Source organism: Haliotis asinina, chromosome 7 (genome assembly GCF_037392515.1).
Source record: "Haliotis asinina isolate JCU_RB_2024 chromosome 7, JCU_Hal_asi_v2, whole genome shotgun sequence".
In the NCBI taxonomy this organism is placed as follows: domain Eukaryota; kingdom Metazoa; phylum Mollusca; class Gastropoda; order Lepetellida; family Haliotidae; genus Haliotis; species Haliotis asinina.
This window is the reverse complement of record NC_090286.1, coordinates 41,069,730-41,141,818: the sequence shown is the minus strand read 5'-3', so window position 1 is coordinate 41,141,818 and position 72,089 is coordinate 41,069,730. Positions and strand designations below refer to the sequence as shown.

At 41.6% G+C, this 72,089-nt stretch overlaps 2 protein-coding genes across 2 annotated transcripts; one reads left to right on the top strand and one right to left on the bottom strand.

Annotated features, from left to right (window-relative positions):
* Positions 1-26,816: 26,816 nt before the first annotated feature.
* LOC137290749 (uncharacterized) lies at positions 26,817-38,890 on the bottom strand. The gene is made up of 8 exons (XM_067821866.1): positions 38,375-38,890; positions 34,177-35,281; positions 32,607-32,890; positions 31,892-32,089; positions 31,170-31,258; positions 30,365-30,890; positions 28,745-28,831; positions 26,817-27,953 (listed from the first exon to the last, which is right to left on the bottom strand). The coding sequence occupies exons 1-8, from the start codon at positions 38,526-38,528 to the stop codon at positions 27,823-27,825; spliced, it is 2,574 nt and encodes an 857-aa protein (XP_067677967.1). The 5' UTR covers positions 38,529-38,890; the 3' UTR covers positions 26,817-27,822.
* Positions 38,891-39,577: 687 nt separating this feature from the next.
* Positions 39,578-47,470, top strand: LOC137291453 (uncharacterized). Its single transcript, XM_067822801.1, has 6 exons — positions 39,578-39,792; positions 42,286-43,971; positions 44,174-44,262; positions 44,482-44,641; positions 45,154-45,359; positions 45,853-47,470. The coding sequence occupies exons 1-6, from the start codon at positions 39,624-39,626 to the stop codon at positions 46,528-46,530; spliced, it is 2,988 nt and encodes a 995-aa protein (XP_067678902.1). The 5' UTR covers positions 39,578-39,623; the 3' UTR covers positions 46,531-47,470.
* The last annotated feature ends 24,619 nt before the right edge of the window (positions 47,471-72,089 follow it).

Below are 72,089 nucleotides of genomic sequence, written 5' to 3'. Positions count from 1 at the left end.
AATGAAATCCATGTGCAGTTTTAGTCCCTTTTCATACAATACTGGATATTCCTTGTAGGACACAAGCTTGATGGCGTGATCTGTGATGGCGATTCCAGAGAACTGAGCGCATCAACAGTAGTCAACTGTATGAACATCGACCAAGGTATGTGTGACTCCTGAGAAATACTTCTTTTACCACTCGTGATATAAAACATGTCCTTTAGAGGTGGAACCCAATGTCTCTGGAGTTGTCCTTATCAACAGCTGCTTTCAAAGTATAACATTTCCTTGTTGAGCTGTTTTGTACTGCTGAATCTGTTATTAAGTAAAGTGAAAGCCACACTGCTCGTAAAGTCAGTACCCATCAATTCTCCCCTGTCTTTACAGGTGAGATCACCTATTTTCGAGTGGGGTGCACACCACAGGAAATTGTGGACAAACACTTGGAGGACGCCAAAGCAGAAATTGAAGGCAAAACAAGCTATCCCCCATGCACGCTGTACGAGTCCAATAAATCCTCCGATCTAAGAGCCGCCGCTGCTATTCTGAGTAATGGTGGTGTGGTTGGAACTCCCACAGACACCGTGTATGCCATAGGAGCCTCCTGCAAACACCCCGAGTCCATTCGAAGGCTCTACACAGTCAAGGAACGTCCTGCAACAAAACCCATATGTCTGTGTCTGTCCAACTTGGATCAGTTGAAAGCAGCAAAGCCCGACTTCAGCCCTCTCCTTTGGAACTTTATGGAAAGATGCTATCCAGGTGGTATCAGCTGTGTTGTACCCAAAGGAGAATGGATGTACAATCTTGGGGTCGGTGATGCCTACGATATCGTTGGAACAAAGGACAACATCTGCATCCGTGTTCCCGACAGCTCCGTCTTGGCCTATCTGGTGTCTGTGTCTGGCCCAATTGCCATCACATCGGGCAATCCCAGTGGAGGAGATGACAGCATTCACCACGATATGCTTATCAACTCACTGGGTAGGTATACGATCACAAATTGGCTTACTCTACGGTACGACATTCTTCACTTTAGACGATCGGTTGAATAAAATGGCCAGCTGAAATGGTTAGAATTTACATTCATGTGAAGTGCATTCAAAGTCACGATGCCTCACGAGGCACTTGTATCGCTACAAAATAGCAAAAGAACAAAGAGATGGCATTTGCGGGAGTGCATATGCCTCCAATGATGTCCATGACTAAAATGAAATCCATGTGCAGTTTTAGTCCCTTTTCATACAATACTGGATATTCCTTGTAGGACACAAGCTTGATGGCGTGATCTGTGATGGCGATTCCAGAGAACTGAGCGCATCAACAGTAGTCAACTGTATGAACATCGACCAAGGTATGTGTGACTCCTGAGAAATACTTCTTTTACCACTCGTGATATAAAACATGTCCTTTAGAGGTGGAACCCAATGTCTCTGGAGTTGTCATTATCAACAGCTGCTTTCAAAGTATAACATTTCCTTGTTGAGCTGTTTTGTACTGCTGAATCTGTTATTAAGTAAAGTGAAAGCCACACTGCTCGTAAAGTCAGTTCCCATCCATTCTCCCCTGTCTTTACAGGTGAGATCACCTATTTTCGAGTGGGGTGCACACCACAGGAAATTGTGGACAAACACTTGGAGGACGCCAAAGCAGAAATTGAAGGCAAAACAAGCTATCCCCCATGCACGCTGTACGAGTCCAATAAATCCTCCAATCTAAGAGCCGCCGCTGCTATTCTGAGTAATGGTGGTGTGGTTGGAACTCCCACAGACACCGTGTATGCCATAGGAGCCTCCTGCAAACACCCCGAGTCCATTCGAAGGCTCTACACAGTCAAGGAACGTCCTGCAACAAAACCCATATGTCTGTGTCTGTCCAACTTGGATCAGTTGAAAGCAGCAAAGCCCGACTTCAGCCCTCTCCTTTGGAACTTTATGGAAAGATGCTATCCAGGTGGTATCAGCTGTGTTGTACCCAAAGGAGAATGGATGTACAATCTTGGGGTCGGTGATGCCTACGATATCGTTGGAACAAAGGACAACATCTGCATCCGTGTTCCCGACAGCTCCGTCTTGGCCTATCTGGTGTCTGTGTCTGGCCCAATTGCCATCACATCGGGCAATCCCAGTGGAGGAGATGACAGCATTCACCACGATATGCTTATCAACTCACTGGGTAGGTATACGATCACAAATTGGCTTACTCTACGGTACGACATTCTTCACTTTAGATGATCGGTTGAATAAAATGGCCAGCTGAAATGGTTAGAATTTACATTCATGTGAAGTGCATTCAAAGTCACGATGCCTCACGAGGCACTTGTATCGCTACAAAATAGCAAAAGAACAAAGAGATGGCATTTGCGGGAGTGCATATGCCTCCAATGATGTCCATGACTAAAATGAAATCCATGTGCAGTTTTAGTCCCTTTTCATACAATACTGGATATTCCTTGTAGGACACAAGCTTGATGGCGTGATCTGTGATGGCGATTCCAGAGAACTGAACGCATCAACAGTAGTCAACTGTATGAACATCGACCAAGGTATGTGTGACTCCTGAGAAATACTTCTTTTACCACTCGTGATATAAAACATGTCCTTTAGAGGTGGAACCCAATGTCTCTGGAGTTGTCCTTATCAACAGCTGCTTTCAAAGTATAACATTTCCTTGTTGAGCTGTTTTGTACTGCTGAATCTGTTATCAAGTAAAGTGAAAGCCACACTGCTCGTAAAGTCAGTTCCCATCCATTCTCCCCTGTCTTTACAGGTGAGATCACCTATTTTCGAGTGGGGTGCACACCACAGGAAATTGTGGACAAACACTTGGAGGACGCCAAAGCAGAAATTGAAGGCAAAACAAGCTATCCCCCATGCACGCTGTACGAGTCCAATAAATCCTCCGATCTAAGAGCCGCCGCTGCTATTCTGAGTAATGGTGGTGTGGTTGGAACTCCCACAGACACCGTGTATGCCATAGGAGCCTCCTGCAAACACCCCGAGTCCATTCGAAGGCTCTACACAGTCAAGGAACGTCCTGCAACAAAACCCATATGTCTGTGTCTGTCCAACTTGGATCAGTTGAAAGCAGCAAAGCCCGACTTCAGCCCTCTCCTTTGGAACTTTATGGAAAGATGCTATCCAGGTGGTATCAGCTGTGTTGTACCCAAAGGAGAATGGATGTACAATCTTGGGGTCGGTGATGCCTACGATATCGTTGGAACAAAGGACAACATCTGCATCCGTGTTCCCGACAGCTCCGTCTTGGCCTATCTGGTGTCTGTGTCTGGCCCAATTGCCATCACATCGGGCAATCCCAGTGGAGGAGATGACAGCATTCACCACGATATGCTTATCAACTCACTGGGTAGGTATACGATCACAAATTGGCTTACTCTACGGTACGACATTCTTCACTTTAGACGATCGGTTGAATAAAATGGCCAGCTGAAATGGTTAGAATTTACATTCATGTGAAGTGCATTCAAAGTCACGATGCCTCACGAGGCACTTGTATCGCTACAAAATAGCAAAAGAACAAAGAGATGGCATTTGCGGGAGTGCATATGCCTCCAATGATGTCCATGACTAAAATGAAATCCATGTGCAGTTTTAGTCCCTTTTCATACAATACTGGATATTCCTTGTAGGACACAAGCTTGATGGCGTGATCTGTGATGGCGATTCCAGAGAACTGAGCGCATCAACAGTAGTCAACTGTATGAACATCGACCAAGGTATGTGTGACTCCTGAGAAATACTTCTTTTACCACTCGTGATATAAAACATGTCCTTTAGAGGTGGAACCCAATGTCTCTGGAGTTGTCATTATCAACAGCTGCTTTCAAAGTATAACATTTCCTTGTTGAGCTGTTTTGTACTGCTGAATCTGTTATCAAGTAAAGTGAAAGCCACACTGCTTGTAAAGTCAGTTCCCATCCATTCTCCCCTGTCTTTACAGGTGAGATCACCTATTTTCGAGTGGGGTGCACACCACAGGAAATTGTGGACAAACACTTGGAGGACGCCAAAGCAGAAATTGAAGGCAAAACAAGCTATCCCCCATGCACGCTGTACGAGTCCAATAAATCCTCCGATCTAAGAGCCGCCGCTGCTATTCTGAGTAATGGTGGTGTGGTTGGAACTCCCACAGACACCGTGTATGCCATAGGAGCCTCCTGCAAACACCCCGAGTCCATTCGAAGGCTCTACACAGTCAAGGAACGTCCTGCAACAAAACCCATATGTCTGTGTCTGTCCAACTTGGATCAATTGAAAGCAGCAAAGCCCGACTTCAGCCCTCTCCTTTGGAACTTTATGGAAAGATGCTATCCAGGTGGTATCAGCTGTGTTGTACCCAAAGGAGAATGGATGTACAATCTTGGGGTCGGTGATGCCTACGATATCGTTGGAACAAAGGACAACATCTGCATCCGTGTTCCCGACAGCTCCGTCTTGGCCTATCTGGTGTCTGTGTCTGGCCCAATTGCCATCACATCGGGCAATCCCAGTGGAGGAGATGACAGCATTCACCACGATATGCTTATCAACTCATTGGGTAGGTATACGATCACAAATTGGCTTACTCTACGGTACGACATTCTTCACTTTAGACGATCGGTTGAATAAAATGGCCAGCTGAAATGGTTAGAATTTACATTCATGTGAAGTGCATTCAAAGTCACGATGCCTCACGAGGCACTTGTATCGCTACAAAATAGCAAAAGAACAAAGAGATGGCATTTGCGGGAGTGCATATGCCTCCATTGATGTCCATGACTAAAATGAAATCCATGTGCAGTTTTAGTCCCTTTTCATACAATACTGGATATTCCTTGTAGGACACAAGCTTGATGGCGTGATCTGTGATGGCGATTCCAGAGAACTGAGCGCATCAACAGTAGTCAACTGTATGAACATCGACCAAGGTATGTGTGACTCCTGAGAAATACTTCTTTTACCACTCGTGATATAAAACATGTCCTTTAGAGGTGGAACCCAATGTCTCTGGAGTTGTCATTATCAACAGCTGCTTTCAAAGTATAACATTTCCTTGTTGAGCTGTTTTGTACTGCTGAATCTGTTATCAAGTAAAGTGAAAGCCACACTGCTCGTAAAGTCAGTTCCCATCCATTCTCCCCTGTCTTTACAGGTGAGATCACCTATTTTCGAGTGGGGTGCACACCACAGGAAATTGTGGACAAACACTTGGAGGACGCCAAAGCAGAAATTGAAGGCAAAACAAGCTATCCCCCATGCACGCTGTACGAGTCCAATAAATCCTCCGATCTAAGAGCCGCCGCTGCTATTCTGAGTAATGGTGGTGTGGTTGGAACTCCCACAGACACCGTGTATGCCATAGGAGCCTCCTGCAAACACCCCGAGTCCATTCGAAGGCTCTACACAGTCAAGGAACGTCCTGCAACAAAACCCATATGTCTGTGTCTGTCCAACTTGGATCAATTGAAAGCAGCAAAGCCCGACTTCAGCCCTCTCCTTTGGAACTTTATGGAAAGATGCTATCCAGGTGGTATCAGCTGTGTTGTACCCAAAGGAGAATGGATGTACAATCTTGGGGTCGGTGATGCCTACGATATCGTTGGAACAAAGGACAACATCTGCATCCGTGTTCCCGACAGCTCCGTCTTGGCCTATCTGGTGTCTGTGTCTGGCCCAATTGCCATCACATCGGGCAATCCCAGTGGAGGAGATGACAGCATTCACCACGATATGCTTATCAACTCATTGGGTAGGTATACGATCACAAATTGGCTTACTCTACGGTACGACATTCTTCACTTTAGACGATCGGTTGAATAAAATGGCCAGCTGAAATGGTTAGAATTTACATTCATGTGAAGTGCATTCAAAGTCACGATGCCTCACGAGGCACTTGTATCGCTACAAAATAGCAAAAGAACAAAGAGATGGCATTTGCGGGAGTGCATATGCCTCCATTGATGTCCATGACTAAAATGAAATCCATGTGCAGTTTTAGTCCCTTTTCATACAATACTGGATATTCCTTGTAGGACACAAGCTTGATGGCGTGATCTGTGATGGCGATTCCAGAGAACTGAGCGCATCAACAGTAGTCAACTGTATGAACATCGACCAAGGTATGTGTGACTCCTGAGAAATACTTCTTTTACCACTCGTGATATAAAACATGTCCTTTAGAGGTGGAACCCAATGTCTCTGGAGTTGTCATTATCAACAGCTGCTTTCAAAGTATAACATTTCCTTGTTGAGCTGTTTTGTACTGCTGAATCTGTTATCAAGTAAAGTGAAAGCCACACTGCTCGTAAAGTCAGTTCCCATCCATTCTCCCCTGTCTTTACAGGTGAGATCACCTATTTTCGAGTGGGGTGCACACCACAGGAAATTGTGGACAAACACTTGGAGGACGCCAAAGCAGAAATTGAAGGCAAAACAAGCTATCCCCCATGCACGCTGTACGAGTCCAATAAATCCTCCGATCTAAGAGCCGCCGCTGCTATTCTGAGTAATGGTGGTGTGGTTGGAACTCCCACAGACACCGTGTATGCCATAGGAGCCTCCTGCAAACACCCCGAGTCCATTCGAAGGCTCTACACAGTCAAGGAACGTCCTGCAACAAAACCCATATGTCTGTGTCTGTCCAACTTGGATCAATTGAAAGCAGCAAAGCCCGACTTCAGCCCTCTCCTTTGGAACTTTATGGAAAGATGCTATCCAGGTGGTATCAGCTGTGTTGTACCCAAAGGAGAATGGATGTACAATCTTGGGGTCGGTGATGCCTACGATATCGTTGGAACAAAGGACAACATCTGCATCCGTGTTCCCGACAGCTCCGTCTTGGCCTATCTGGTGTCTGTGTCTGGCCCAATTGCCATCACATCGGGCAATCCCAGTGGAGGAGATGACAGCATTCACCACGATATGCTTATCAACTCACTGGGTAGGTATACGATCACAAATTGGCTTACTCTACGGTACGACATTCTTCACTTTAGACGATCGGTTGAATAAAATGGCCAGCTGAAATGGTTAGAATTTACATTCATGTGAAGTGCATTCAAAGTCACGATGCCTCACGAGGCACTTGTATCGCTACAAAATAGCAAAAGAACAAAGAGATGGCATTTGCGGGAGTGCATATGCCTCCAATGATGTCCATGACTAAAATGAAATCCATGTGCAGTTTTAGTCCCTTTTCATACAATACTGGATATTCCTTGTAGGACACAAGCTTGATGGCGTGATCTGTGATGGCGATTCCAGAGAACTGAGCGCATCAACAGTAGTCAACTGTATGAACATCGACCAAGGTATGTGTGACTCCGGAGAAATACTTCTTTTACCACTCGTGATATAAAACATGTCCTTTAGAGGTGGAACCCAATGTCTCTGGAGTTGTCATTATCAACAGCTGCTTTCAAAGTATAACATTTCCTTGTTGAGCTGTTTTGTACTGCTGAATCTGTTATCAAGTAAAGTGAAAGCCACACTGCTTGTAAAGTCAGTTCCCATCCATTCTCCCCTGTCTTTACAGGTGAGATCACCTATTTTCGAGTGGGGTGCACACCACAGGAAATTGTGGACAAACACTTGGAGGACGCCAAAGCAGAAATTGAAGGCAAAACAAGCTATCCCCCATGCACGCTGTACGAGTCCAATAAATCCTCCGATCTAAGAGCCGCCGCTGCTATTCTGAGTAATGGTGGTGTGGTTGGAACTCCCACAGACACCGTGTATGCCATAGGAGCCTCCTGCAAACACCCCGAGTCCATTCGAAGGCTCTACACAGTCAAGGAACGTCCTGCAACAAAACCCATATGTCTGTGTCTGTCCAACTTGGATCAATTGAAAGCAGCAAAGCCCGACTTCAGCCCTCTCCTTTGGAACTTTATGGAAAGATGCTATCCAGGTGGTATCAGCTGTGTTGTACCCAAAGGAGAATGGATGTACAATCTTGGGGTCGGTGATGCCTACGATATCGTTGGAACAAAGGACAACATCTGCATCCGTGTTCCCGACAGCTCCGTCTTGGCCTATCTGGTGTCTGTGTCTGGCCCAATTGCCATCACATCGGGCAATCCCAGTGGAGGAGATGACAGCATTCACCACGATATGCTTATCAACTCATTGGGTAGGTATACGATCACAAATTGGCTTACTCTACGGTACGACATTCTTCACTTTAGATGATTGGTTGAATAAAATGGCCAGCTGAAATGGTTAGAATTTACATTCATGTGAAGTGCATTCAAAGTCACGATGCCTCACGAGGCACTTGTATCGCTACAAAATAGCAAAAGAACAAAGAGATGGCATTTGCGGGAGTGCATATGCCTCCAATGATGTCCATGACTAAAATGAAATCCATGTGCAGTTTTAGTCCCTTTTCATACAATACTGGATATTCCTTGTAGGACACAAGCTTGATGGCGTGATCTGTGATGGCGATTCCAGAGAACTGAGCGCATCAACAGTAGTCAACTGTATGAACATCGACCAAGGTATGTGTGACTCCGGAGAAATACTTCTTTTACCACTCGTGATATAAAACATGTCCTTTAGAGGTGGAACCCAATGTCTCTGGAGTTGTCATTATCAACAGCTGCTTTCAAAGTATAACATTTCCTTGTTGAGCTGTTTTGTACTGCTGAATCTGTTATCAAGTAAAGTGAAAGCCACACTGCTCGTAAAGTCAGTTCCCATCCATTCTCCCCTGTCTTTACAGGTGAGATCACCTATTTTCGAGTGGGGTGCACACCACAGGAAATTGTGGACAAACACTTGGAGGACGCCAAAGCAGAAATTGAAGGCAAAACAAGCTATCCCCCATGCACGCTGTACGAGTCCAATAAATCCTCCGATCTAAGAGCCGCCGCTGCTATTCTGAGTAATGGTGGTGTGGTTGGAACTCCCACAGACACCGTGTATGCCATAGGAGCCTCCTGCAAACACCCCGAGTCCATTCGAAGGCTCTACACAGTCAAGGAACGTCCTGCAACAAAACCCATATGTCTGTGTCTGTCCAACTTGGATCAATTGAAAGCAGCAAAGCCCGACTTCAGCCCTCTCCTTTGGAACTTTATGGAAAGATGCTATCCAGGTGGTATCAGCTGTGTTGTACCCAAAGGAGAATGGATGTACAATCTTGGGGTCGGTGATGCCTACGATATCGTTGGAACAAAGGACAACATCTGCATCCGTGTTCCCGACAGCTCCGTCTTGGCCTATCTGGTGTCTGTGTCTGGCCCAATTGCCATCACATCGGGCAATCCCAGTGGAGGAGATGACAGCATTCACCACGATATGCTTATCAACTCATTGGGTAGGTATACGATCACAAATTGGCTTACTCTACGGTACGACATTCTTCACTTTAGATGATTGGTTGAATAAAATGGCCAGCTGAAATGGTTAGAATTTACATTCATGTGAAGTGCATTCAAAGTCACGATGCCTCACGAGGCACTTGTATCGCTACAAAATAGCAAAAGAACAAAGAGATGGCATTTGCGGGAGTGCATATGCCTCCAATGATGTCCATGACTAAAATGAAATCCATGTGCAGTTTTAGTCCCTTTTCATACAATACTGGATATTCCTTGTAGGACACAAGCTTGATGGCGTGATCTGTGATGGCGATTCCAGAGAACTGAGCGCATCAACAGTAGTCAACTGTATGAACATCGACCAAGGTATGTGTGACTCCGGAGAAATACTTCTTTTACCACTCGTGATATAAAACATGTCCTTTAGAGGTGGAACCCAATGTCTCTGGAGTTGTCATTATCAACAGCTGCTTTCAAAGTATAACATTTCCTTGTTGAGCTGTTTTGTACTGCTGAATCTGTTATCAAGTAAAGTGAAAGCCACACTGCTTGTAAAGTCAGTTCCCATCCATTCTCCCCTGTCTTTACAGGTGAGATCACCTATTTTCGAGTGGGGTGCACACCACAGGAAATTGTGGACAAACACTTGGAGGACGCCAAAGCAGACATTGAAGGCAAAACAAGCTATCCCCCATGCACGCTGTACGAGTCCAATAAATCCTCCGATCTAAGAGCCGCCGCTGCTATTCTGAGTAATGGTGGTGTGGTTGGAACTCCCACAGACACCGTGTATGCCATAGGAGCCTCCTGCAAACACCCCGAGTCCATTCGAAGGCTCTACACAGTCAAGGAACGTCCTGCAACAAAACCCATATGTCTGTGTCTGTCCAACTTGGATCAATTGAAAGCAGCAAAGCCCGACTTCAGCCCTCTCCTTTGGAACTTTATGGAAAGATGCTATCCAGGTGGTATCAGCTGTGTTGTACCCAAAGGAGAATGGATGTACAATCTTGGGGTCGGTGATGCCTACGATATCGTTGGAACAAAGGACAACATCTGCATCCGTGTTCCCGACAGCTCCGTCTTGGCCTATCTGGTGTCTGTGTCTGGCCCAATTGCCATCACATCGGGCAATCCCAGTGGAGGAGATGACAGCATTCACCACGATATGCTTATCAACTCATTGGGTAGGTATACGATCACAAATTGGCTTACTCTACGGTACGACATTCTTCACTTTAGACGATCGGTTGAATAAAATGGCCAGCTGAAATGGTTAGAATTTACATTCATGTGAAGTGCATTCAAAGTCACGATGCCTCACGAGGCACTTGTATCGCTACAAAATAGCAAAAGAACAAAGAGATGGCATTTGCGGGAGTGCATATGCCTCCAATGATGTCCATGACTAAAATGAAATCCATGTGCAGTTTTAGTCCCTTTTCATACAATACTGGATATTCCTTGTAGGACACAAGCTTGATGGCGTGATCTGTGATGGCGATTCCAGAGAACTGAGTGCATCAACAGTAGTCAACTGTATGAACATCGACCAAGGTATGTGTGACTCCGGAGAAATACTTCTTTTACCACTCGTGATATAAAACATGTCCTTTAGAGGTGGAACCCAATGTCTCTGGAGTTGTCATTATCAACAGCTGCTTTCAAAGTATAACATTTCCTTGTTGAGCTGTTTTGTACTGCTGAATCTGTTATCAAGTAAAGTGAAAGCCACACTGCTTGTAAAGTCAGTTCCCATCCATTCTCCCCTGTCTTTACAGGTGAGATCACCTATTTTCGAGTGGGGTGCACACCACAGGAAATTGTGGACAAACACTTGGAGGACGCCAAAGCAGAAATTGAAGGCAAAACAAGCTATCCCCCATGCACGCTGTACGAGTCCAATAAATCCTCCGATCTAAGAGCCGCCGCTGCTATTCTGAGTAATGGTGGTGTGGTTGGAACTCCCACAGACACCGTGTATGCCATAGGAGCCTCCTGCAAACACCCCGAGTCCATTCGAAGGCTCTACACAGTCAAGGAACGTCCTGCAACAAAACCCATATGTCTGTGTCTGTCCAACTTGGATCAATTGAAAGCAGCAAAGCCCGACTTCAGCCCTCTCCTTTGGAACTTTATGGAAAGATGCTATCCAGGTGGTATCAGCTGTGTTGTACCCAAAGGAGAATGGATGTACAATCTTGGGGTCGGTGATGCCTACGATATCGTTGGAACAAAGGACAACATCTGCATCCGTGTTCCCGACAGCTCCGTCTTGGCCTATCTGGTGTCTGTGTCTGGCCCAATTGCCATCACATCGGGCAATCCCAGTGGAGGAGATGACAGCATTCACCACGATATGCTTATCAACTCATTGGGTAGGTATACGATCACAAATTGGCTTACTCTACGGTACGACATTCTTCACTTTAGACGATCGGTTGAATAAAATGGCCAGCTGAAATGGTTAGAATTTACATTCATGTGAAGTGCATTCAAAGTCACGATGCCTCACGAGGCACTTGTATCGCTACAAAATAGCAAAAGAACAAAGAGATGGCATTTGCGGGAGTGCATATGCCTCCAATGATGTCCATGACTAAAATGAAATCCATGTGCAGTTTTAGTCCCTTTTCATACAATACTGGATATTCCTTGTAGGACACAAGCTTGATGGCGTGATCTGTGATGGCGATTCCAGAGAACTGAGCGCATCAACAGTAGTCAACTGTATGAACATCGACCAAGGTATGTGTGACTCCGGAGAAATACTTCTTTTACCACTCGTGATATAAAACATGTCCTTTAGAGGTGGAACCCAATGTCTCTGGAGTTGTCATTATCAACAGCTGCTTTCAAAGTATAACATTTCCTTGTTGAGCTGTTTTGTACTGCTGAATCTGTTATCAAGTAAAGTGAAAGCCACACTGCTTGTAAAGTCAGTTCCCATCCATTCTCCCCTGTCTTTACAGGTGAGATCACCTATTTTCGAGTGGGGTGCACACCACAGGAAATTGTGGACAAACACTTGGAGGACGCCAAAGCAGAAATTGAAGGCAAAACAAGCTATCCCCCATGCACGCTGTACGAGTCCAATAAATCCTCCGATCTAAGAGCCGCCGCTGCTATTCTGAGTAATGGTGGTGTGGTTGGAACTCCCACAGACACCGTGTATGCCATAGGAGCCTCCTGCAAACACCCCGAGTCCATTCGAAGGCTCTACACAGTCAAGGAACGTCCTGCAACAAAACCCATATGTCTGTGTCTGTCCAACTTGGATCAGTTGAAAGCAGCAAAGCCCGACTTCAGCCCTCTCCTTTGGAACTTTATGGAAAGATGCTATCCAGGTGGTATCAGCTGTGTTGTACCCAAAGGAGAATGGATGTACAATCTTGGGGTCGGTGATGCCTACGATATCGTTGGAACAAAGGACAACATCTGCATCCGTGTTCCCGACAGCTCCGTCTTGGCCTATCTGGTGTCTGTGTCTGGCCCAATTGCCATCACATCGGGCAATCCCAGTGGAGGAGATGACAGCATTCACCACGATATGCTTATCAACTCATTGGGTAGGTATACGATCACAAATTGGCTTACTCTACGGTACGACATTCTTCACTTTAGATGATCGGTTGAATAAAATGGCCAGCTGAAATGGTTAGAATTTACATTCATGTGAAGTGCATTCAAAGTCACGATGCCTCACGAGGCACTTGTATCGCTACAAAATAGCAAAAGAACAAAGAGATGGCATTTGCGGGAGTGCATATGCCTCCAATGATGTCCATGACTAAAATGAAATCCATGTGCAGTTTTAGTCCCTTTTCATACAATACTGGATATTCCTTGTAGGACACAAGCTTGATGGCGTGATCTGTGATGGCGATTCCAGAGAACTGAGCGCATCAACAGTAGTCAACTGTATGAACATCGACCAAGGTATGTGTGACTCCGGAGAAATACTTCTTTTACCACTCGTGATATAAAACATGTCCTTTAGAGGTGGAACCCAATGTCTCTGGAGTTGTCATTATCAACAGCTGCTTTCAAAGTATAACATTTCCTTGTTGAGCTGTTTTGTACTGCTGAATCTGTTATCAAGTAAAGTGAAAGCCACACTGCTTGTAAAGTCAGTTCCCATCCATTCTCCCCTGTCTTTACAGGTGAGATCACCTATTTTCGAGTGGGGTGCACACCACAGGAAATTGTGGACAAACACTTGGAGGACGCCAAAGCAGAAATTGAAGGCAAAACAAGCTATCCCCCATGCACGCTGTACGAGTCCAATAAATCCTCCGATCTAAGAGCCGCCGCTGCTATTCTGAGTAATGGTGGTGTGGTTGGAACTCCCACAGACACCGTGTATGCCATAGGAGCCTCCTGCAAACACCCCGAGTCCATTCGAAGGCTCTACACAGTCAAGGAACGTCCTGCAACAAAACCCATATGTCTGTGTCTGTCCAACTTGGATCAATTGAAAGCAGCAAAGCCCGACTTCAGCCCTCTCCTTTGGAACTTTATGGAAAGATGCTATCCAGGTGGTATCAGCTGTGTTGTACCCAAAGGAGAATGGATGTACAATCTTGGGGTCGGTGATGCCTACGATATCGTTGGAACAAAAGACAGCGTCTGCATCCGTGTTCCCGACAGCTCCGTAATGGCCTATCTGGTGTCTGTGTCTGGCCCAATTGCCATCACATCGGGCAATCCCAGTGGAGGAGCTGACAGCACTCACCACGATATGCTTATCAACTCACTCGGTTGGTATATTTTTTAAATTGAAGATCGTCTGGTATGATTTTGGTTTAAATGTATTTTCGTTTGGTCTCTTGATTTTGTTTTACCTGATGTTCGCCTTGCTGATTTAACAGTGTTTTCTGCAGGTCCAAAACTTGATGCTGTTCTTTGTGATGGGGTGTCAGATGAAACATCAGCCTCCACTGTTGTTAACTGTATGAACATCGACGAAGGTAAAATTCCTTCTTTATTTTTCGAAGAATATTGCGTCATTAATTCCATTTTTACTTCGAAACCCATCTCCTCCTTGACTGTATTTTTTTGTCCTATTCACAGGTGACATCAGTTTCTTCCGGGTTGGGTGCACTCCACGTAGTGTCGTATACCGGCATCTGAGAGATGCAAAGGCTGATATTTTCGGAAAGAAACATGTCCTGGAGAAGATGGTCCCTTTGTTCATGATGCAAGGGGGAGCATAGCGTCAATCAGATCAATTGTGTGTCTCTATGCGGGTACGTGCGTGCGTGGGTGCGAATGTGTATCTATGTGAGCGAGTTTATATGTGTGTGTCTATATTTCCTATATGTGTTTTCCCATAGGGGTCACTGGATGTCCTTAGCAACATTACATCATGGAGACGCTGCCGTTTACAGCGGATGCACGTGAAAGGGCTGAAAGAAACTGCATCGTTCGTTGAAACTGAAAACTGATTAAGACAACCATGCTTCATACCAGAATGAATTGTCTCTGTGTCAATATAAGCAGAGGTACACCTAAGCTGCGTAAATTACGCAAATATTTCTATGAAAACTCAATTTTATCAAGTGTGTTGCATACAAATACGCTTGGTTTTTTGTAAATACCCAATAGATTTGCTTTTACATGGGTACACACCAAAACGTCAAATCTTGGCTCGGAGGCTTCTGAGGATAGATCAGATTAATTAGGTATACTGCCAGCTTATGGACTAGGCAATTTGTAGTCTTTCTTATCGTTTCGCATATTAGTGATCAATATAAATAACAAACACTTATACCAACATTTAAACTTCATTACACCACACGGAATGTGAGGTGGATTGAATTTATTAGGCTTCTCAAATTGAAATTAGGATACCCAACTGAGATGAAAAGAAACGAGTACATAACTTAATGTCCTAAAGCGTTATCTGTAGCTCTGATTATTTGATTTGATTTAATGCCCCAGTGAAAATGAAACATCATGGTTTGCACTGATATAGATTTCGTTATCAGATGTACTTGACCTCAATATGTCAAAAAGGATATCACGTGATCTCTTAACAAGTTCGGGTATGGATTTTGTACTCACCTCATTGATTTTTATTGTTGATGTGTTTCTGTTATTTTGCTCTTATTCATAGCTTGTTCATGGTTAACATGTGTTGAGCTGTTAACTTGTTAATGTTTTGAAAATTAAGTTGATGATAAGAATGAAAAATATGAACAAATTGTTTTGTGACTTATGTCACTTAAATTACATACAGTTCACAGAAAACGCAATGTATTTTGCTTCTGTAAAAGAGTTTACTGTACTATTCAACTTTGGCTCAAATATAATTATGCGAATGCTGTAAATGTACATCCCACATGATTGACGTCTCTGTTAAGTACATGTTATGTATATTTGTTTAGTGATGTTGTGTTATTCGTTATAGACCCTTTTGCATGGTCGAATTCATTTATTTTCTCCTACTGTTCCTCAATGTATTAATTTAGCATCCGGTATGCATTATTGTGGTGCGTGTTCAGTGTCTTGTATATTTGTCTGTACATCCATTTCACTTCATTTTATAATACAGATGCAACATGTAGTATCCTGTTTCATGTATATATCATCGATCATCATATTAGAGGTCCCTATAGCAGTGAATACCTGCCATAATGTCTTGTACATAAAAAATACAGTATTATTGTTCACCATTTCTTTCGAGCACATGACGTATTGGAGTTGAATAAAGGTATTGTACACTATCACTTTCGTGTAATTTTTACTTTTACTGCATGACGTTCAAAGAAAGCAACGGAACCTCTCACATCTCTGCTAGAAGCATGTTGAATGATTCCAACCGTATTATGGGTTTAAGAATCAGCCACAGAGCGATGGTTATGTTAGCGCATCCTGTTTCATCGGTGCAACACTTCATAAGCTTATTCAAATTTTTGTACTTTGTACCTGTTGCGTCAAATTTGGAAATTCCTTATCTCATACCATTTTATGGAGAGCGTTTTACCTCTTTGATTCCTTATGTATCTCTACATAAAAAAATAAGGGGTCTCACAGTTTTCCTTTTCGCTAGTTCAGGCCTGTGGGTTACTGAATGCGATCAGACCATAGGCTGTATAAACAATTGCAACAAACCCTGCCCATAATGTTGAGGACTTCTGTCCCCATCCCATATGCAGTGCTGACATAATTGCTCGTGTAATATAAAACATTTTCCGCCCTAACGTTGGCGCCCGTCACAAACACATGTCAAGGCAAGACCAAGTAGAAATAACACCGACTTTGTTGACGTGCATTCAGTAAGGAATTACATCAGACCCATTCTTTTTGTCATTGGTGCGCCCACTTAGGAAACTGTCCGAGAATATATAGTGTAAAATGCATTGCAAGATACGCAGGAAGTCAGCTCCATATTTATATACTCTGTTTATTGTGTAAAGGTTCATTCTTCTGCTAATTGCAGAACGAATGGAGAAGGGTCAGCACTGACGTCACACGTCCTTTCGTAATCCAATAAACACAACATTCTTGGTTTGTTTCATTTTTCAGCCTGCAAGCTGAAGAAGTACCGTACTTGGTTCAGATCCCAGATTGTCCCTAATTGGTTTGTCGACACGACACCCATGCTAGTTGTTTCCACGAAAGTGATATTCATCCAAGACCTGCATTAAGTTCACGTTGAAAGAAACGCTAGTCCTAATAAACTCACTCTTTTATTTACATTTCCAAAACATAAAACAGATTCTCGTTACATATAAAGTGTGTGATTAAGACATATCTGACTTTCCCTATCACAATTGAGTGTTATACGTATACTTTTAAAAAAGAAACCCATAAGTTAGTTTTTGTGCGTTAGTTTAATAGCAATTGTTTCATGTAGAATCTTCCCTTCTGTTCCTGCAATGCGATGACTTGGTGTGGAAGTGTCTGCGGCGTGTTTTGACGTTGATGTTGATGTTGGTATCATGCCGTGACGCGTGCTGTATGTGAAGTAGCGTTGTCATGCAGAATTGGTCTGCAGGAAACGATCCCAAAGGCGAGATATGGTGCTGTGATGAACGTTGAAATTTGGGTAATTGCAGACAGCTACTCCCCAGCTTCACGACTGCTTATGGCGATGTGTCCATTGGCGGCATGCACTCAGGGACATCATTATTTCCAGGCCAAAAACGACTGACAAACTTAAACACAGTGATTGACTTTTTATAGTGATCGATACGGCATGCTTTTGTCCAGGAACAAGTATTTTTCTTTGCATGTTTTATTGTGGTGACGGTTTGGCTAAATTTCTTCGAAACAAGGGGGTAAGTTTAAAGTTTTTGGCGCTTACACTGTATACCATAATAGTACTAATATACTTGTAGAGTCCTTTCCTGACTTTTGGACTTGGCAAATGAAATACCTTTATTCATTTCAAAAGTAGAAAGATCATTAATGATGGGTCGGTCAGGTTACAGAGAGGAGGGCCTATTGAGCCCCTTGTGGAAGATCAGGTCTACACCTATCTGGGAGACAAGTTCGAGACAAGATCCAGAATGCCCAGATTCTAGACAAATTTCGGGCTGAGTACAAATCTCGCTTAAAGAAACTCTGGAGCTCATAGCTAAATGCTCGCAACAAAGACAAAGTGACCAATACCTTTGCCGTGCCAGCCCTTTCCAATTCCTTTGGAGTAGTTGATTGGACAAAACAAGACACCCAGGGTCTTGACCGTCTGACCAGGAGGATCATGTCTGATAACAGAGCCCACTACCCTCGTCACTCTCTTCATCGTCTATATATGCCAATCAATTTAGGTTTGATTAATGTGGAGGCTCTTCATGATAGAATTCTGTTTGTGTACTTTTGCACTTATATATTTATTTATCGGATGATCCTCAGGTGATGCATGTCAAAAATCATGTTGAGTGCAAGGAACTCCACACATTTTTGTTGGTTTGCCAAGGTTGTTGGACAGAATCTGAAATTTGAGGTTGGTTTTGATGATTACAATGTACTTTTGGACAGTACAGTGATGGGAATAAGCGGGTGATGTCGGTCACTAGTGGAGAAGCTTTCTGAGAAGCCACCGTATCTTGTGTACATGCAGGGTGTAGTATTCCAGCCACCTGGGTGAAATCGACTGGTCTCAAATGTGGAACTAAAGGCTACGTTTTTGCGACCCAAGACCTGTCACTTCCCACTCGCTATCGCCTAAATGTGATTTTAAAACAAAAACGTAACATGAAATGCCGACCGTGTAATGAATTAACAGAAGTTTTGCAACATCTTGTCAGTGGATACCCTTCCGTGACACAAACATCACATCTAAAACGACATGATGCCATGGCTCGTTGTTTTATTACCGTCTCCGCCCAAGGTCCATCTATGGTACGACCCTGAACATGTCCAGGCATCATGAAAAATGATGCTTTCAAACTTCTGTGGAATAGACCCATAAACAACATAAGACGAATTCCTCTGATGAATTTATATATATCATTGAATGTTCTGTCCCTTTGACAAACGTGATTGGTAAGATTCGGGAAAAGCATTCTAAATATGCGGACATCGCCTTTGACAAGTCTCTTTTTCATCCCAAGAACACTGTCGTCAGACTCCCCATTGCTCTCGATGCCCTTGGTTTGGTACCTCCTGATCTCTTGGCGCAGACCAGGAGAGTGGCCGGATTCTCCACTGGGAGCACAGCCCTTATGACAGTCATGGTAATGCAGAAGTGCTGCTGTTTGTGTGAGTGATATTCTCCGAAATGTGTTTGGAGGGTCCGACTAGGCAGCGTTTCCTGGGAGAGGTTCAATTCGCTGTCTGGACTGCGTGTAGAGGGGGCAAGGGTCCTGAGCTGCTGCTGAGCCTTACCAGTCTGACTGTACCCGAACCCTCTCTGCTGCATATTATCCTTAATTTTTAAAACAGTAATAATGAGTGTAATTTTATAGCGTTATATGTCTCAGGCAGTTATTTTCTGGTCCACGCGCTTGCACTGCACATAATTACCCCTGACACCCCGAGCTGTCTGTGAGGCGCTAGAAGTTTATAGCCACATGACGTATCCCATCGGGTACCCATTTTCTGCTGGGTGAAAAGAAGCATGTTTGAACAAACTCACTTGCCTAAGGGTAGACCACATGCATCACATGTGTTTCTTTGTGTCAACTTAATTCAACTGATTTGTGACCTGAACTCTATGTACAGGATCACACGTCACCACAATCACACAGAGGTGGCATTTTGTAAAAGAAACTGTACAATATTTGTATTGTTTTTGTCGCAGCTACATGAGTCCAATATTCTCAAAAATCACCCAGTGCGTTTCTTTTTTGAAGAGTATAAAAACACGCTGAACATTTACTTGTTTTAAATACACGGACACTCTTTCTCATAATCTATGTTTCAGACGCATTCAGTGTAAACTGTGATATTTGTTTGTCCCATTTTAAATAAATCACAATTTGTATACATTATGAACTATTGTTATCGAAAACAGTGTCCAAATTGAGAATGAACATGCATTCCTGTCAATAATTCTGTTCATGTACGGTATCCATATCGAGTTATCTATCTCCCTTACTCACGTACTTGATGTGATGCAAATCTTGATAAGAAACCTATCGGCAAATACCAAAATCACAACATCATTGCTCATCGTGCAAATGACTGAAATTCTGAAATAGTGCTGACTGGTGTAAACAACATTCTCGCCTTGGTTCACACCTGTGTACGAATAATTAAAGCAGAAGCTTTCAAAGCATAAAAAACAGTAAATTTCATGGTTTTCACGAGTACTGTTTGTGCAGTCAGCTATGGCTTCAAAGCGACGCACTTAAACGTGGATAGTTATCAAGTACTGGCCAGGGTCACTTGTTCTATGTGTGAAAGAACTTCCCTCTGAGGTCAAACGCCCTCCGCCCTTTGATGTCCTTGTACTGTCCACAGCAATTGTACAGGCGTAGTCAGGCCTATCGAACCTGACCACTCGGTGCTTGATGTACATGCACTGGACGCTGCTTTGATTTCTGATCAAAGTTACACATGTATTGCCATGTACAAAGCTGATTCTCCCGTGTTTTCTGTGATATACCAAATTTTATTTGAAAATGAATATCTATCAGTAATAAATCACACAGGATCGTATTTCAGCACATTTTAGGAAACTGAGAATACACGTGCTGTAAATGTAAACAGTGTCATAATCAAAATTGTTCAAATGGTCAGTTAGTAGTTAAACGAATTTCTTTTCAAAAACTGCAATTTTAACTGGCCATAACACCCGAAACAGGATTAAAGTTAAACAGCTGTCCAAAAAGATAAATGTGAAATGTTTTAGAAAGCGTTTTTCCACTAGATTTGAAATCTGAGCAAGCCCTCAACACATGCACTAGCTGTTTATAAGTGATGTATGTGAAGGCTAACATACTTAAAGGTAAGAGCCATGTACCTATCTCCTGTTTCAGATTTGCAAATGATTTACATGAAAGTGTGTTTTACATTACTCTAACGTATATATCCTGACGATATTGAACACTCGTTGAAACGCCCCTATCACCACTGGGCCTAGATTTTGGAAGCTTTCTTATCGCTAAGACATAAGTGTCTTAAGTGCCAAACGTTAACTTTAACATATGACTATCTTAGCGCTAAGAGAGCTTCCAAAATCTAGGCCCTGATCTTCTAGAAAATGAACGCTTGGTATGAAATGGTTTTAGTAAATTATATTTGAAAATGGAATGATGGAGAACATTACACTCGAATGAGTAGGTGAATGTTGTTTTATGCCTTAGCGCTATTCCAGCTATTTCACGGGGATCTGGAAACAATCGTTTTCTTGAACCAGGCCAGAGCATTTCCTTCGAAACGACATGATCATCGCTGAATCCTTAATGCTAGGGAGGCGTTGAATACTGACAAGTACTTAGTTAGTAAATGGTAATACCGTTTTAACTAAATTCCACTTCCACATGAATGAATTTAATCACTGAAGTTGGCAGATTCATGTAAAACAGTACTTTACATGTGTCAGAATGGATCCGAATTATCTTTCAGTAAAGCAATGCATCCAGATCAAACATTACTCGCAAACCAAGCATTATTTTAATCTGAAACGCATCACAAATCAGCTAGTTCTGTAGCATTGGAGTTTGCTCGCAATCAACGCTTCACGGGTGTGGCAGTTTGATAACTGTCAGAATTGTCAGGAGTTGCCTCCCTTCAACCACTATCCATAAAAAGTTTTTCCTTATTTATTGATCGTAGTGGTTGCTGATCTTACTTTGACGTAGAGAGGTAAAGACACCATTGATTCCTAATATATGGGACAAATAACAATTCTGAAGGTCGAACACATTAATGATAATTCAGATATATGTTATTAAGCGCCACCCAGTGTACAGATATAATTATACCGATGTATGTTGTACATGTTGTACATATATATGTTGTCAAGCGACATCAATTCCATTGACATATACTGACACATGTTGCCAAGAGAAATAAGCTGCACAGATGTACACCATCACATGTTGCCAGATATTCACTGCACAGATGTATGCCATCACATGTTGTCAGGAGACATTCTCTGCACAGATGTACACCATCAAATGTTGTCAGGAGGGTCACAGAGCTGGCCTGCAAACCACCAGGTGAGCATCAGCAGCAGTCTTTTACCAGACATAAGTCTGGGGCGTTGTGTGTAAGCCTATTGCATCATTCTACTGTCAAGCCAGTTTTAAAGCAGGTTGGAACACTGTCTCCGAGCCAACGTAACGATACGACTGTCTTCCCGTTACGTTAATTCTAGGCATCTAATCCATTGCACCACTGGTCTGGAGATAACGCTCTGGGACACTCCAAAAACAGTAGCAACATATCGTTGCGTTCGTCCAACTTGAAGCCTTCCCACTGCCTGGTTGCGTTCATGTGTCTCTAAATGGCGTCTTTGTGGTGGCAAACTTTGCCAATGTCACGTTAATCAACGGTACACGTTATCAACACCGTAGCGGTGTCTCTCAGCTGATTGTCAGGCTCACACCACAAATCAAGTTGCAACACATTTTTTCGTGCGGAACAGGAGCACGTGCCTGTCGTGAACAAACATACAGTGAACCGTATTCAACTCAGTAAATTCGTTCTGATTCCATATATGCTACTAACAGAAAGTATAGCACAGACTCCCCATGCACTTGTCACAGCTGTGTATCGGTTCAGAAAACCTGGGAGCATAACATATCGGCCATCTGCCCTTGATGTTTTTTCTGGGTCTTCCAGAGCCAGGTCTGTCCTGTACTCTACCAGTGGCCTGGAATATGTCCCTCAATCTGTGAATCACAAGCATCTAAAGACGACGAGCAGCATCTTTTAGGGATTCACCACCCCGTAACCATGCACGGGACGGTCTGCCCAGTGGCATGGTGAAGCAGTGAAGCTTCAATACTGCCTGCACCTTCTTTTACAGGAAACATTGCCACAAGCCTGTCTTCCACATGCACTAGGCTGTTGTGCTTTCGACCCGTGAGGGTCCCGGGGTAGAATAAGCCTTCAGCAACCCATGCTTGCCATAAAAGGCGACTCAGCTTGTCGTAAGAGGCGACTCAGCTTGTCGTAAGAGGCGACTAACGGGATCGAGTGGTCAGGCTCGCTGACTTGGTTGACACATGTCATCGGTTCACAATTGCGCAGATCGATGCTCCTATTGTTGATCTCTGGATTGTCTGGTCCAGACTCGATTATTTACAGACTGCCGCCATATAGCTGGAATATTGCTGAGTGCTAAACTAAACTCACTCACTCACTCACAGTTGTGTTTGCTCGCTTAAATCAAACATGGTTCTGGTATGTTTCACCACCCTTGTTTTTCGCTGTTTTGTGCAATGTTTCATTTCACTCAAACTCAGCTAATATTGAATCAATTGCTTCACTGCATGTTTCAACGTGTCGTTTAAAGTGCCCATTAAACCCATAAAATGTTGCATTTGTCTTAGGCCTCACCATGTTTTAGTTTATGTATGACTATCAACTTTTAGGGTGTTCCCCTGCTTTTTGTTTGTAGTGTATATGTTTTTCAGGTCGTAATACTATTACCAAACAAAGATTTCCAAGGTCCCTAATTCATTTTGTCCAGTATGTGTACCGACACATTTTATCATGTCCAGAAAAGATATGGGCGTTATGTATGTCATAGACAACACGTGTTTCCGAAGCGACAGTTATTCGTTTAGAATAAACATAGACACACCATCTTCTTCCTTCCTTCCGTGTTCCATCATGTAAACAAACACTAGTGTCAACACTTACACCACCTACAGCTTCTACAATGGTGTTTTGTTTGGTGTGACTATTTCCGTTCAATGTCACGTGTGTTTTCTCATTGTTCGGACACTGACCGCTGTCACCTGCATCAGCCATCTGCTTCGAGTCTGACCACCAAGGTCATAGAGAAAGTGCATTGTGTGAAAAGGCAACAGGGCGTCGCTTGACCAAATTGATATAAGAGAGTAAAGCACTTTGTTTTGTCAGTCATGTTCATGTTTCAACTGACTAACAAAGCACATTCACATGTTTTGATCCTCTGTTGTCTTGCAGCATATTTAACACGTGCACTAATAATATAGTTTTAAGATAGATATCTTATTTCCTTAAATAATAACTTAATTGCATGCATCTGTAAAGTTAAAACTACACCTCCTGCTTAATATACTGCGGTGGGGTAGCGTAGTGGTCAAAAGCAAATCTGAGTGTGTAAAATCAGTGCTTTAGACTAGTTCCAGTCCCTTGTACAGACATGTTTCAGTCTGTAACAGCTGGAGGTTGATCTGCGTTAACTCCATGTCGACGTTTGGGGTCAGTGCAGTGATTCCGACTGTAACGCAACCTCCCTAGTAATCTTAACTTATCAAGGTATGTCAGTCACCTAGACCCAACCTTTCTGCTCAGAAATATCCCCCTCTGCATACCATAACTGATGTGGTTTGGGCAAAGGTCAGCTGCCTTCTGATGAACCCTCTACATGTGAAAGCCCTACACATGTGAAAGAAACAGGCTGTTCAGGAGTGTTCACAAAAACGGATCTCGTTCAGTTAGTGTTTATGGAATAAACAAACATTCGTATGAACACATCTATTTCGCTCATTCCATAGACACTGACTGCACGAGATTTACATGCGAGTGAAGTTACAGGATCCCAGATTCAATGTTAAACATTTTTTAGTTGGTTTTTCAACATCGCAGATGACAGACGTTTTGAGTTAGGCTAGGTTTATATTTTAGTTTAGACAATCAGTTGGGGTTTTTTTAGTAAAGAAAGTTAGAAGTTAGACATTTCGAGGTTAGATTAGTGTGGTATTAGTCGGGTTTGGAACATTAGCAGAGTTAGCATTTAGATAGTAGGAGTTAGTAAATTTAACTAAATTCCTAGAAATTCATCAACAAAAAGTATGATCATTTAATCAGTACTTCACACATTCCTTTTTACGCATAGGTGTTATCATATTTAGTTCTTTAGTTGCTCATTAGAAATAATTGTTATCACGTTTAGTTCCTCACAGACAATAAGTGTTATCACGTTTAGTTGATTAGATATTTTCAAACAGTATTCAAACCAGCTATCAAGACACTCCTATCCAGGACACCTGTACAGGTACACATAAGTCTGTATCTCGTCATGACACCAGTACAGGTAAATAAGTCTGTATCCCGTCATACCACAAGTACAGGTACGTAAGTCTGTATCTCTTCATGACACCAGTAGAGGTAAGTAAGTCTGTATCCCGTCATACCACCAGTACAGGTACGTAAGTCTGTATCTCGTCATGACACCATTACAGGTAAATAAGTCTGTATCCCGTCATACCACCAGTACAGGTACATAAGTCTGTATCTCTTCATGACACCAGTAGAGGTAAATAGGTCTCTATATCCCGTCATACCACCAGTACAGGTACGTAAATCTGTATCTCGTCATGACACCAGTACAGGTAAATAAGTCTGTATCCCGTCATACCACAAGTGCAGGTACATAAGTCTGTATCTCTTCATGACACCAGTACAGGTAAATAGGTTTGTATCCCGTCATACCACCAGTACAGGTACATAAGTCTGTATCTCGCCATACCACCAGTACAGGTACGTAAGTCTGTATCTCGTCATGACACCAGTACAGGTACGTAAGTCTGCATCTCGTCATGACACCAGTACAGGTAAATAAGTCTGTATCCCGTCATACCACAAGTACAGGTACATAAGTCTGTATCTCTTCATGACACCTGTACAGGTAAATAAGTCTGTATCCCGTCATACCACAAGTACAGGTACATAAGTCTGTATCTCTTCATGACACCTGTACAGGTACGTAAGTCTGTATCCCGTCATACCACCAGTACAGGTACGTAAGTCTGTATCTCGTCATACCACCAGTACAGGTACGTAAGTCTGTATCCCGTCATGCCATGACACCAGTACAAATATATGACTGCTTCCCGTCATGACACCTGTACAGGTACACTTTAGACTGTATCCCGTCATGGCACCAGTACAAGTACACGTAAGACTGTACCCCGCCATGTCGCCAGTACAGATTCGTATGACTGGTTCCCGTCATGACTCCAGTACAGATACACGTAAGACTGTACCGAGCCATGACACCAGTACAAATACATAAGACTGGTTCCCGTCATGACACCTGTACAGGCACACTTTAGACTGTATCCCACCATGACATCAGTGCAGATACGTAAGACTGCATCCCTTCATGACACCGGTACAGGTACACTTAAGACTGCATCAGGTCGTGACACAAATACAGGCACACGTAATACTGGATCCAGTTATAGCAATTGTATAGGTACACATAAAATTGTATCAAGCCATGACACCAGTGCAGATACCTACAACACTGTATTCAGTCATGACACCTGTACATGTACACGTAAGTGTAATCTCTGAACGACACTGATGCAAGTACACATTGTATCCTTTCATGGTTGTCCATGTCTTTTCGTACTAATCTGAATAGTTATTGATTATAAAAGCAAATGCGACATTCTATTCGGTACAAATAAACTGACATTTCAGTACCGTGGATTATCACTACACGTGATCAGTTTGAGAAAAAGCCCGGTAAGCAAGGAAAATGAACAGTTGGGAAATCCCAGGATTATTGATACATTAAGTAACAAGTTGAACGTAATTCACTTTACTTTGTAGTATTAATTATTTGGTCCATGTGTATTTTATCCTTAAGATATTATTCTCCAAAACACAAAGCAGTCACCAAACTTTCAGTATATTTTGTGGTACTGGGAAAGATTTCCATATTGGATCCAAACGATTCCCGAAACAGCTCCTTATCTGGACTTGTGTCATATGTCGTTGTTTTACATATCAATACCTGACTTGTCTTTGAATGTGTTAATGTCTGTCACCTTTATGTGAGCGAGCAGTTTATGTTATCACTATTGGTCGCGATTCATATTAAACATTTAGTCGGAAATAACGGATGTGTCCTTAAGGTATGGAAATGACTTAACTTAACACTCAATACATCACGACACGAATTTATTTTCAAAATATGGTATGTACAAATGTAAAAAACAAATATGAATGTACACAATATCAATCAGTTAAAAAAGTATGAAAGTTGGTTGATATGAACAGGCATGTACAGATTCTGATGACCAGTTCTTCTCATGATGTTCTACAAATCTTTCATTTACATATCACTTAACATATCTTCAGCATACCCATGACGTCATCTACATAATTAACAACCCTGAACTAGTGCATGAACACAGCTATAATACATTGGCACCTGGTGATACACTATCTTCGGACTAACTAGCAACATTTTCATTGACAATGCCGGAACAAATTTAATATTTTTGAATATCATCTTTTTCTTTTAATTCCAGGTTCCTTTGCTGAATTACTACTACATAACATGAAACATGTCTTACTTCAGCTAGTCAGATGAACCAGCTTCAAAAGTGCGTGAATTTAATTTTACGCCGCTTTGAACAGTATTTCAGTTATATCAGGGCGTGTGAGGGATAAATCAAAGTCTTAGATATGTACAGTCTGCAGGTAAGGTTTGGTAATAACAATCCAACTATCAGAGGTCCACCACTGTCCGAGATCCTGCTGAACTGCCATAGTGCTGGATATAATTAATGTTCATACATTTCATACATTTAGTTTTCACGTGGATAGACCTGACAATCATCAATGGTTGAATAAATAAATCATTGGATGTACTTGATACAGCATGTTTACACTATTTGAATACAATATCAGAGGTAAGTTGAACGATGGTGATCTATCACAATGAAGATGGCATCACTATCGCGTTCCCCTGACTAATGAACGGCTCATGAGGGTATGCTTCTTGCAATGATGTTTTTTACTCCTTACGTGATGACCCCCGTACTTGCATATCCAAGATACCGTCAAAGCCAGAGCGTTGAGATAACATTATCGACACAAACACAAAACTGCCATCTGGCCGACATAAACTGGTCTTCATCGCATCCACTAGGGCCTTTTTTTGGTCATTTCTTAAGGTCAGCAGACCCTAGAGTGACCACAGTGTTCTTTTCCGCCATGGCTGCCTTGGCATCTTCGAAATGCTGGTCTACGATTTCTTTTGGCGTGCACCCGATGCGGAAGTAGCTTATTTCACCTGCAAACATATTGTGAAGATCTGGATTAGAACTGATCTTCAGCAGCCCATGCTTGCCGTAAGAGGTGACTGACGGGATTGGTTGGTCAGCCTCGCTGACTAGGTTGACACATACAATCGAACCCCATTTGGGTAGATCGATACTCGTGATTTTGATCTCTAGATTGCCCTGTCGATTATCCATGTAGTTGGAATATGGACGAGTGCGATGTAAAACAACAACCAGTTACCCTGTATAAGGTCATGGGAAGCGTATGTGGTATTATAGTGTGATATCTAATCTTACACAGTTTGAGTGAGTGAGTTTGGTTTTACACCACTTTAAGGAATATTCCCTCAATATCACGGCCAGGGACACCATAAATGGGCTTTACACATCGTAACCATGATGGGAATCGAACCCGGGTTTTCCACATGACGAGCGAACGCTTTAACCACGAAGTTACCCCAATGCCCCTGGTAGAGGCTGGGCGTTGGTTGGAGATATTTAAGTCAAACATGCAAGGAAACATTTGAACTACACTTCCTTTGTTAAGGATTTGTGGACGTTTAAACTCACAGCTGGTAACAGCATTATACGGATGTGTTTGAGTAATCTCATTAAAGTTACCCCCAGTCAGTCGGGAAACCACACCATTCCGGTGATAATATTAGGACATGCATTACATGCAATGACTTTACTCCGTCACCAGCACTCGTTATTCCGTACAACTGTATTTGGATGATTTCCTTGTGAACGACAGTGTCTGGATTAACGAAGTTTCACTATGTACCAATAGATGTGGGTTTACCTTGATCTATGTTCATACAATTGACCACCGTGGAAGCCACGAGTTCCCGAGATTCACCATCACAAATAACAGCATCTAGTTTCTGGCCTGCAACGCAAAAGGACACGTACGTACATATATAATTATCACAAAATCGCCGATATTATCAAAGTGCTGCTAGACAGAAAGTGGTCACCGGAACATTGTAATACCCTAAACACAGCCGTGCTACATGTATGGAATATACAATTTATTATTTAAAAGCATTTATTATCTGTTTTGTTTTAATAAACATCAAACATAGCTGGCTGTATACTTTCTTCCTGTCGATTGTTTAGATCGTGTGTCATATCCGAGTTACATGTTTTAAAAGTTAATGGAGAAGATAATAGTAAAATAATATGCAGGATTTGTGTAAGATTGTTGTCTATACTCCAGTAACGCATCATAATATTAATCTTGAACGAGCGCATTGAATTCTTTTCATTAAGCGCGATTTCAGCCTCCGATATTACAGTGAGTATGATTTTACGCCGCTTTTGGCAATATTCCAGCAATATCATAGAGGGAAACATCACAAATGGGCTTCACACTTTGTACCCACGTCGGGAATCGAACCCGAGTTTTCGGAGTGACGAGGGAACGCTTTAACCATTAGGCCAACTCACTGCCCCAATACTACTTTAAAACTGATATGTATTAATTATCTGTACCGGACACAATCCTGCCCATACCTCCAGCCAACAACGAATTGTTTCTGTGTAATTGTTGTTCTTCATAAAAAATATATTTGATATGCCAGGTTTTCAGTATTAAACAAAACTGTCAAATATAAGAACAAACAAAAAGAAAAAAACCTGTGGTTATTTAAAGCACATAATTCTCTCCAAATGGACGCCATACGGTATAGTGCAATGGGGAATAATAGACGATGACCTACAATGTCGTACGTGAGGTTTGTCAAATGGGTTACGTCACTTACAGCATTAACTGTTTCCGGGGATTAGAATTTCCGTGATAATAAGAATTAAGGTTGAGGTTGCAATAATGCAAAGTTAAATGGCTTTAAAGCGTCTTTTTGCTTACTGTGTTCATTCATAAAAAGTTATAAGCTCATTATACTGAGAAATAACAGTTGAGATTGGTAAAATACTGCACGGCACGGTTGTACAGCTGTATTTACGTGATATTCACGTTTAAAAATATTTAGATATTAAATCTGTGAAATTACTAGAAAATACGTTGACAGATTGTGTGTAAACCCTGACTGGGCTAACATATATGGTACTTATAGGAATATGTGTAGAAATTGCAATTACCAAGTATGTAATAATCCAATATGGAATTATAATTATGAAACTTATTCATTCTATAACTTCATGCATATAACAATTTATCTCTGCCGTTAATACTAGAAATGAAATCGCCAATGCCATTTATTAATGTATACTAACGCTGATAGCAAACCAGTTAAAATATGTCGACACACGAAGAGATATCATATTTTGCCATATCAGGGACAAGGAATAGTATTCGTCACAATGTTTGCAATCGGTTTAAGGTGGTTTTTAAGGTTTACAGGAATTCGAAACCAGAATTCCGACTGAACCATTTAACGTAAATTCACAAACCGTCTCTTACCCAGCGACCCAATCAGCATGCTATGATGCGTACTATCCGCTCCGCCACTTGGGTTACCGGAAGTTAGCGCTATTGGTCCAGACCAGGATACCAGATAAGCAAGGACACAGCTGTCAGGTACCCTGATGCAGATGCTATCCTTGGTACCAACAAGATCGTAGGCATCCCCGATCCCAAGGTTATACATCCATTGTCCTTTGGGTACCACACAGCTGATTCCACCTGGGTAGCACCTTTCCATGAAGTTCCAGAGCAGAGGGCTGAAGTCGGGACTGGCTTCTTTGAGTTGTTCCAGGTTAGCGAGACAGAGGCAGATTGGTTTCTCTGGTGGACGTTCCTTCACGGTGTAGATTCTCTGGATGGACCCGGGGTGTTTACAGGAGGCTGCGATGGCGTAGACGGTGTCCGTTGGGGTTCCGATGACACCGGCATTATCTAAGACCTTGGCAACCTTCCTGAGGGCTGAAGACCGACGCGAGGGGAAGAGAGGACAGGGGGGATTTTCGTAAGGGTCAATGTACTTCTCCTGTTGTGCAGAAATGATTCATGATAAGTGACGTCATATAAATTTGCACACACTGCTTACAAAATATTGCCGACAAGACATGTACTGTATCTTCATGTTTATGAGGCTCTGTTTGGGAATCGAACTCGCGACTCAACCTCAGACTACAACGAGGCTGTAGGCAATATAATTATCAGATCATAAGAAGGTTCTTTATGGTGATACTATTGTCTACATGAGCTCTCCACGTGTCGAGCAATGGTTCAAATAACATGAGAATACTTATGATTATAGACTTACCTCAAACACTGGAAACCCGACCGGGATGACCACGTCCATCAACACGCCGTTGACCAGCTCAGCAATAGCCCCATAGAGACACACGGTACCTGGAAGAACATTATGAGTGAGTGGTTTTACGCCGCCTCCTGCAATATTCCAGCAATATCACGGCTGGGCACATCAAACCTGGGCTTCACATTGTACCTACCCATGAGGTTTTAACTTTGGAACACTATATACTCGAATATTCGATATATCCGAAATTGACTTATTCGGGAGACATTACACTATCTATATACTAGATTGGGTATATAATGCATTAATATTCGGTGTCCCGGGGTAGAATAGGCCTTCAGCAACCCATGCCTGCCACAAAAGGCGACTATGCTTGTCGTAAGAGGCGACTAACGGGATCGGGTGGTCAGGCTCGCTGACTTGGTTGGCACATGTCATCGGTTCCCAGTTGCGCAGATCGATGCTCATGTTGGTGATCACTGGATTCTCTGGTCCAGACTCGATTATTTACAGACTACCGCCATCTAGCTGGAATATTGCCGAGTGCGGTGTAAACTAAACTCTCTCTCACACACACGCACATTAATATTCGGTAAATCCGAATATTATGTGTAGTGTATCTGAGGCGGCTGCGCATATAATATTCGATATACACAAAGCTGACCAAACGTCAGGCCGTTTTCTGGAATATACTTGAGAGTGCTACTGACGAATATTCAACTTACAGGCAAGAATGGCGGTGATGAGGATCATCCAGGCTGGGTTGGTATTGAAGCAGCGAACGACGAGTGCAATGGTACATAACTCCATGAAGATGGAGAAGGGAACCCACACCCGGGTGAACACCGGCGTCACGAACATCCCTATGGTGTGTAGAACCAAGATCCCCACAGAAGCGGAACGGAGGTTGAAAGCAAGGGTATCTGAGAAAAAAGTGTTTCTTTTAATATGTTTTGCACGTTTTACTAGAAATTGTTTCCTAAATTCTAATTCAAAAATAGAGTAATTATACAGCTGCCGATCTTTCAGTGGTTCCATTTGGAATATAGCTGAAAACTAAATCCATGCAAGACTGCATGATTTTCTGAAAAAAATGTTATTTTAATATTTTTTTTTTTTTTTTTTGCAATTCGTACTTGAAATTGTTACTTCCTAAATTCCAATTTAATAGCATAATAGTCAAACAATAGTCTGTGTATACGTAGTTCCATCATATAGTCGAGGACAAAAGTACACAAAACTGCATGAAGTTTTGAAATTTGTTTTCTGCAAATTCTACTTGAAAATGTAATTGTTGTTTCGTAACTCCCGGTCTAACAGTATAATAATCATAGTGTTGCCGCCTTCGTAGTGGTTCCATGAGAACCGAGCCTACACAAATATTTTTATTTACATCTCAGAGCAAAACGTAATATTGTTAAGAACGTTTCCTTTACGTACTGTCAATGAGCAGAGCGCTCCATACAGCCCAGAACCCAGCCAGAACCAAGACATAGTACGCCTTGGCGAGACTCCCTGATGTGAAGGAGAGTCTCACTGCGTAGAGGTTGAGTAGTAATCCTGATACCACGATCCAGGGTAGGGCCAGGGTCCCCCCTCTCTGGGCCTCAAGAGGGGCTAGGCACGCCAAGGCAACGCTGTTGGCTATAAGGGCAACCGTGTCGACGATTTTCAGGTCGACCTTGTCCTCGTCTCTGTAGCAGCTGTTGTCACCCTTCCCGCCACTGAAGTAAACCAGGGAGATATATTTTGTTGTAGCCCGAGATGGTTTAGAAAGTTTTTTTTAAATATATCTAATGACTTTCTTGTCATTCCATATCAGCAGCGGTGGGGTAGTCATGCGGTTAAAGCGTTCGTTCGTTACGCCGAAGACCCGGGTTCGATTTTCCACATGGGTACAATGAAAGCTATTTCTGGTGTCCCCTACTGTGATATTGGTACAATATTGCTAACATCGGTGTAAAAACGAAACTCACCCACTCATTTCATAATTAATTGTTAGGGCACTTTAGTGTACGGTTAATCTAAGTAAAACATAAGCATAAATTGGTGTCCTTTTCCTGTAAAATACAATATAGATGACGATACAAAATAAGTTACTCAAAAAGATCGAATGCATGAAAAGCAATAAAATAAATAATTACGAAATGTATAAATATATCAAGTGCAATAAACAGCTGACTAACTAGGTAATGCTCATGTTTCATTAAAAATATTAATTTGTGAATACGCAAAAACATACAAAAGGAAACTATACTAACAACACAGTCAACATTTTTTTTCATCAACGCGTGTCTCTTTACACAACACTTTCATGTACCTGAGTGACCCTGGGCGACAAAGCAAAGATAGGTCAGTGATTTCAGACGGGCGGCAATCGTCTTTGATCTTTACCTGTTGTCTATTTCCGCTAAAGGTGAAACTAACACATTCCAGTTCGCCACATGCCGGTGTCGCACATGCTGACTGTGCAAGATTGCTATTTCCACAACGTATTTTCTATATGCCGTTTCCGGTAAAAAAACTGAACTGTTGAACTCTAGTCACGGGAGGGTTGGATGCACTTTTTTTAATGTGGCGTTTGTCATTGTTGTGTAACACGTTTCGTATGGGTGTGTAAATGCTTGTATTGGTGTTTTTATCGGAAAGTATTTTCAGATTTCTTTTTAAAACTAAACGTTCACGTTTTGTTGCTGAAATGAACTTCTAACATGGGATCAATGATGAAAATGAAGCTTATTTTTGTGTTTAATAAAGTGAAATAAAACACTTATCTAATATAAGATTCATGAATAATCCAGCGACTTTTAGTGGATCAATGCCGATAACTGATATTTATTGAATGATGATAAATAAAAAATAATATATATCTAAACTATTATTGCACGTTTTAGTTTCTTACATTACATTAAAATGAAATTAAAATGAAGAAATTAGCAACGTGATCCCTATAAAATATTGCATAACTTGACAAAAGGCCCAGAAACTGGTGAAAGAATTTGAAACTTACCCCATTCCTTTGAATATGCCGATGAGTGCCTTCTTCAGCTTGTCTGTGTGGATAACTTCTTCCCCAATCCACATTACAGACTTCTCCGCGATGGAGTTCTCCAGGTGCGCCATGGACACATACAGCGAAATAATGGCGAAGATCGCTCCCGATACCCCGAAGGAGAAGTTGTGGGCTGGATGGGGGATGTGGTCGACGGAGAGTACCACCACGCAGAGGAACAGGAAGTTGTACATGAAGACGACTTTACTTCGGACTGCGGACAGCAGGAGCAGAAACAGAGCTATCGCGATGAGACCCCACTGACCGAAGAAGTTCACCCTGACGTCGTCGATGCCGGGGAAGTTGAGGGAGATGAGGAGTTGGATCGCACCTCTTGACAGCCAGAACAGGAAGTAGATGCTGAACTCGACGGCATGAAAGAAGTCGTGTCTGAGGAAGGCGTAGTAGCTTGCAAGGAGGTGGCAGTAGAAACAGTAGACGAACATTGGCATGGCGGCCCGGAAGTCGGCGAAGTATCCCAGATGATGGAATACCAAAGTTGCCGCTGGCACGACGTTGCCCATGTAACCGAGACCGTAAGGCTCACCGTACTTTGTGTTCTTCCTGGCTTCGTTGGTAGTATTGGGGTTCTCTTTGACTCGGATTAGGAGAGGATCAAAGATGGCGTTGCCGAGGCCGGGCAGGATGTATCTCTGACTCACCCCTTTCAAAGCCATGACAACCGAGGCGTAGACGCTGGTGATGACGATGAAGAGTTCGAACGCTGCAGCGACTCTTCTGCCCCAGTCGAAGAAGGCCCCAACGCCTTCGAAAATAAGAGTCAACATGATGGCGAAAAGGACGGGAGGCATGATGTAGTTGACGGTTATGGCACAGAGAGACAGAATGACTGCCACAGTCATGAATCCTATCATACCGGGTAGGATCCCCACCCTCAGGATCTCAGCTCCCATCACCGGAGCTAGGATGTGATTGATGCCCATCACTGTCCACAACGCAGCGAACACGGCGAAAGCTGTTCCGGTCAAATGGTCGTTACGCCGAAAGCATAGAAGAGCAGCCACCAGCTGCAGAAACCCTCCCATGACAATCAGGTGCGCTCCTGTGGAGGAAATACATTGTAACCAAGGCAGTTATGTAATTAACATGAAAAATACAAAGATACGATTCTTTCGATATCAGAGCTACAGATATCCTCTGTGTCATTTAACGGAGATTCAGTATTACTCATTTAACAGCACTAAAAGTTTCCTTTTGAATATAATCATCAAATTACATCCACCGTTACCAGCTTTCCCCAAATTACTTGTGTTACGTACGTAGTAAAGAATAAATATGTAATCATACTGCCAAAATGATAGTGATTTGCGTGTAGGGGAGGGAGGGGAGGGTTCACGCCTTTGTTACTGTTCCATGTTTTATAGAAGCACGTTCACAATATGGGTACATCGTGTAGTGAAGACGCTCTTGTTGCCACTCGAGGTGCTATTGTTCGCGATTAACCCCATTATCCAATTACCTGGGAAATCCCATTATCGGCTTAATCACGCTTCATACCCTGTGACCGTGAGACTCCAGGGCTGTTGGAGATCAGGGGTTAATTCTTCTTGTGTTTACTTGTTGACATATTATGTTTCAATATTCGTTTGATGTGGGTTTAGTATGTTTTAATAAACCACATGTGTGTATCAAAAAGCGTAAATACCCACAGAATTCGGACAAATATTAAAAAGCTGCAGAATATCTGCATATTCTTCCTGGCTTAATATAACTGGAATGTGGAATTTGGGGGTTTTTTTCTGTCACGAAAAACATGTAGTTAAACCATGTTTGAGTATACACATCTATGCGATCACAGAGTGTACTTTTTGCTTGTATTTTTTTCTAACTCTTTGTTCCAAGGTCTTTGTGTACTTTTGCTGTTTCTGAAAGCATATTTTACTGAAGATGTTCCTTGACTAAAATCGAACATATTCATGAACAGAAACACTGACATTTTTATTCATCGAAATCCAACTGAATTGAAATTCTCCAACGTCGGTATATACAAGGGACGTAACTCTTGTCAGTCCCACCCGCTACCCGCCTCAGCTATCCCGAGTGGAAATCGTACTCGGCTATGAACACTTTTGGGCAAATATTGAAACAGACCTAATTTGAAATCTCTCAAGAAACTGATGGATAAAAGCAAAATGCAGAAAAGTATCCATATATTAAAAACAATTAGAATCGACGCGGACAACGGAAATTGTAAATACTGACTTCAGAGCGTGTGAGTTTGATTGACACATAACGGATTTTCTGTTCCGCCGACCGACGTGGTTTGGAAGTTATTTCACAGGAAACAGTGATCATGGGAAACAAGCGAGAGGAAGAAGAACAAATAAAAGACAATGGGAGGTTACATTGTGTCTACCTGCCATACACTTTACAGCATAAGTGGCTAAACGACCTGCTGTGTGTCCCAGCAAATGATTCTTTTTGATCCTCTTGTTAAAATGGTTCAAAGGTCTCTCTTTCTTGAAAACATTCTTTGAGACTGTTGTAGTACATCGTGATTTAGAAAAAAACAGCGTTTATAATGAGTGAGTGAGTTCAGTTTTACTCTTTTAGCAATATTGAGCTATATCACGGCAATGAGCTATATCAGGGACACCAGCAATGGGCTTCACACAGTGTATCAATGTGGGGAATCGAACCCGAGTCTTCGGCGAGATGAGTGAACGCTTTAACCACTGGACTACCCCACCGCCCCCTGTGCTGTGAAGAAGAATTTTAGTATGGTGAATTGTTTTGTGTCAGATTTCTATGGCACTTTTCAGCAACATTTCAGCAATAATACGTATGGGAACAACAGAAGCTACTTCCACAGATTGTGTACACATGTGGGATGAAACTTGTTTCTGTCCGAAAAATACAACAGCTATGACATTGGTTTCAATCACTGTACCCATATGGGGCATCGAACCTGGACCTTTGGAGTGAAAAATGAACGTTTCGTCGCTTTGCTACCAAACCGACCTTCACCGTGACAAGCATTCTTCTGACATTTCCCCTTTCGCAGCCACATGTAAAATTCAGTATGCACTAGAATCTTGATTCCTACATTTTTCTGTTACAGACCTGCTTCGCAAAACATTTTATTTCCGCAGTTTTCCATTTTTCTTGGGCATTTTCATTCCGACTTCTACATCCATATTTAGATTCAAACCGCGGGAGCGGGAAGAAATAAGAACAGAAAAATAACGTTTCCGTTTCATGGTTGTTGTAATTTTTAGATCACACGGTTGTTCTCTAATGTAAACCAGATTACAAGGGGAACATTTCAAAAGGAAACGGGAGCTATATCCTAAGGTTGCACAACAGTGGTAATCGGCTTAGCGACAAACTTAGACTTAAACAGTAGGTGGCTGACGTCAGTTTCCTTTTTATACATAGTAGCGACACATTTGTGGGTTGGGAACAACGGAAATTAACCTATCATTTGAACAAACATTTTTAATGCACTTTGACAATTTAACATTTGTAGTTAAGTGCACTTGAGATACAAAGCATGGCTTTTAGAACACATTTCTGGTATTTTCGCTAAAAGAGAGAATTCTCACTATCTCCTCTATCTCATCAATTTGTTTAAAAAGAATTACATATGTAAATACATTTTTATTCTGGTAGTCATGGCAAGCGAAATGAAGATCAATAAAATTGGTGAACTATCGTCTTTTTTACAATAACACACAAATATGATGAAAATTGGAGTTGGTATGAAAAGTATCATTGAAAGCTTTGTGAAAATTGAAAATATCGAAATTTGGAAAACGAGGTCAAACATTCTTGACAAACGCCTGTTAATCCCCGTTGAAGGCTTAAGTCAGCGATTGTTATTTGTAAAGTTACGCAAATGGCGAGGGGGCGCAATAGGGAAGTTAACGGTAGATAAGGGACGTTTCCTTGAGTGCGAAAGCATATAACCAACATTAACACAATAATGCTCTACGAGAGAGGTCAAGATGAGATAAATAAAATCCTAGACGGGTTAAAGTCAAAATGTATCCAAACAAAGGCTCTTAAAGTTTATCTCGGTTCAGACTTAACAAACGTACGAAAACATATTGCTTAAAATATTTTGTGAAAATATTTAAAATACAATATCGGTGGCCTTCTCAATGGATCACAAACAAAAAAGTGTTTTACTTACCTGCGAGAGTCATCGCGGGCTGAGAAAACGGGCCATTGAGCATATTTTCTACTGCGACAATTAAAGCTGACATAATATTTGCAATCAAGCCCAGGGTGCCCGGTTCGGCGTATAATATCGCCGCGAAGGCTTCAACCTTCTCCTCTGGATCCATAACTGACGTCTGCGATCAGAACGGTCGTCTGCTCCGATCACGCCTGCTTGAAGAGATTTCTCACTCTGGTGAAAAGTAGAGAGTGAAGAACCTAAGGAATTTGTAACAATTGTCCGTTTTCTTCCGAGAACAGATGGGGAAAATATTTTTGAAAATGAGCTGTCCTTTTAGTTAAATGTCGTCTGTCTAACTTGTGGCCATGGATCTCGCGTAAAAATGTATAGTGTTGCCTTCAAAAGAGTTCCAGTGTTTGTGGTGATGAAGTAAACAGTTTCCCGTTTTGTGTCGTCAATGCGGATACAGGGAAACACCACGAGAAGATTCCCGCGACTCTCAAACCTAATCTCCCAAAATGTCAAATTGCTTGAGTGTCGCAGTGAACGTTGAATATATAACCAATTTCGATACGGGTCTGTTACGCCGGATGCCTATTTTTACCGCTGGGAGGAGTCACGACATGCGTAAGCTTTGATATGATATTTTACAGAGTGGGTGGTATCCCAAACCACATTTATCGTTCAATCTTAGACGTCATAATATATTTTAGCCCGGATCTTCCCGGTCCGAACAGTTGTAGCGCCGCCCCCTGCCGTTTCTTACTCACCTCCAGTTTTAGTATAACCCTTTGTATACACTACACAGCGCGCAATGATTCTCGCGCTGACCGCTGCACTCATTTCCTACTAACCAATCGGTAGGAACACGTCTGTTCTTGTAGCCAATCCGTAAACCCGGAAGAAACCTCTGCACTGTTATTGTAAGGTACATCAAAAATTAGTAACTTACCTGACACGGAACTAGTCGAGGAATGTTCGTGCGCACAGGTAACAGATGAAAAAGGCTCCGCGTGACTAAAAAAATATTATCTCCATTGAAATCATATGATTGCATGACGTCGAGGAACTTTACCACGCCCTCATACTGGCAAAATCCGCCTCATATTTAAATGAGCTGACCAATTTCACAGCATCATATGCGGTGACGTTTTTTTCTTCCGCCGCAAGGAAAAGAGTGCGCGTGGTTTTATTCTCAGAGGCTACGTGTTTGACGACATTAGACAAGTGACTATTGAGACGCCAAGAACACATAACGAACATGGGCCTGATCCGGCGAAGTTCGGCCACTGTAGCTGGTCTATACTGTACATTTGTCACATTACTGATAGTGTGCATCTTCAACTTCAGCGTCACTAACAACACTCTACCAATCAATGTTTCTTATGGGGCCGTCCTTATTGTGCTCTCGACACTCAGCATTATCGTCGGTGAGTCAAATTTAGTTCTTTCTATATGTATTTTGTATCAACTTTCATAATGACATACAATATAAATGTGTAAATCTTTCTGAACATTGTTTTGTAATTGTTGTTCTACTTATCTAAATCTATTTACGTGCATCTTGGGTTTTGTAAAGATGTTAAAGAGTTATTTATATGAACAGACTATAACACTTTTTCAAGGTATTGATGAACATTTTATATATATAGTAAGTTGTCTTGTATGACCTTAAGAAAGATTTTTCGAATATAAGAACAAATAAGGAAAACATCGTTAACATCACTACATGCGATCTATAAACATATATGCGATCTACATTTGCTTTACACACTTAACATATACTCATGGAAAGAATTTATGGAACTGACATAAAGATACTTTTACCAGTCATAATTACCTTGATGTCTGTCAACAGATATTCTACTATTATTCATGACATGAAGCAGTCGGTATTTGTGGTTAAATGAAGATGCTTATTTAGATTACTTTACTATTGATTTGTTTTCGGAGAAAATTGAGAAGACTACATAACTTCACATCGAAAACTACTAATCTTGGTCTCCTGAAGCACTGGGCATGAGATACTGCACCGACATTGTCATATAACCTCTATTCCATCATCACTCATCGTATTTACAACGAAGAATCCCCTATTATCTTTTCTTCTACGCATGTCAGTTGCCAGTGGAAGTCTTCAGTGAAATATTTCTTGTATATTGTTAAATGCGGGATATATTTCTTCGATCAATTCTATTCTCACATATTTCGAAGTGAGTTCCTGCTTTTCCTTCCATTGTTTCGATTGTCTGTAAACCTCACCTTTTGGCTTGATGACGTCATAGTGCATTCTCGGATACTGACAGTATCGCATGACGTCATCCACTGTTCTTAGGTTCTCAGCGATTAACAATACATGGTAGCGGCGCCTATTTCCTCCACGTGATCCTGTGTCCCACGTTCACGTTTATGTGAGGATCTTAGCTAAAACGAGATCTAGTTAATTCTAATAGTCTCTCCAGGGAAAGGGCGTGACGGTAACAGACAAGTCAAAATATTCACTAAAGCCTAACTGGCTATACAGAGAATCTCTCTCGAGTATGACAACATAAAAGTCGATAAAATTTCAAAACTCCCATTGAGTTTCAAGTGATAACAGAACAAAAAGCTGATGAGAAATACATAGTCTCATTTCACTCGCTGACGGACACCGTTGCAAAACGAAAAAACAAGCAAGGAAGGAAATGTAAAAACACCGTGTATTTCCTCTACAATGTACACAAGTGTCCACGGCGTGGACTGAGTCCCGCTGGCTTCCCGGCAACACAGACAGGAAGAAGACGGACCGAGGGATTGTGTTACAGAAAAAAATCACATTCAGTTCCTTCGGTGATAACCGCAAGCATGTATACAAACAATTTTGTGCAGTGTAGTTAAGTTTTTAAATACAGTAATGTCATGTGTACTCTACGACTGGAATGAGAAACACTCACTGACCAATTTCGTCATTATATCAAACAGTGTTACTTATCTAAGCAAATAAAAGGGCGTTGGGGTGATACCAGGTACTTTTAGAATATTAAAAAGGCAAAGTATTTTTCATGTAAATAACCATTCAAAGAACTCCTAAATTCGAATATGACAATCAGCCATTCCTGCACGGGTTAACGTAATTAAACGTAGCATGTGACAGATCTGTTGAATGTGACAATTTGTCTCTATCACTGACAAAACTCAGTGTCTGTTTTATTGACACGTATGTGTCTGCCCGCCCGTCTGCTGATGACAATATGCAATGCACAACTTCAGTCATTGAACACATGCAATTTGAACTTAACACCTATCAGGTTATACACCATAACAGAATATATTGATTTATGGCTAGTGCACCTGGGTTCTGTTTCTTTCACATTATGTAATTATGTATAACCCAGCATCTCTATGTACAGTATTTATGTATAACAACTTCTGTTTTATATGATGCGTTTCGGTATGGATTCTTATACACTATCATTCTTGCTGTGAATCCACACCGAAACGTCCCATCATGTACAATAAAAGAAGATGTTATCCACAAAGTAACTTACTTTCTTAAATTACTCACCATAGTTCTGAAATGCCAATCAAACAGGTTATCTCTATACACACGTAATGAGCCTGCTGCGTATCGACAAGTGAACCAGCCAATGAAGAGTCTTCGTTGCACTTCCCGGCTGTTTCGTTTCGAGGGAAGAAAACCCAAGCAGAAACTATTGCACTTCTGATTTGCGACTGTACGCTTATAATATTGTTTATTTTTTTCAACAATGTATATTATATGTCATGAATAAGTGATAATTGTGTTTAAGTTATGTTTGATTTTTTGGTTGCATGTGACCTTGATTTCGGTTCAAACTAATGACGAAAACTTATTCTTCATATTATACGTGTAAAAATCTCAATACCATTGCATGCCATTGTTCAATCTCTATTTTCACTTACAGGTATATCTGCCGAGCACCCTGAGGAAAGCGTCCTGCGATCCTTTCAACTGTGTCTCGCTGCCATGTGGGGCAGCATTGGCATCTATCACGTGACCGAAGGCACCAACCCACAGGGAGTGACAGATTCCCAGGCTCTGTGGGCAGGATACGGCGCCTTCCTCCTAATATTCCTCCTTTTCGTCATTGGATCCCTTCAGCACAAGGCAAAGTTTGCAGCAGTTCTCTCCCTTGGTTTCTTTCTCTCTTGCATTTTCGAGATTGCCTCCCTTTGGCGACCTCTCCGCTCTAGCGCCGGTTCGTACTACATCCTCCTCGCCGCTCTCACCCTCTACAGCATCGCCAGCAACCTCATCACCAAGCTGAAGAAGCGAGACGACAAAGACAACGTGGAACCCCAAACCCACAACCAAGGTCACTCGAAAGATTACATCCCTCTTGGTCATGCAATGGACACGCTGGCCTTTGCCATATTTGCTGGACACGTGACAGGTATCTACAACAATCCGAGGCAAGAGTTCATGTGGGTCGTATCAGCTGGTATCTTCCAATCGGTCGCCGGCGTCGTCGCTGTCCGTCGTTCCGACGCCTACAACGGCTGCCTCTTCTTCATTCACGGCATGTTCTGGATGGCCAACGCGTACACTCTCACTATCGAATATGCCTTGGCCACCGCAATGCCTCCACTCATAGCTGTGCAAGTCATCTACATTATCACTTTCTTCTGCATCTCGATTATCTCCCTTACCCGCGAGATCTATCAATTCCTTCAACACCTCTCTCTCTGTATCATGTGCATCGCGTTCTGCGTCAACGGTTTCTCCGGCGTCTTCCTCGGCGCCATGGGCTGGATCAGCTTCATCTTCTCCCTATACGGACTCGCTGCCCACATCAGTCGACTTCAGAACGGCTCCTTCAAGATACCGCTTGGTGTCCGATGTATTGAGACGGCAAAATTGAAGAACTTTCTCGTAAACAAATGTCGCTGTTGTGCCGTCTGCATCTACGGGAGGCTGAAGGAGTCAGGAGGACGTCGAAGTAGCAGCCTCTTCTCCTCCAGTGAGATGTTGGGCTTCTCGAAGTATCTAGACCTCGATAGCGTCGGGTTTGCCCTCAATGCTGTGTCAGCTCTTGCAGTTGTTTGGGCACCTTTTGGACCAGCAGTCATGCCATGGGTGATCGGCTTCGGCGGTCTTCCTCAGATGGTCGTGGCATCCATTTCCTTCGCGAGAGGTCTGACAGTGGAAAGCTGTGCATTCTTCACATTCTCCTGCCTCTGGTTGATCTGGGGACCAGCTCGTGGACTTGGCATCCTCGTCCTGGACAACAGCGTTGCTGCTGCTACGGGTTGCATTGCCTTCTTATGTGTAGGCCTCCTCAACCTTGGCTTGGCTGCCCTCATCAACAAGGCATGGTTCCTAATCTGTGCTGTGTTTGAGCTCGTCGTCCTTGCCTTCCTGTTGCGCGTCCTCGCCGTCCCCGGCGTCAGTGTCTACGAAATCGTCATCATCATCATATTCGTCATCGTTTGCGTGTACTGCTTCGCTGCCTCCGCTCTGAAGACTGTCTGGGGTCGGGACGTGCTTCCTCTGGGTAAACCTCTCCTCCAGGTCAGCTTTATCCATTCTCAAGGGGACAGGGCCATATGGGCAGATGCGAAAAAGCAAAGCGGAGTAAACACAATTGGAGGTACGTACATAGTCCCTTAGGGTTGTATTGAACAAAACACAAAAGGATCGTGTTCGTTACTTATGATTAAATCTGTGAATTATCTTTAAAAGTGGGGTTTATTTTCAAATCCAGTTTCTTTACTGTTCACAGATTTATAACTAAACCTCATTATTTCCTGCCAACATTGTTATAACATTTTATATACTCTCTGTGGTTTTAGAGATAATGAACAAGGGTGGTATCTGTGGCATTCCGACTGATGTGGTGTACGTGCTGGTCGCTGCTGTCAAGTTTCCGAAGTCAGTCGAGGTGAGAAATACGTTTGTGAGAAAAGTCTATAAATGTATTCATTTACTAAAATATCACCATTAAACATTATTCAAATGAGGACCGTTTCAATCACCTTACCGTCGACGGTTCACAGTATACATTATCTGGTACCATCCGCTTCACAGTAGACATGATCTTGTACCATCTGCATTATTCATTATTTAGTTGAGTGTTCGTTTACCGACGTGTGTTTCACAGAGGGCCTACAAGACGAAGAAGGAGGCTGAGGACAGGCCTATGTCAATGTGGATCTCCCGGAGAGACCAGATCGCTGCAGGACGTCCGCTGTTCGGGGAGCTACTGTGGGATTTCATGGAGGAGATCTGGCCAGGCACTGTCAGTCTTGTGCTGCCAAAAGGTACACCTGACTTACTCTGTCAGTCTTGTACTGCATACAGGTACTACTGCTCATACACACTGGCAGTCTAGGCCTCGACCAAAGAATCCAGTGATCAAATGCAAGAGCGTCGAGCTATGCAGTTGGGATACAATGGCATGCGTCAACCAGGTCAGCGAGCCTGCCTACCCTATCGCCTGTTACGACAAGCATGCGTTGTTGATGGCCAGTTTGCCCACGGATCTTCACGGGTTGTCATTCTACCATTCTAGGGGGGGTTGTCGACGGGTAGACTAATGGCGCTCGACACGCTGAAAACCAGTGTTCGATTCCCCACATGGGTACAATATGTGAAGCCGGTTTCTTGAGTACGATGTCGTGCTAAAAAGCCGCGTAAAGCCATATTCACGCTAGAACTGCCTAAACACTTTTACGTCCCACTTCTATATCCCACGGGAACATCCCATTCATGAAGGCAGTACTGACCGTGCAGTCTATAACGTTATTGTGATGATGTTATGTGTGTTCGTCAGGACCCTGGCTGGACAGTCTGGGTATTGGTTATGCAGAGAAGTACATCGGTAGACCCGATAGTATCGCCACCCGTATGCCCGACAACACCGTCACCTCCGCCCTCCTCGACATCTGCGGCCCCGTAGCCTCCACTTCCGCCAACCCCACTGGCGAGGCTGACACTACCCACCATCTTCAAGTACTGGCTAAACTGGGACTTGAAAACGTAAGCATTGGCACATTTCATGTTTAAATAAATAATTCAATCTGCACTCTTATGAAGAGTAGGGCCCTTAAGTGCAGCAAAGTAAGAACTGGTATGTTGCTGGAACCCTATATTGATATTGATGTTGACGATAAAATATGGTAATTCTTATTGCGACAGGATTCTTGTAACTGTGGTCATTTTCAAAGAATTGGCGTTATTACCACGGTCAACGCATCAGTGTCCATTCCAGTTTCATTCTCGACGCCACGAGAAGTATACATGTCAGTACAGACTAATGAACATTCCTTTAAGCAAATGTGTATCTTTGATCGATGTACGATTTCATATGATAACTTGTGAAACAAACAATGATGTGGTATGTCTCATAAGGGTTTTCCTTGTAATGACTAAGGGTTTCCTCATAATCACTAAACAACGTGTGTCATTTGTTGCTCTCATCGGTATTTAAATTGTCTCTGTTGAGTACTATCGTTGTATTTACGTGCTTCAGTGTGATGGGATTCTGTGCAGCGGACCAGCTCCCGAGAACTCGGCTTCCACCGTCGTGGATTGTCGAAACATCAACAAAGGTCAGCTCGGGTTCTTCCGTATCGGGATCGTCAAGAGAACGTTTGTCGAGTCGGTGTTCGAAGGAGTTCTCAATTCTCACCGAGGAAAGAAGATGGGTCTCCCAGCGTCTCCTTCCACTGCCAGCCTCGGCAGTCGGGACAGCGGCATGGGCGGTGGTGACGGCAACAACACGGATTCTTCCAACAAACAGCCTGACTCCGATAGCGGAGGCGGCCATGACAACCCCGCATTTGAAGACGACACCGTCTCCATTCCTCTTGACGATGTCACAGCGGAGGCACAGGTTTATGAAGAGCAGATAGGCGGTAGAGCCAACCCATCGTACGACGAGGAAGACTTCTCAACCATTGCTGGTTCCGAGACATACTCCAGAGATAACCCTTACGACGAAGCTGCGCCATCAATTCCTGGCCGAGCCTCTCTTAATGTAGAACTTGGCTCGGCAAGATCCAATGATCAGAATCCCTATGAACCTATAGCTCGATTTTCGGGCGTTCCTTCTTTGAAGGCTTCCAGACAGATTGGCGGTAAAAAGTCATACAGTTTTGGCGGCTCTGATGCACACGTCCGGCTCAATCCTGTATATAAAGATAAATGATGAGTGTGGACCCTCGTTCAATGAGACATGCTAGTCTGTGATTTCCTGCCTCAGATGATATTAGTAACAACAACGAATATGCATTGATCTTCCCGAGGCCCGAGTACGTTCACACCGTTCACAATGTTCAGACATCTTCGTGACTGACAATAATGGGCATTGATTTATATCTTGTTACAGTTGCTCAACAGCTTCTCAACTTGTCATTGGAGAAGGGTTTGCAGAAAGTCTCGTTAATATTGCACGACCCAACCACCTGTACATATACAGTGCACCTATAAGGGGCGGTGGGGTAGCCCAGTGGTTGCAGCGTTCGCTCGTCACGCTGTAGACCCAGGTTTGATTCCCCATTCGGACACAGTGCGTGAAGCCTATTTCTAGTGTCCCAACTCGTGATACTACTGAAATATTGACAAAAGCGGCGTAAAACAACTTCCCCATGCAATACATGTATACATTATGTAGCTCTCTGAAGATTCTTCTACCCACAAGATGATATTCGTATTTTATTTTTCTTTTGCTTGAAGAATGGTGATCTCTGAACTCTCTCGAACTGAACTGTTTAAGAGTATACTTCTGTGTAGCCAGTGGAGTGGAATCCTTGTAAATATGTAAATAGTTCGCGGTTGTACAAACTGAAATAGTGAGGTGTTGCAGACGAGGTGATATTGTCAGCTTCACAACACAAGCTTGAATGAAATCCTGAGACGGATCAGTCAGCTATAGCAAAATTCCATCTATCACAAACACTAGTCCAAGAGATCTGATAACTCACAGATACCACATCTCTGTTCATGTGCCCACCCAATAGTGGAAAAAAACTTGCCAATCCGTTGCAAATTTGAATAATGAATTTGAACAAACATGATATGTATGGTACGCTGATTTGTATTTTTATACTGTTCCATTGTATATTTCGCAATAAAATCGTAGCTTAAAATATTTCACTTCTTTTACTTTAAACGATTTTGGGTGCCGAGGTGGGTTATGGATGTTTGCCAGGAACCCAGGGTAGAACCGGGAACCCACAATCGTTGGGTTCCTCAATGTAGTTGTTCACCAATACATCAGACAGTTGGAATGGTCGTGATCCTCGCCATTAACACGTCACACTCTCTGGCCTAGTGTTTCTCCCTATGCTTACGTAAGACAGTGTAAGAGGCCTGTCTTCTTCGCCATGCTTACAGTAGACAGCGTAAGAGGTCCAGTGTCCTTAGCCACGCTTACATTAGACAGTGTAAGAGGTCTGTCTTCCTCACCATGCTTACAGTAGACATTGCAAGAGGTCAAGTGTGAGAGGTCCAGTGTTCCTCGCCATGCTTACATTAGACAGTGTGAGAGGTCCAGTGTTCCTCGCCATGCTTACATTAGACAGTGTAAAAGGTTCAGTGTTCCTCGCCATGCTTACCTTAGACAGTGTGAGAGGTCCAGTGTTCCTCGCCACGCTTACATTAGACAGTGTAAAAGGTTCAGTGTTCCTCGCCATGCTTACATTAGACAGTGTGAGAGGTCCAGTGTTCCTCACCATGCTTACGTGTGACAGTGTAAGAGGTTCAGTGTTCCTCGCCATGCTTACATTAGACAGTGTGAGAGGTCCAGAGTTCCTCGCCATGCTTACATTAGACAGTGTAAGAGGTCCAGTGTTCCTCGCCATGCTTACATTAGACAGTGTAAGAGATCGAGTCTTCCTCGCCATGTTTACATAAGACATTGTAAGAGGTCCAGTGTTCCTCGCCATGCTTACATTAGACAGTGTGAGAGGTCCAGTGTTCCTCGCCACGCTTACATTAGACAGTGTGAGAGGTCCAGTGTTCCTCGCCATGCTTACATTAGACAGTGTAAGAGGTCCAGTGTTCCTCACCATGCTTACGTTAGACAGTGTAAGAGGTCCAGTGTTCCTCGCCATGCTTACATTAGATAGTGTGAGAGGTCTTGTCTTCCTAGCCATCCTTACATTAAACAGCGTAAGAGGTCCAGTTTTCCGCGCAATGCTTACGTAAGACAGTGTAAGAGATGCAGTATTCCTCGCCATGCTTACATTAAACAGAGTAAGAGGTCTTGTCTTCCTCGCAATTCTTACGACAGAGAGTGGAATGATATAATTGAATTATTTAGTTAATAGCCGACAATTGATATAATTACCCATCATTACCAGAATTTATTTTGAACGTTGTTAGCTGAAAAGGGTAACTAGACGTTCAAGAAACAATGTGTTGGCAGGCTGAACTAAATCAAATAAATAGTAGAAGAGTAATTTTGCGAACCAGTGACAATTAGAAAATAAAGCGGATTTAACGAACTGAAGTAATCTCCCTTTGTCTAATTCGACACTTGCCCTTGTCCCATAAGATACCGCTGTTCATATTCATTTCCGACCATTACCGAGAACAACCGAGCGTCCTGTGGTCAGTTTATTCAGTGCGGCTATGGGAGTGTTAGCATGGGGTTTAACACGAAGGAAACTTTAGAGTTCATCACGCACGCCTCAAGGTATTAGGGCGGTAACATCCGTGCCCCATGGTAGAAGATGAAGACTGTCACGGAGGGCACGATTAGTCAATAGTTACCAAAGTGTTCCTGGTTGATCTGTTTAAAAGGACGCGGGGACATGTCATATGATAATCATAACGCTGAATGTGACTGAAAACTTATTGTTTAGATCTCTTGACTTATACATCGATTAGTCATTCTCAAGTCCTGAAATCAGTATCCAACATGACCACAGTGTTCGTTTCTGTGGCCATATCATGAAATGCTGGTACAAAGTTTAAACTTTACTCGTTCAGTTTCTACGATGTGTCGAAGAACATGGCTGTTGTAGATCTGTTATTCTGAGGGCAGTGGGGTAGCCTTGCGGTTAAAACATTGGTTCGTCACCCCGAAAACCAAGCTCCGAATGTCCTCCACACGGGTACAAAGTGTGAATATCGCTGGAAGATTGCCGAGAGCAGCGCAAGACCATACTCACTAACACTCTGACTTACACTCTTTGATTTTTACCCCTGATGTTTCAGACGATTACCCTTGGATGACGCAACATACATCTTTGTAGCTACCATGACTACAAGCAAATGCAGTATATCCGAATTGCTCACCCTAGCTTGACCACAAAAACACTCTTCTCAACTTATTCACTGCTGTCTCGTGTAGACAAGTAAAATTTAGACTCGCGTAAAACACTCACTACATGTTATGTTTATATACGTGGTTACATCGAAGATTGATTTCTCCACTTACTTGGGAAACCAACTGCAAACCTTAGGCAGATGAATTGCACGAGGATCATGCATCAAATTGCTGAAAATTACGTGCAAATATCATCCATGTGAACAGCTGCGTTTTGGTGTAAAGTTTTGTGAAGAAGTTGCCAATTTTCACTTTCATTGATTGAACGAACTCATGACAATAATTTTTTAATGGCACGTGTTTGTTTTACAATACATCAGTTCAAGAGTAAGAAGTACCTTGAAAACGTATGGAATATTTTGCCAAATTTATTCTAGAACAGTTGCCTGAGGTAAGTGGCTATATTTGCGATAATGAGTCTATACGTTTGATGGGAAGTATGGTTTGTCGCATTTAAGTGTTAACGCATCGTCATTCGAAGATACTTATCACTTAAGATCTTTTCAAAACATAACATACACAATTTGAAAATGCTTGAGGTACTTTTGATTATGCACTGTGTATGCTATGTATAAATGTGCATTAACACGAAAAAAATGGCATTTTATTAATGATTGAGTATACCACTCAAAGATTCACCACTAGCACTTCAGTGACAAATCACATTACCCAAAATTACGCTGACGGTACATGTTGAAACCATATTGACAGGAAAAACACTAACGCTTCAGTAAAAATATAATTTACGAAAACCCATTACCATATTCTCGGGAATCGAGGTCTTAGGTGAAGCTGCGTAGGATTATAAGAACGTACGCCCTTTATCTGGTCTGAAAAACCAGGAAGTTCTTGAGAAGTTTTGCTGTAGCAACACCAGTTATGTTTGGTGGAACGTTGGGACAGCTTGTGGGAACAAAGTTGTTTTGTGCATTGGTCAGCACAAACACAAGCGTACCTGTCTATTCCGTAAGCGTTATATTGACCCTCGGAGACGCCCATTCCCCGGGAGCAACGTATCGGGAGGTTCGAAATTTAGGACGGGGTTTCCCCAGATGAATCCCGTTCAGTGATAAGTGCACTACTTAGGATCTTACATAACCGCTTGTCTATCTCGACAGCACATAAAATATTTTGATCAAATAAAATCACATACCAGCCATTCCGTCTGTATTAATGATCACACGATTAAAAGTAACTCAAATGCAGCGAGAGTGGTGTGTTTTTACAGATTTTTTTCGAATGCATTGAGATGGTGTTTGATGTGTTGAGGGGTTGTAGTAGTTTGCCTGAGTGCTTGCATTTGTTTAGGTACTTTTCTTATGATTTCGACTTTTTCCGCTTGTTTGTTTTGTGTTTTTGTATCGATGGGTTTGGTGTCTATTTGTTTGTTGTTAGGGTGAGGTGTTCCTTGGCTGTATGATCTAGGTTTTTTATTGTTTCAATTATTTTGTAAGTTCTTCTTTGTAAATTTATTTTTAGGAAACGTTTTGTATGTTTATACAACTACTAATTTTGTTTTGGTTTGTCTTGGTTTGATGTATTTGGGCAACATTTAGATGTTGTTGGTGACACTGCTTGTTGTATTACATTTCAATATCTGATAGCGACTGGCTAATTATTGAGTCTAACACTATACATGTATGTGATTCTATTTGCTGTAACTCAAACTGTGATCGAATAAGGCCGTTGCTCATACAATAACACATTTATACTCCACTATAAGATATACGACATTGGCCTAATAAATTGATTCGCTATAAACCTCTTGATGGTAATATTTAAATGTGTTGATAGGTCGCTGAACGATTCAACAAGGAAGAGACTAAATGATAAGCTTCAGAATATCGCCAAGAAATATACTGAAAAAATGAAATCTCATAAAACTGAGCATTCATGTTCATGTCTTCTATTAAAATACATAAAGCCAGAGTTTCTTTTACTGTTCAGTATGTGTGCTCATTGATAAAGGTTGTTCGGTATTTCCGATACGTTAGTCAGAGCATGCCTAAAGTGTGTGGTGTGGGAGAGAAATAGTATGGCGATTCTGATTAATATAGAAAATACGAATATAGAATAGTAAAGAATGCGAAATCTGCAACAAGCGTAGGGGTCTGTTTTGAATATCCAAAATCTAGTTTTCGTGACTAAGTGAATTTAAGTTGATGCCGTAACTGTTTTATAGTAATGCGCTGTCTTAAGTGAAATATATTTCGGTGGCATTAACGAAGTCAGGAAGTACGGTAACGGCGAACTGTGTGGATAGCAACACCTATTTTGTGAGTGCAACGTTTCGACACATAATCTTTTCAACCCTGTTTGACAACGGTACAAGAATCAGTATCGCACTCTTGAATTGTACAGAGAGGTTAATCATAAAATTCGTCATTGCCAGGTTAAATGTGGTTCATAAATGCTTCAAGTAACTGAAGACATGTTATCGGCCGAACTGATGAAAGAACAGAAGCACGTTTCGACAAGTGATAGAAGTATACAAGAAGAACATAAGAATATATCTGTTTTATTATTATATACAGCAGCACCAGCCTCATCTCATCGTCACCGCCTTCGCTGTTGTCATCGTTATCATTAACATCGTCATCAAAATTTTATTGCTCTTGTTTTCTTAGAAGTTTGACGATCAGACAATCGCTTCGTCATGTGTCAAGTAAGTGACAGCTATTGTCCAGACTTTTCTGAAACACCTTTTATGATTCCATACATTAAGGAGAGGCCGACAGTTACAGTATGTTTTCAAACGCTCAACACATTCCTATGTGTACAGGTTGATGAACACGTATTTTCAGGAACTGATCCTCAACTATCTCAGCTGTATTCCTACTATGGGAATCGCCCATGCTTGATGCTGTACTGCCACATGATGCCGTACGTGCTGCCGTGTTGCCAAACCAGTGATGCCGTACTTGACGCCGTGATGTCGCGATGCCGCGCTGCCACGATGCTGTGGTGCCGTACTTGATGCCCTGATGCCACGATGACGTGTTGTGATGCCGTGATGCCTTGCAACATTGACACTGTGTTGCCGTGCTGCTGTTATGACTTGCGGAAGAAATGTCGCGACGCAGCGCTGCCTTGATGCCGTGCTGCCGTGACTCATTGACTCCGTACTGTCATGGTGTGTTGCTGGATGATGCCGCAACGACGTGCTGTGAGGATGCCGTGATGCTGTGATGCCGTGCTGCCGTGCCATAATGGCGCCGTGATGCCGTGATGCCGTGATGCCGTAATACCGTGATGCCGTGCTGCCTTGATGCCATGTTGCACAGGCTCAGTGATCCCATGCCACCGTGGTGCCTTGATGCCGACACTCCGTGCTGCATTGACTCTGCGTTGCAGTGCTGCTGTATTTGTACAGGGTCATTACACCTTTGTTCAGCCGTGAAAGGGTACTGCCCCAGTGTGAACGGATTGTACATATATTTGGAATACATTCAATTCTTAACTCATAACTTATTTCGACGCAACCTCGGAAGACCATGTCACGTACTTACATGATAAGGGTTTTACCACCGTTAGCTATTGGTTGTCATGAATTGTCAGGATACATAAATACATGTTTGATGGTTGTAAGAATGACACAAAGAAGAAACAGGTGATGGACATCTATTTGGTACAGGTATCGCTTGTGTTTTGGACCTTACGTGTGCATTTGAAAGGTCACAAGGTATCATTATACAATAGATTAAATAGAAGCCACTCGCCCAGAACAACTACCATGTACATCACCTCAATCGTCTTGTATCAGTCTTCATACGTCACACTTTGACATTATTATTCGACCATAAATTCGACCCAACAAGATTTTGTTTCTATTTGTACACTTCAAAATGCAACTCTCAAAATGTGCATGAAGTCTAAGCTTTGATTTCCACAGAAATCAAAGAGGCTTTGAACATGAAATAAAATTAAACCCATATCATTTTGTAAAAAACGACGAGAAACAAGAATATTTTTATGTGGCCTACAACGCATATATATTAAGAAGTTAGTCGGTGGTTACCACAAACGTGTTACGTAATTATTCACTAAGGGATTCTCCGTGGTTTTTATCTCAGACCAGGAAGAAAGATTGAGAGAAGATATTTGTCTCTTTCAATACGCCCAAACATTCCACACGTGGAGTGTTAATCAAACATGTACGTCAGGTAGTAAACTGTATCGTTGTAAGATTTGATGACCCATTGGCCCCAGTTCCAAGAATCACCGGTGGAAAGGAATGTTGGAATCTTTAGCATGATAAAACCTGATTTGGTTTCTCCCTGACGTATCAGTCTTACAGCTATGTGGATTGTGTCTGATTTCAGGAGAGACAGCTTTCCTGTTTGTCAAATATTTTTAATTTCAAGAGAAAAATAATCGAAAGATTATCGTAATTCTACGGCTTCTTCTTGTTTTCGGGGCACAAAGCAATGGGTGATAATTTTTATTTTTGTTGTGTTAAGTCATGAAGTACATGTAAGCCTAAACTTGTTTATGTGCGACAATGGAGTTTTTTTTTCATGATAACAATTCGAATCGTCTACCTGACTCACAACGACTCATCCTTCTGTCATTGATAGCGAGTGGAACCCGTGAAGATCCGGGTTTGTATTGATCTTCAGCAACCAATGCTTGTCGCTAGAGGCGACTAACGGGGTCGGGTGATCAGGCTGATTTAGTGGACACACGTCAACGTATCCCAACTGCGCAAATCAATGCTCATGATGTTGACCACTGAAATGTCTGATCCAGACGCGATTATTTACAGACCTCCACCATAGAGCTGGAATATTGCTGAGTGCAGCGTTAAGCAACAAACCAACCAACCAAAGCCAAAGCCAAGATAGCACGTGTGCAGCATTTCTGCAACGTGACGGATAATGATACTGATTGTCATTGGGCCAGCCTTTGGCTTTTCCTAATCCGTAGTTTTGTGTATCCGATCTGATTTAGCGTCAAACACCGTTGTATCGATCTTTCGGTTGTCTCGAAGTATCAGCTTGGTCCCTGCGTCTCCCTTATATAGTATTCATTATGCGGTTGCATTGAAGCTCTAGTAACTCGAAGTACGTTCCTTCAACTTCGACACAATGTTGTCTGCAAGCTTCGTAATTTAGCACTTTAGTAGGTTTTTGGCTATTATTTGCAACGTTCATCGTATGGTGAAATATTAAAATAAATTGATCAGCATGTTGCAAAGATATGAAATTATAACACATTACATAATGTGAACATAAATAGTTTTACGTAAGGTACAGTTGCAGTAAAGAAACACTTTGTCTTGTTTGAATAAAAAAATCATTCTACATTTCCGATATAATGTCTTAAAAGTCAATGTATTTACAACAAATCCTGATAGATTCGTTTGGGTGTGAAGCCCGAATTAAATATTCACTGACGAGTGTCGTGTATTCACTGACCCATGCTGTAACCGTGAAGCCTGTTCGATGACACTCACCGTGCACGTGGTTGAGGACAATCCTTGGTACCAATCAGTATTGCTGCACTAGTGAACATTTACTAGAGAAATAGAACCAGGTGGACACCTTATACGGTCAATGTGGATACTAGAACAGAGACCGTCGTTGGTATAAAAGCACATCAAATATAGCCTCACACAAATACGATACGGATGAATTATCTGCTCGCTGAACTGTGACTGAGCCAAGTATATTCTCTGTATATCCTCGTATTCCTGTTAGTTTCATGTTCTTTTTATTTGACATAAAATGCATCTCTCGATGTTTTTATATATGTAAAGAGTATTATTTTCAAAATGCACTGAAATAAGATTGACCGAAATCACTAGAAATCACTAGGGATGGGAGTGTTATTGAAATACGCACACTGTATTGTTATAGCGTAAAAAGCTACATATTTCCTTTCAATTATTTCGAACGGCCACCTGCCGCCTCCTATATTGCGGTATAGGAGGTATGTATGTTACGAGAAACGTTACGAGATCTTAGACTCATGAGGGCTTTGTGAAACGCGGCTCTGAAGCCTAGTATTTCCTCAGAGAATGTCATTGTTGTAAATGCTAAATATCTTTCTCATATACAGAAAATAAGTGAAAAAACAGGTTTTAGCTGAAAAGTGGCAGTGTGCTTGATATCTGTACCTAGTGTTGGCCAAACTTACAGAAAGTTCCATTTCAGTTATTAACTATGAGATGACCTTGCGCGCACACCCAAGTGTACATGCTAATGTAGAAAGATGAGAATATACATTTTCGACAAAGAAATGTAAGATTATTTTGTGAAACAAATGTTGCTGTGCCTATGTATTGTTATGGTATTTGTCCTATATTGGAATGAATTACAATGCATTATGAAATGCAATTTTCGAAAAAACCTGACAAGCTATGCTTAACATCGCAAATATCAGTGTGATGGACAGACTGTGCCTTTTCATCCTATCACTCCCTCTGATCTAAATGGGTAGAATTATCAGGTGTGATTTTGTACAGAGGCTGATGATATACTCAGAATCTCAAACATTTGTTCTAAAATAGTGGGTGGCGTTGTGTCGCTTCTCTCTACACGTTAAGATGTATGATTTCTATCGGTTGTTTACACTTTGGTGTGGTGTGATTTGTCATTGCAAAAATAGAAACTACTGTGTAATGATTCCAAAATAAGAATCGAACTTCATGCCTGCCTTGCCGTTACCGCTGCCCGGGGCAGCGAGGGTGAGGATCGGTCAAAATTATGACATCCGGGGGGCCTTATTACTGTCCCTCTGAGACACCGCATTGAATGCTTACTCACTGCTGTGGAACCACCCAATAAAATACGCATAATTTATGTTGATGTATTGTATTCCGCGAAAAAATCTCGATTCGTACCAGCAATGAGTAAGGTCTAAAAGCATCCCCTTGGCTCACCCCAATGACCAACAGTGTTATCTACGCCGTCGGGTACTTATGTATTCGGCCTTGACTGATTCTGATCAACTGTCGTATGATCCGTTCGCCATGACTCACTTGGTCAACATCCTGGTCCATTGAAAGATATGTGTCGTGGCTAATGTGACACATTAACCTGTCCGATAATTGTTTGACTGAACGTATCTACGCCATAAGGTTGCCTACAGCGTGACTAATATTTACATATTACATGTTCTATAAAACCGATTTCACATATTTATAACGTCAGAACATTTTTTTTTTGAATACCTCAACCAGGTCCCGAATGCTCACAGTTCTAACAAACAGCCCATTTGTGTCGTACAGATATTTCAATCTAACAAAATGACATAACCTATACTAGCTGTGGAGTAAGTCGTGTATACTTATCGTATGTAGTTTATATAACGTGTAATACGTAAACTATTGATATCATCAAGGGCCATTTTTGACAGTTACGGGTCCGACCGATAAACATAACAATCTTAATTTTAAGGTAGCATGTGATGGGACACAAGCCAAACCAATGCACTTCTTGCACGTATTACTTGTATTATGTCTAAGGTCATTTGATGCCTAAATTCAGAACAAAGCCATTAAAAGTAAACTAAAAGCTTCAATATTCTAAAATCTAAAACTTATCCTTCTCCACGTCCCGAGGTACCACATACATAAGGAGAAATAAACTCGGCATTGATGGGGTCAGGCACTGTCAGTTAACACTGTATTCAAGCACTGTCAATAATGTTAAGCATGTACAATATATTTCAAAAGTCTAGAGTCCATGGCATTACTTTCAAACCCTATTGAAACGGCTGAGGCATGCTCGTTTCTGTTTCTGATTCGAGAGCTATATACATAACTATAGACATAAAATGCATTCATTCCTTCATGAATACATGTAAATACTTCATGTTTTGACCACACTTTCAAATACACAAGTATATGGAAATGTACTGTGTCAAGCAGTGACATTGTGTGGCGTGTAATAGTCTCTATCATTGTGGCGGCGCTCACGGTGACGATGTCCGGAGTTTGTGGGGCGTTTATATTACACATGGTCGGTATTGGATACATACCATTAAAATGTAGGGATCTTCCATTCTGAGACAGCACCACTAGCCAGTGCCAATGTATATGCGGAAAAAGTATTATATATCCATACAAATGAAACATTTTCAAAGGAATGAAATAAATTTTGCCTTAATTTCTCGTCATCACCTGCCTCCTCCATGGCGGAATCATTTGCAATTTATCAATCTTGTAAAACCAATATCCCCTACTTTATTATGGTATACTTTGCTGAGTATGTACTACGCATCATGTCTACATATCAAGAGGCAAATTTGGTGGTCAAATGAAACGTGCATTTCAAATATGGTACAAGCATTTCTTCAAATGGTTCCTTCGTGAGGTGTATCATAAAATAACCTCTATGTACGCTCGAAAACAAATATAAAACGTGACTTGGGGTTAAAACGATTCTACTTTCTGAAATTTGGCTATTGATTTAAGAAATCATATGGTTGTGACACATTTCAGATTTTCAAACCTGGACATAAATGCATTATATCAATGGCTGCATCGTTTTATGAAACTCAAAATATTGTTAATGTTTAAAACTGACACAAACATTGTAAACTGAAACTGGAGAAATATTGTATTTCGTATTCGAAACACATGATATATTGTACGATAGGAAAGCACGTTTGTAATTACTTTCGGAATAGGAAAATGAAATCTTTCAATGAGGAACAATATGAATAACGTCCAGTATTTAAGCACTGTTTGCATATAGTCTGATGGAGTAAGGTCTGAGCACCGCTGCTGATACACGTTCCTGATTGACAAGGTAAAATCAATGTCCATTTGAACAAAAAAAACTCAGCGAAACACAAACACAAACACAAACATTCAGTCAAACAAACAAAACACACACACAAACACACACACACACACGCACGCACGCACACACACGTCGATTGTTGCATACTCTCACGGCCCAAACACACAAATCTATTCAAGAATATAAACAGTAAATGCTCCAGTTTACTCAAGCCTTGAATCTTTTCATATTCACAGGATGATATCATCTGCAGCACAGTCAAGAGAAAAATGTGCCTTCAAGACATTCTAAATCCAGCATTAAGACTATCTTCAGAGAGCAAATGCTTAAGCTTAGTAAGATCCTGTTTTGAAATGCAAACACAACGTAAGCCTGTATCCATGCATGGTACATCATGGCAACACGATTGTCGATCCCGGATATACTGTGACCGTGGCATCAGGTGGTGCCGTTGCCGAGGGGAGTGGGGGCAGCTATGTATGACCAGGGGGTGATGGAGATGGGACAAGGAACAAGCTTTGGGTGATGCTTGGTGGGGATGAAGAGATTTTTGAGTGAGTTTAGTTTTATGCCGCACTCCGCAAGATGGCAGGTATATAGCAACTGTCTGTAAATAATCGAATCTGGACCAGAAAATACAGTGATCAGTAATAATTGAAAGAGGGTTGAGTAAAATAGGACGACTGGTGGTAATAGAAGGTGGTAAGTAAGTAGTATAAATAATGAGGGCTGGTAGAAAGGGGAAGGTTCACATGTAGTTACCAGCACAGCGAGGGTTGACACTGGAAGGCAAGTGAGTGAGGTTGTGAGTGGGTGAGTTTAGCTTTACGCCGCCTTTAACAATGTCACACACAGAGTACTCATGTTGGGAATCGAACCAGGACATTCAGCGTGACGTCTTACTTACTGCGTTTTCTTACTTAAATTCACTCTTTTATTTTTCATTTGAGACGCAAAGCACTCCTGAACCCGGAAGTAGTATTCGAGTTGTCCGCCCATGGTACTCTTGTGCTCTACGTGACAGCGTGACGGTATGAGGTAAACTGACGACACAGTGGCGAGACTTCAGGAAATATTACCAGCATGTCACGTACTTTAAATAGCTTGAATACCACCTAAAGCAGTTGTTCACCGCAGCACAAGCGAAAGTATCAATAGTCTAATAATTTAGCTGACCTGGGACGATCGGGGTTAGAATTGAAGTGATCTTCATTCTTGTCGTAAAAGGCGACTAACGGGATCGGCTGATAAGACCTCTGATTTGGCTGATGCATGTGGGCGTATCAGAGCTGCATAGCTCAATGAATATCATGTTAGTCACTGGATTGTCCGGTTCACACACGATTTTTTATAGACTGTGTCGTTAAGGATACATCTTCCCAACTAATTATGGAAACAACGACGTTTATAGGTCAACGAATTTGATCAATTATTGCCCTAAATTCTCTCATCATATACAGGTCGTCAAAAATCACTTACAGTTCCAAACATGTTTTCGGTATTTCCGACAATAACTTTGTGCTAACTTAATGCCACAAATGCAGATATAACTGTCATCTGTTAATTAATCTTTAACAAATTAGCGATGTAGCGCAACAAAAGCAAGTACTTATCTTGAAAAGCATAACTGAAAGGAAAAAGAACTAGATCTATACTAAAGTCACGTAACTATAGTATTCATGCTTGTTCTTTCAGTAATTTGCCGTAACATCTTTAGTATAAGCTACTGGTCGTGAACATATTTGAAGAGCTAGTTTGATACCTTTACGTCGTATTTTGCGTCAGTTCTCTGAATATAATCACTGCGTAGATCGATGCTCATGCTGTTGATCACTTGATTATTTGATCCACACTCGATTATTCACAGACCACTGCCATATTGCTGAGTGCGGCGTAAAACTAAACTCGCTCAATCCTTGTTTATTATCACGATGATCAAACTGTTCAACTCTTTCAATATGTGGCGTTTGTTATCCTTGTATGTGTTTTTCTTGTTTGTTTGTTTTAACTGACTTTTAGATATAATATTCGAACGCGCATGTGTTTAGAATATTTCCCTCTGCTAATATCCTTCATACGTTTCAGAAATGTGTGTTTACATACTGCAAGCTACACGCCTTGCAACGAGTACACTTTGCCCAGCAACATACTGTCACGACATAATGCTCTTATCTGTTCATGGGACAATGTGAACAGATTCACCGATCTCGAATCTCGAAGGAGTCAACCAGTACATACACCTGTGTGTGTGCATGCATGCGTGTGTTTGTGCGAATGTGTGTGTGTGCGAGTGTGTGTGTGTGTGTCTGTGCGTGTGTGTGTGCGTGTATGTGTGTGTCTGTGCGTGTGTGTGTGCGTGTAAGTGTGCGTGCGTGCGTGCGTGCGTGCGTGCGTGCGTGCGTGTGTGTGTGTGTGTCCAGATGTCTCACATAAAATGAGATTGCCACAATTAGGTTGTGGAAAAGTGTGGCCAGACATTATTTTGTCAATAGACTCAATTCTGTAATATACTCAGGGACAAGAATAAGGGATCACATGAAAGGACAAGTCTTCTTTTATTCTTTCCAGAGTTCTTCGCAAGTTTTGTATCGCATAGCATGTGAAAAATCCTTGAAAAAAAGGAACACCTGTGCTTTCCTGTGATCTCTTATTATTTTCCCAAACAATATATTATAATCCATAAAATATCATACCTTTCTTGCCATTCTCTAACTTCCCTCATGCCAAACAAACAGATCATAGGAGCGATTGTCATAAACATTGGCTTAATATTTTATCTAAAATTAAAGTAAGTATTTTATTCGAAACATGTAATTTGATATTAATTATAAAACAGAGGTTCACACAATATGACAGCCATACGGAAGGTCAGATATGTTCCTGAACATACTGTCAATGATTTTGATAGCCAGATAACAATGCCGCAAGCATGTTAAATAATAATATGCGAAGGAGAATCCTCGCGCGGTCATATTGCAGGAAATGGTGTGTGAAACGATCGACGTCTAATTGAAACTCATTTCATTGGCTTCTGTAGGTGTTAGTCAAGTGATGGAACTATTGTTGTCATAGCTTGAATCGAGGCATACATTCATGATTTCCGCATTGATAAATGAGAAACAGGTGTGGTTCCTAGAACAGAGGTGTATGATAAGTTGCTCTAAAATAAGACCGTGTCTCCGGGAAATCACACTATTGCGTGGGCTGTTCTTAACCTGTAAGGAAAACGAGGGCGTTCACTTCGTTTTGGTTCCCACTGGAACATTTTCCGTCATGACAGGTTGTTCTACTCTACTCTGTTGTACTTGAAATGTAAGAAAAAAAGAGACTTCTATTTTTAAAAATAATGAATAATTTTTCTCTGATGATACATCTATGCATCAGAAGTGGGATCCCCACCTTCCGACGTGAGCAAAACCCACTCAAACCCATCCATTCGTCGAATTGAAAAAAGAACACTTTAAACCACAGTTCCAGCGGTACTTTAAATGCCACGATTGCCAAATGTGCAGCGTGAACGTGCTGTTGTCATGTTACAAGCGGGAAGATCAATTTTGACGTCGCAAGAGCAATGGGATGCAGACGTTGTACTGTGTAGGACTTGCGAGGTCGTCTACAACTTTCACCACTTCTGATCGCCCAAGGTCGAGTCGTCCACGTGTGACGTCACGAGCAGAAGACCGTCTAATCGTCCTACGTGACCTACGTGACAGATTTCTGCCGGCTGCACGAACCAGGGCTGAGATGTTTAGGTTGACTGTCCTCACAGACCATTCGAAATCGGCTGCGGGCTGCCAATCTCCATTCTCGACGTCCATATCGTGGACCGATATCGACGCAGTTTCATCAACGTCAACTTTTGCTGTGGGCACAACGTCACCTCCGGTGGACCCAGAGAGACTGGAATCGAGCCGTCTTTAGCGGTGAATCCAGGTTTATCCTCAGATTCGCGAACGGCAGGCATGAAGTCTGGAGACGACGTCGTGAATGGTATGCCCTAATTTGTGTAATGGCGCAGAATCACCAACCACGTGTTTACAAGTATCACGCAGTCGAGGAGACGGTGTTTGGCAATGGTGAATGCACGGGGCGGCCATATACAATATGGACCTGAGAAATTTTGAATTTTTATTCTTGGGACTTGACATTCTGTATACCCATGTCTTCGAACGGCGGTGTAGCCTAATGGAACTGATTGTGGCACTGTCAGTGTATCGAGTGCATCACACTGATCTCAGCAATGGAATACTAACAATTTAACCATCTTACCATCTCTTGTTCTTTTAATGCAATGAAGAAAGAATGTGAAGTTTCTTTTGTGACTCAGTATAGATATCCATAATTTTCATGTTAAAATTACTTCTTAGCTTTTCGTAAGTCATTACTCATCATGTAAATCTATAGCTGAACCTAAAAATGCATATCAGAGTTTTCTTCTTTTCTTCTTTCTCTTACGTCTTTTATTCACGTTACATGAGTCATAAACTTAAAATTCAACATTACCGTTATAATAAGACAGATGCTGATTCCATTAAATGTGATACATGCAATTAACACGTCACAATTTAATTCTGGACTCACAATAGTCCAGAAACTCTCCGCACTGTGGCCACTCTCTCACAAGAGATTTGGCAAAAATAAACATGCAGCTATTATGAATATGTGCTAAGGATGAAAAATTGAAAAAAAAAATTTTTCGAAAACTGAAAATTTAAACTCGCTCGCCCATGGGCACGCCCATGGGTGAACAGCGACCCATAGACAGGCCCATGGGCAGGCCCATGGGCAGGCCCATGGGCGGGAGTGTTTAATTTCGTCCAGAATAAATGTTTTGGAGGTTGTAAATGAATGAAAAAATGTTAATAAGTATCATGACTCAAATTTCAGCTCGATTTGACTTGACTCCGCTAACTGACAGCGATTTTTTAAAATCTTGCCCATGGGTGAAAAACATATTGGCCCATGGACGAGAATATTTACTTTCACTGAATATACATATTTTTTCCCATGTTTTGCAGTTTGTACATAAATGTAAGTATGTTTATTAGTGTCGTGACACGAAAATTAGCTTATTGTGACTTAATTCTGATAATTTAGAGCGATTTAAAAATATCATTTGGCCCATGGGTGAGAATATTCACTTTTACTCAAATTACATTTTTTGCATATTTTGGGTGTTGTAAATGAGTGAAAGTATGTTCATAAGTATCATAATACAAATTTCAAATTATTTTGACTTAATTCCGTTAATTTAGAGCGATGTTTAAAAATCTCGCCCATGGGTGAAAAACATTTTGGCCCATGGGCGAGAACATTGCCTTTTACCCCAAATATATGTTTTCACGTGTTTTGGAGGATGTAAATGAATGAAAGTACATTTATGAGCATCATGACAGAAATTTCAACTCATATGACTTAATTCCGCTAATTGAGAGCGATTTTAAAAACTCTCGCCCATGGGCGAAAAACATTTTGGCCCATGGGCGAGAAAATATTTTTTCACTCAAAATAGATCTTTTTACATGTTTTGCAGTTTGTAAATGAATGCAAGCATATTTATAAGTATCATGACACGACATCCAACTCATTTTCATTCTGCTAATTTAGAGCGATTTAAGAACAATCTCGCCCATGGGCGAGAATATTTCCTTTTACTCCAAATACATCTTTTCCAATGTTTTGAAGGATGTATATGAATGAAAGTGGCTTTACGAGTATCGTGACACAAAATCCAACTGATCTGATTTAATTTTGCGAATTCAGGGGGATTTTAAAAATATACGAGAATAATTACTTTTACTCAAAATACATCTTTTCCTGTGATTTGGAGGTTGTAAATGAATGAGACCTGCACAATCGGGAACCGATGACATGTGGCAATCAAGTTAGCGAGTCTGACCACCCGATCCCGTTAGTCGCCTCTTACGACAAGCATACTCACCTTTTATGGCAAGCTTGCTGAAGCCCTGTTCTACTCCAGATCTTCATAGGTCCGGAACGCAGAGCTATGAAATTGAAGTTATTAGTGAAAGTCCTTACTCCAGTGACACAAAGACTATGCTGGGACACATAAATAAACAGCGTTGTGAGATCTTTAAGCTGTTTTGAAATATGTCTTGTCAATCCCACTGACATTCGCCAATAACCACTTAAATATAGAATATATAGTCCGTGCTCCTTCAGAACAAATAAGTAATTAAGAATCCCCAACTGGGTAATTAAGTAAACAACTCAAAATACTGTCACTTTCTGCCCAGGACATCACGCGTCACCAATCGTGAGGTAATGACCTTGTAAAACCCCTCACAAAGGAAACACAAAGCATCAAAAATGTATTTCTTTCTAGGTGACACACGGTATGCTGTCAAAATTTTCGTTGTGGAATACATTCTATAGTGGGCAAAACCTTACGCTTGGAAAGTGTACCTACCCAGTAGTTTTAAGTGTACCTACCCAGTTTAGTATGTTTCGTTTTAATATTGTGGGATCCACTTTTAGTAATTCCCGTTTGCCCGTCCCAGGTTTTCTTCGACCGAGGTTTTATGGGGTATTCTCGTATTTGTCAGACCAGGAGTAATCTACAACAGTGATAGGTCACTCGCTTGCTTTCTTTACCATTTGTACCAATTAACATGTTCCTCGTCATGCTCCAGCTCACACAGTCACGTGGTTTGTTTCCAGTGCAACTTCGGCTGCGTTTAACAGTACTTCAGCCAGTTTACTGTATCAGTCGAAATGAATGAATGAATGAATGAATGAATGAATGAATGAATGAATTAAGAGCAAGATGTATATGTGAATGAATGAAAGAAATAATAAAAGAAAGAAGTACATATGTGAATGAATGAAAGAATAAATGATACACCACGACCATCCCTTCCTAAACATGCTAAATAATGCAAAACTATCGTTAGATCACATGTGTTAACATCAGTTAATTATAGTCTGCCTTGTCAGACATAACAATTTTCAGACAGGTTTAAACAACAAACTATCTACTTGACTGCACAGCTGCCTGTTGACGTAGTATACCCACCTTACCTAATTTTCCTGCGTAATCTTCATCTACATCACCATAAGCAGAGAGCACAGAAGGCCGAATATCTGTAACCACTGAACCGTGGCGTCTCACTGGAACAAGCTAAGTTCCCAAGTGCGGGTGTCCTTCTCTACCTTTTCCATTAATCTTTAAAACATCTAACAAGCTCAACGCATGCAACGTTTAACTAAAATGTGATGTTATACATATAATAAAGGTAATTTTTAGGTATTATTCAGTGGATAAATTATCGTTTTATGATGCATATATGTATGACATGCTGGACGGGTATTGGGCATTTTGTGATAATTTACCATTACCATTTTCATGATGCATAAAAAAGACACTCATTAATCTATCACTGAGTTTTGTCATTCTTTCACTCCAATACGGCCGCTAAATCCCCTCTGATCATAGTATATGGACTCTCCCATACCAAATTCACCTGATCCTGAGAAATCAACCAGGCATGACATACCCACATCACCTAATTAATTTTCTGTACCTATCGATCAAAAAATACATAAAACGGGAGGACACCCTGTTCACTAATGGGAGTGAGCCTTGTAGGGAGTACCCTCACTCTCACAAACCAACCGACTGTTGAGAAGCTGCCGTGTTTGTCGGGGATTCTTCTGGCTTTGCTAAATAAATCGTACATAAACATGTAAAATATATTGCTTTGATTGTGTAACTACCCACATTAGGACATTGAGACCATTCTGATTTATCGAGTAAAATACGATTGTATGGTTTAGAGTTTAAATCTTGGCATATCTTACCGGTTTTGCTACTTTTGCACTCTACCCTTCTACCTGGGGCGAGCATGTTTTGGTTGTTTTTAGTATTTCATCTATTTGTTTAGATTTATTGATTTTATTTTTTTTATAACTGTAAATTTATTCTGACGTTTGACGAGGTTTGTGTAGTTATCATGTATGTTATGTAATTATATTATTGGTATGGAGTGGCTTTGATATGCATGATTGTGCTTGCCAATACAGTCACGATTACTTGAAGAGATTAGTTTAAACTATAGATTAACGTATCCATACTGTTAATGTGTAATCTTTATATTGGGCTATGGGGAATACGTAAAATATTCAAGATTGATTTTGCGTTTACTTTTCTATCTTTTTATAAATTTTCGCTATTTTTGCTACTGTCGAAAAGATTTACCGTGGCTTCGTTGTGTACAGGTCCATGGTTGTGGTCTCTAAGTATGTTAGAAATTATGTTGTTGAGACTGTTGGAACTGTTGATCTGCAGTCTTTCAAAATTCATTTTTGACGAGATACATTCTCCCTTTTTACTACAAAAATATTCTCACAATGAACATATAACCGTTTACAAAAAGGTGTTTTCCCGTAAAATAAGTAGGAGGAAACGCAAAGTATAGCAGCGCATTTGCCGTAACTGAAGTTGTTAAAATGATAAAGAAAACAAAATTCACATTGCAAGCAATTTTATTAAGAAACTGAATAACTCATTACTAACGGAAGGGGTGAACGGAAAGTTCATTTTATTAACTAAAGTCACTGGGTGAACTCGCTAATATCGGTTCAATTACATTGGCACACGTATCGTATTTTGTTTCCTAAAGAAACACATTTTCTTTTGTGTTTTTTTAGAAAACCAGTGTCTAATCCCTTAAAACAGCACCGTTGTCACTACACCAAACGATTTTGACCTTGACCCAAAACAAAGGTTTAACTTACATAACTACCCCGTAGACATCATTTGCTTGAAAACGAGTTTAACACCCACGCCGAAATGCTGCTTACATTAGAAGAACTTCTATATCCATATAACTTTCTCTGTTTTTCAAATTATCATAACCTGAACAGATATTACTTTGTCAACGACTTCATCATTCTGACTTTTATCTTAATTTGTTGAGTATTTCAGCCTAACTCGCAAAGGCAAGACCACTGAGCGGAACGATGACGTTTTCTGTTTCCGCGTTCAGTTACGTAATTTCCGCAAAGCGCCTGCTACAATTTGCGCGTCGTGTCTCGTCCGCTGGTCTTGTGTATTGGAATAAACCAGCTGCCGCTTTCAAGTGTATTTTACTTGTCATATAGACATCTCATCCATGGACTACTCTAGGTCATTAGGTGACACCAGCTTTGAAATGAACAGGTGTTCGTGAGTGTATATGGATGAAAAAGACTGACTGCGCATGACGCGCAGCCAAATATCTCACATTCAAGGGAAATCTCGAATTAATTGTTTTATAAGGCGTCGAGCTGACCAATTGGTTTCGGTTTTGTGTATAAACCTCCATGTGAACTTAGAGTCTAAATACATTGTTGTTTATACTGGGAATGCATGCAGACCTTATATATACACATGAATAATCTCGAATTTCGACCTTTTGTAAAATTCTATGTGCGTTAAATTTTACTGTAAATATATATTGAAATCAGTATATATACATGCATGAACAATCCTATTTACTAAAACAGGGATGGGGACTTTGTCCTTCTTCAAGACCTGCACATATTAGTCTGTGAAAGACAATGGCATTTATGTGCATGTACTCTGGAAAACCTTCTCCTGCACGATATTCTTTTCAATTTAGTTATTGTGTGTATGCTGTATTTCAATTTTGAAAATGTAATTAAAACATCTTTTGATTCTCAAAGAATCTCGTTCGTTTAACAAGCAAAATATTGCTTTGATTAATACTTCACTAGTACTATACAATATTACAGAATGCACAAAACCGGATACGCCAAGCCGACAAATTATAGCATTGTGATGAAGGGTATACGGGGTTATAGGAGTCCCTGTTTATCCACCGAGCCAAATTGTCGCTGACACGGCCCCACAATCCTATACGCCCTTGTGGGGTGTGGATTCGGGGGAGGGGGTAACGGTGGAGATGACCAAGCCAAGGAAGACACAAGTACTCCATGCTCTATCGTGGTCTTCCTTAATGCTTGAAGATGGACCTTTTCTCACGGTGGTCTGTGATGACTTCGGTGAACGGAAACAAAGAACTTATACACTGTGAAAACCAGAAAATAGTTGAATCCGTCAATGATTTTATCATGAAAACACAAAGCTTGTTTTTTTTTACAGAAAATTAATTAACTTATCAATAACCTTCTCACAATTGTTCAGGGTTTCTACAAAGAGCTAGTCAGACACAACAAACCGTAACTCTTTTTTATGTTTACTTATATGATAGATGTGTATTTGATGTAATGATATGTATGCATATGTTATTATGTGATAGTTCATATGGATGACGACACATACTGCATTTATATTTTGTATTATATGTTGTATGGTTGAAGTACTGATATAAACTGTAAAGCTTGTTCACCAGTCCCAATCAGTGTTTACGAAACACACAAAAAACACAACATCTTGGAGATGTGTTGAGAAAATAGAAACATATGGAGAACAGCAATGTCATAACTGAACAGAAATCATTCCCTCTATTGGTGAAGGCCGTGTGGGATTAGTTAAACAAAGAAACCTAGTCGACCATGCCTCAAAATCCTCTTACTCCGTAAATAAACAACGCACCTGGGCTGTCGAAAATTGAAATTTTGTAAATTCGATGTTTCGGCCAATATGTAAGGAGGTAACCCGACGTTAACACTATGGCGTTAACACACCGGACAAGAAGGTAAACAAAATACGTTAACAGTACATGTTTTCATGTGGCCACTATGAACGAGGTAGACTGTCTGATCAGCACAGCTTATTATGGAAATCTCTTGTCTCTGAAGCTGGTCCTTGACACGCTGAAACTTTCTGTCTTCTTTACTGTGGCCACTTTGTTACAATATGCAGTTTATAATGCTCGCAGATTCTTGATTCACGATGATGCCAGCTTTTTCGATTACTGTTCGTGCGACGACTATCAATCAGGAATTGGTTCCACAGCTAATTCTTTCACCGATGTCTTTGTGTATGTGTTCTCCCTCGTTAATTACAGCCGAGTAGAGCCGAGTCTTCTCCTATTCTTAGGTGCAAGTTCTCCAAGGCAGTCGACACTCACACTCCGCTGCTTCTCGACAGCCCAGTTGTGTATTCGATCAAACAGTTGGCACTCCGGATGTGAACCAAAAGAGGATACTAACATTCGGATCGGTGGATCACAATGCTACACCGCATTTACCATAACGAATGTTTAAATCTCACTTTATGTAAATATAGCATCAAAACAAACTGAAATAATGTATTTTATTAACATGGTACTGACTATAGTCGATTCGAATCACTGCTTCACGGTTCACTGACTGCCATGGATGCTTGCTTTTCCCACGTGGCGGGGTAAAACTGATACATTCTCCCTCGAAAGGTCACGTGAAGCAATCAGAAATGGACATTCTTAAATGGAGTAGGATAAATGTGCCCTCTACGTGCTTATGAACCTTGAACGCGCAGTTTCATTTCACCAGTTATGTACAAATATTGGTCTAGAATAATTTTATTTTTCAAAACCTTTAGTCTTAAATATGTATTGATGCAAGGGCTCCATATATGTTCTTGTTCATGTCCCTCTCGTCAAGCGTCAGAATAAACTTACAGTTATCAAAGCAGACTCACTCGCTTGGTCACTAGCAGTAAAAAAACACAACAAAAACAAATAAATCAATAAATCTAAACAAATAGATGAAACACTAAACCACCAAAATATGCTCGCCCCAGGTAAAAAGGTAGAGTGCAAAAGTAGCAAAACCGGTAAGATGTGCCAAGATTCAAACTCTAAACCATACAATCGTATTTTACTCGATAAATCAGAATGGTCTCAATGTCCTAATGTGGGTAGTTAAACAATCAAAGCAATATATTTTACATGTTTATGTACGATTTATTTAGCAAAGCCAGAAGAATCCCCGACAAACACGGCAGCTTCTCCCCAGTCGGTTGGTTTGTGAGAGTGAGGGTACTCCCTACAAGGCTCACTCCCATTAGTGAACAGGGTGTCCTCCCGTTTTATGTATTTTTTGATCGATAGGTACAGAAAATTAATTAGGTGATGTGGGTATGTCATGCCTGGTTGATTTCTCAGGATCAGGTGAATTTGGTATGGGAGAGTCCATATACTATGATCAGAGGGGATTTAGCGGCCGTATTGGAGTGAAAGAATGACAAAACTCAGTGATAGATTAATGAGTGTCTTTTTTATGCATCATGAAAATGGTAATGGTAAATTATCACAAAATGCCCAATACCCGTCCAGCATGTCATACATATATGCATCATAAAACGATAATTTATCCACTGAATAATACCTAAAAATTACCTTTATTATATGTATAACATCACATTTTAGTTAAACGTTGCATGCGTTGAGCTTGTTAGATGTTTTAAAGATTAATGGAAAAGGTAGAGAAGGACACCCGCACTTGGGAACTTAGCTTGTTCCAGTGAGACGCCACGGTTCAGTGGTTACAGATATTCGGCCTTCTGTGCTCTCTGCTTACGGTGATGTAGATGAAGATTACGCAGGAAAATTAGGTAAGGTGGGTATACTACGTCAACAGGCAGCTGTGCAGTCAAGCAGATAGTTTGTTGTTTAAACCTGTCTGAAAATTGTTATGTCTGACAAGGGAGACTATAATTAACTGATGTTAACACATGTGATCTAACGATAGTTTTGCATTATTTAGCATGTTTAGGAAGGGATGGTCGTGGCGTATCATTTATTCTTTCATTCATTCACATATGTACTTCTTTTATTATTTCTTTCATTCATTCACATATACATCTTGCTCTTAATTAATTAATTAATTAGGTAAGGTGTATTGTAAGATTTCGACTGATACAGTAAACTGGCTGAAGTACTGTTAAACGCAGCCGAAGTTGCGCTGGAAACGAACCAAGTGACTGTGTGCGCTGGAGCATGGCGAGGAACATGTTAATTGGTACAAATGGTAAAGAAAGCAAGAGAGTGACCTATCATTCCTGGTCTGACAAATAGGAGAATACCCCATAAAACCTCGGTCGAAGAACTGACAAACGAGAATTACTAAAAGTGGATCCCACAATATTAAAACGAAACATGCTAAACTGGGTAGGTACACTTAAAACTACTGGGTAGGTACACTTTCCAAGCGTAAGGTTTTGCCCACTATAGAATGTATTCCACAACGAAAATTTTGACAGCATACCGTGTGTCACCTAGAAAGAAATACAGTTTTGGTGCTTTGTGTTTCCTTCTGAGGGGTTTTACAAGGTCATTACCTCACGATTGGTGACGCGTGATGTCCTGGGCAGAAAGTGACAGTATTTTGAGTTGTTTACTTAATTACCCAGTTGGGGATCCTTAATTACTTATTTGTTCTGAAGGAGCACGGACTATATATTCTATATTTAAGTGGTTATTGGCGAATGTCAGTGGGATTGACAAGACATATTTCAAAACAGCTTAAAGATCTCACAACGCTGTTTATTGTGTCCCAGCATAGTCTTTGTGTCACTGGAGTAAGGACTTTCACAAATAACTTCTCTGCGTTCCGGACCTATGAAGATCTGGAGTAGAACAGGGCTTCAACAAGCAATGCTTGCCATAAAAGGTGACTATGCTTGTCGTAAGAGGCGACTAACGGGATCGGGTGGCCAGACTCGCTAACTTGATTGCCACATCGGTTCCCGATTGTGCAGGTCGATGGTCATGC

Coding starts and splice junctions, on each gene's coding strand:
- LOC137291453 (XM_067822801.1), top strand. CDS start 39,624: ATGGGCCTGATCCGGCGAAGTTCGGCCACTGTAGCTGGTCTATACTGT. Junction 39,793..42,285: donor GACACTCAGCATTATCGTCG/GTGAGTCAAATT, acceptor TTTCACTTACAG/GTATATCTGCCGAGCACCCT. Junction 44,263..44,481: donor AGTTTCCGAAGTCAGTCGAG/GTGAGAAATACG, acceptor TGTGTTTCACAG/AGGGCCTACAAGACGAAGAA.
- LOC137290749 (XM_067821866.1), bottom strand. CDS start 38,528: ATGGATCCAGAGGAGAAGGTTGAAGCCTTCGCGGCGATATTATACGCC. Junction 35,282..38,374: donor GCCCGCGATGACTCTCGCAG/GTAAGTAAAACA, acceptor TTTCCTCCACAG/GAGCGCACCTGATTGTCATG. Junction 27,954..28,744: donor TTGTATGAACATAGATCAAG/GTAAACCCACAT, acceptor ATATGTTTGCAG/GTGAAATAAGCTACTTCCGC.